The sequence below is a fragment of the Lathyrus oleraceus genome, chromosome 5 (genome assembly GCF_024323335.1).
Source record: "Lathyrus oleraceus cultivar Zhongwan6 chromosome 5, CAAS_Psat_ZW6_1.0, whole genome shotgun sequence".
Classification (NCBI taxonomy): Eukaryota; Viridiplantae; Streptophyta; class Magnoliopsida; order Fabales; family Fabaceae; genus Lathyrus; species Lathyrus oleraceus.
In genome coordinates this window covers 355,922,015-355,994,103 of record NC_066583.1, presented here as the reverse complement: position 1 = coordinate 355,994,103, position 72,089 = coordinate 355,922,015, and the positions used below count along the sequence as shown (strand labels likewise).

Here is a 72,089-nt window from a genome sequence, read left to right as displayed (position 1 = left end):
ATTACAATACCAAATATAAATGAGATAGTTGCATAAGAAATACCTTGAATAATTTTCCTCCAATGGCTTCAAATGCTCTTCATATATGCCCTATGGTGCTGTAAACCCTTCCTCTACCTGTAAAACTTCAGAACCCTTGAAAAAGTACAAAATTTCCCCTTTTAAAGCCTTCAAAATGGATCAGAACGCATCAGAAAAGCCCAGAAAAGGTACCATTGCGTGTGTGATGCAAGCTTTTCTTTTTTATAGCGTGCGTGATACTCCGCGTGATTATCCCATTAGCTGCATGCTTTTGCTCCCTTTTCACCTGATTTTCACCCAGTCTCTATTTCTCCATACTTAGTCATTTTTGCAACTTTCTTTGGCCTTTATTCTTCAATTTTTCTCCCTTTTAACTTGTTTTGATCCGTTTTTTTGACTGATAACATGCAATGATAGAGTGTCATCAGTGTACGTAGCTCGCATGTACTTCTAGACATTGCATGTCTACGAACGTCAAGAAGAGTGTTGTAGTGCAGGATATAGCTCATATATCCTCATAAAGTATTAGAATTCAGGAAAATAAGCTATGAGCTCAGTGATGGTACCACATGCATTGGATTAGAGGATAAGTGCATTTCATAAGCATTTGTGTGTATGCTGTGTAATTTTGTATAATTATATGTAATATGGTATGAATTGTATAAATGTGATATATTATGATTATGCTGCTCTCTGTTGTTATTAGACCCTGTATATTGTAGAATGTATTTTCACCCCTCTGTTTGTATGTTTCCCAATGTGAATCTATATGCAGAGTATTCTCAGGTCGAGACAGAGGAGTAGTCGTTTTGCAGTACCTTATGAAAGATGGTGTAGAAGGCTACTTCATTAGTATTCCTTTATGCTTATGTTTTGCTGAACCATTAAGCCGACTAGTTTGTTTAATTGTTAATAATGCTATGATATTGTGACATCGGGGTCGGGTTTCATATTTTGGAATTATTATGTTGAAATTATGTTTTTCATTAAAGTACTCCTTTGTGAGAAATTTTCTTGTTGTTTATGTTAATATGACACCCTTTTGATTTTATAATTACTTACTCCGCAAAGTATGTTATATTATAAATAAATTTTTTTATTGAGGTTTAAGGTGTCACATAGTTTGTATCTGAGTCGGTCGCTCCATTCGGCCTTGTGTGTTATGAGTTTATTTTTATTTTTTAAAACATGTGTGTTGACATTGTTAGTACCCCCCCCCCCCTTAAATGCTATTTACTTTACTGTTTATAACTAGTTTACATGTTTGTTAGCTCGTTGTGTAGGAAGAAATGATTGCGCACTAGGTGATGCTCTCCAAGAAATAACTAATGTTATGGCCCAAGCTTCTCAAGATTTGCAGAGTGCCCATAATGGTGAAGTTGATGAGTTTTGTGGGCTGAGAAGTTTCATAAAATAACCCACCTACGTTTAAGGGGAGATATAATCATGAAGGTGCTGAGATTTGTATTCAAGAGATTGAGAAAATTTCCAGAGTTATGGCATGTCCTGATTAGCTAAAGGTATTATTCATAACCCATATGCTATATGAGCAGGTTGAGTACTGGTGGGATAATGCTCGCCAAAGATTAGAGGAAATAAGTACTTCTATTAATTGAGAGAATTCCAAGAAAGATTTATTGGAGAAGTATTTCCCAGCATATATCTCTAACCATAAGGAGATTGTGTTCTTGGAGCTGAAGCAAGGTAACATGAATGTGGTTGACTATGTAGCCAAATTTCAGGAACTATCCAAGTTGTCCTCACTGTAATGATGTTGATGTTGAAGGTTCCAAGTGTGTGAATTTTGAAAGTGGTATGCATCTTGAAATCAACCAGTTTATTTGTTATCAGGAGATTCACCATTTTTCAGTGTTGGTAAACAAATGTAGAATTTATGATGAAGATGGCAAATCAAGGCCCACTCATTATAAAAGTGTGAATTCTTAGAAGGATAAGAAATTTTGTAATAAGAATAGTGGCAAGCCATATGAAATTCCAAGTGCCAAAAAAATCAGAACTCCACAACTGGAAGTGGAAAAGGTAATGGTAATGGGAATGGAAATAGTGGGGAAGGTACTCCGACTCCTCAAAGATGTGGAAAATGTGGAAGAATAGGTCACCTTACTGTTGAGTGCAGAAATGAAGCTCTGACCTCTCTCAATCATGGTGAACAGGGTCACATAATTACATATTATTAGAAACCAAAGAAGGGGCCAAGTAACAGTCAACAGTCTCTAGCCAATGGGAGAGTCTTTGCTCTTAATGGTGTTGAAGCCTCGGGATTGGATAATTTGATTCAAGGTACATGTTTCATAAGTGGTATTCCCTTAATTCATATCATCAATACTGGTGTGACATATTCATTCATATCACATGATTGTGTCAATAAGTAGAAAGTGAAGCTTCGATCGATATTCTCATGTAGCGTGCGTGTTCCCTGAAGTATTTTCAAAGGTGAATTAAATTTTCAACCTAAGAATGAAGTTGAGTTTTTGATAGACCTAGTAGTTGGTACTAGACCTATATTTATGGCCTTGTATATAATTTATGCATCAGAACTGAATCAACTTAAGAAGCACCTTGAAGAATTGTTGGATAAGAAATTTGTAAGACCTAGTGTGTTACCTTGGAAGCAAATGTGCTATTGGTTAAGAAGAAAGATTGAACCATGAGATTATGCATGGATTACTAATGAGAATATGTATGCTCTTCCTAGAACTTGTGATTTTATGGATCCGTTGGTGGGAGCTTACGTGTTTAGTAAGATAAATCTGCAATCAGGTTACCGTCAAATTAGAATGAAGTCGTAAGATATTCCTAAGATAATGTTCAGGACTCGTTATGGTCATTACAAGTATTTGGTTATGCCTTTCAGTGTGACTAATGCTTCAGGAGTGTTCATGAAGTATATGAACAGGATTTTCAATCCCTATTTGGACCAGTTCTTCATAATGTTTGTAGATGATATTTTGGTATATTCTAAGTCATAAGAAGATCATGCATAGCTTATGAGAATAGTATTACAAACCTTGAAAGACGAGAATTTATACTCTAAGTTCTTGAAGTGCGAGTTTTACTTGACATAAGTTAATTTCCGCGGATATGTAGTTTCTAGTGGTGGAATAACAGTGGATCCGTCTAAAGTAAATGTGGTATTTCAATGGGAAACACCTAAGTTGATAATGGATATCAGAATTTTTATTGGATTAATCGGTTATTATAGAATATTCATAGAAGGTTTATCAAGGTTAGCACTACCTTTAACCAAGTTAACCTGGAAGGGCCAAGCTTTTGTGTGGGATGCTCTATTCGAAGAGAGTTTTCAAGATCTTAAGAGGAGACTGACGTTAGCCCAGTCTTAGTTTTCCCAAGTCCGATCAAATATTTTGTGGTGTATTGTGATGCATCTAAGTTGGGTCTAGGTGGTGTGCTTATGCAGAAAGTTCAAGTCGTTACTTATGCTTCTAGACAAATTAAGACTTGTGAAAAGAATTATCTTACCAATGATTTGGAATTAGTGGTAGTGGTTTTTGTGCTTAAGATTTGGAGGCACTATCTTTATGGATCAAGATTCAAAGTTTTTAGTGATCACAAGAGTTTAAAGTATTTGTTAAATCTAAAGGAATTGAATATGAGACAGAGGAGATGGCTGGAATTCTTAAAGGATTGTGATTTTGAATTGAGTTATCATCCAGGAAAAGCTAAGGTGGTCATAAATGCTTTCAGTAGGAAGTCATTGCATATATTTACTTTGATGGTCAAGGAAATTGATTTAATCGAGCAGTTTAGGGATCTAAGGTTAGTGAGCGAGCTAACGTTGGAAAGTGTAAAATTAGGTATGTTGAAGGTAACCAACGATGTGTTTAAAAGAGATCAAAGAATGCCAAAAGTTGGATTTACACTTATTGGATCGGTTAGCACTAATAACTCAAGGAAAAGAAGTGGATTTTAAAGTAGGTGATGATGGGATTATGAAATTTTGGGATAAGATTTGTGTTCCAGATATGTTAGGACTTAAGAAGATGATTTTGGAAGAAGGTCATAAGAGTAGTTTGAATATTCATCATGGATCTAAACAGATGTATCAAAACCTTACGAGAATATTTGGGTAGCCAGACATGAAAAATGATGTTTTTAAGTTTGTGTATTCTTTCTTAGTTTGTCAGAAGTTGAAGATAGAACTTCAGAAGCTGTCTGGATTGATGTAACCTTTGAGTATTCCCAAGTGTAATTAGGATAATATCTCTATGGATTTCATGGTGGGTTTTGTCGCATCCTGCGAAAAATCAACCGGCGAGGCTCGAATAAAAACACACACAGAGCCGCCACTGCGCGTTATTTATCCCAAGATAGGGAAAGGAAACGCTCAGAGAAACCTGGAAAGGAAATGGTCTCGCGACCAAAGAGAAAGGGTAAGGGAGTCGGTTACGCGAGGGGAAGGTATTAGCACCCCTCACGTCCGTCGTACTCGACGGGATCCACGTCCTAGAATAAAGAATAGGTTGCTAAAACATCACACACACACGGGGAACGCAGGTGGGGTTAAGAGGAACGAGCTCGATAAGGTATCGCACCTTATGCCTACATATCTTGTCTGGAACAAGAATCAGAGCCACTGTAGTTCGGCTTACGCACGCCAAACAACACAAAACAAATAAACAGACAAGGGTGGCAAACATGGAGCCCGACAACCACTGGATGGAATTACGTCGGCATCCGAACCAAAACACACTCAAAGCGGCAAACATGGAGCCCGACAGCCACTTACTGGACTTACGTCGGCATCCGAACCAAAACACACAGTCAGATAACAAGTAAACGCACGCAAAAAAGGAAAAGGTTGCCCGGAGTGGTCTCGCACGACCACCTGCCTACATACCTCGTCTGGAACGAGGATCAGGGCGATGTAGTTCCCCTGAAAGGGACTGAATTGCTAACCAGAAACCGGGGAAAGACACACTACTAGGGAGCTGGACTCGAGCCTAGTGTTGTCATGCATCGTTACCCTAAGTTCGGTTTTCTATCCTACTTGCATAAGCAAACTATTCCTATCCAGGAAAGAAGCCAGCACACAAGCATACAAAATACAAGTGTCATACCCCAAAATTTGCCCGTTGATATTACAAAGCATTTTCCAAGACCCTCTGACTTGATCTGCAAGGCACTGATATCAAATGCCCAATCCACAGGCGGCCCAAAACAGCTGGCTCGCTAGGCGAGCACCTCCTTCGCCTAGCGAACATTGCATCATGTCATTCGCCCAGCGAAACGTTGGACCCAGGAAAAAGCCCAGACCTAGTTTGCTCGCTAAGCGAGCAATGCCTTCGCCTAGCGAAGCTTGCGAAAGTTTGAGATTTTTGGACCTCATTTTAAGCCCATTAGGTCACCATTACCACTACTATAAATACATGCTCCTCTGCCACGAAAAAACAGACAGAGACGGACGAAGACGGACGGAAACACGCATCCAGAGGGAGAAACACAGAAACCCTGCTGATCCAAAGAGTTCAGAAGGCGGAAACCCTGAAGGCCGCTTACCCGCTCCGAAGCTACCGTCGCCCAACTCAATCCGGCTCGCCAATTCAAGGTTGCAACTCGATTTGCAAACAGGTTTGCATCACTATTATCGCTTTAGTTTCTTACTTGGCATATGATTTAGGATTCTTAATCGGCATGTGATCATCACTTTAGGTTCTTATTTTGCATGTGGTACCGCTTTAGTGTCTTAATTTGCATGTGATGTCGTTTTGTGCTCTCATTTGGCATATGGTACCACTTCATGTTCTTACTTTGTGGAGGATATTATAATTGAATTCATAAACATTTTGAAGTTTTGCATGAGAATTTAAATGTGCTTGAATATTGTGAAACTGAACCATATAATTATGTGTTGGATGCCATAAGCCATGCTGCAGGTTGAGGTCATAATGTTCTCAAATTTCAAACCCGTGGCCGCTCGCTAGCTCATCGCTAGGCGAGCCCGCAGCGAGCCTTCGCTGAGCCTTCGCTAGGCGAAGCAGAGGCGACCGGACCAGGGGCTGCTTTGCCTTTTTGCTGCCCATTTCATGTTTACCTGATGATGATTCTGCATTATTTGGCTTAAATTTCTGACTGTTATATTTATTTTATGGGGCAATTTCCAATTGTATTTTGCCTCAATGCTCTAATCCGTGTGTTGCATGATGTAAAGGCCAGCATACTTCCAAAGAAATAACCGGCTAGGCATGCCGCTTTAGGTGTGGACATTCTTGAGGAGATGGCTTTTGGATGACCTAAGTTTAATATGGAGATTCATCTTGAATCACCAAGCTTGATTTTTAATGTATTGATTTCATTGATTTCCGGTGGACCTAATTACCTAACTGATTACGGCTATTTAATTAATTGTTAAAATCCGGACTTTAAATAAATGATATCGGATCTCTCTTTATTACCCCACGATTACGTAATACGGTCATGTCCCGCGAATAGGGGGATATCCTTAGCAAAGACCCTTCGGTTAAATCATCATAGTCCCTCGGATGTTGCCTTCGGAATTACGATTTTGTCCCTTGACGACCCTTCGGTGTAGCCTACGGTTAAACGATGATAGTCCCTTCGAATGCTAAGGTATCCTCATAACTGTTGCCTTCAATGACCGATCGACGACCCTACGATGACCCTTCTACATCCCCAGGATAAAACTACTTACTTCTCAATAGTAAGGACAGTTTTACCCTCATAAGAATAGGAAATGCCCGGAAAGACCTCGGACAGGTATAACCTTAATTGCTCATTCATAATAAAAAAAATGCTTTTCACACCTCACACCTTTCAAACATCCTTTTTAGAAAATCACCACTTAGCATACATCCGTACTAGGATCATTGCCGAGTTATATTTTTCCAAACCACTTTCAAAAAACTATACGAGATAACCACTTTGTATACATTCATGCAAGAATCATTACAAAGTTACATTCTCGTTTTCAAAACCTTTTTATACACTTTTCAACCACTTTTTTCAAACTAAAAAAAAAACATAAATGATGGAGCAATTAAGAGCCCATGGATAACCATGGATACAAAGGGTGCTTACCCCTTCCCTTTGTATAAAGTACCTCCCGAATCTAAGAATCTAAATTAAGGTCTTTCCTGTTCTTTTCCGCCTTTCCTTATGGGATAAAAGAAAAGTCGGTGGCGACTCTTGCTAACCGCGACATTGCGATTACAAATCCAATAAGGTCCAGTTCACCGTATGACAGAACTGGCGACTCTGCTGGGGAATACTTAAAAAGAGAGGTTACCTTAAAAAACAAGATCACTTATTTGAATTGTTTGATTTACTTTTAAGGGATTGCTTGGGTATCCTATGCTTGAGTGAAAGATCCTACACCCGGATCTAGTGTACCTTAGGTAAGTAGCAATAGATTATCGCGACTATCCGGCGTATACTGGAATGGTTAAAATGATGGCTACGGTTAATGTGACACTTTGGATGTCCTGATGTTCCTCATGTTTACTTGAGGAAAAATTTGGCATCTGCGTGGTGTCATCAAAGCATTAACCAGACCTTTAGAACCCTAATTGACTCATCCTAGCCATTAGAAAGTAGTGAGATAACTGACTTCGGTTCCGACTGGGGTTGGTTGAGACTCGATACTACACTCTTTGAGATTGGACTTTAGGGAAGCTTCGGTCAACCACTTGGTGTTGCACTGAAGTGGACTTGAAGGAAGGTCAATGATTGGAGATCCTTCTAGAACCCGGTTACTATTCTAGGACAGGTTGAACCAACCAAACTTCAGTGGGGAGGGTACTTACCTATGGAACTCATGCAAGCCTTAAAACCTAGGAATGATGGTTGTGTGACTTGCTTGTGCTTGTTATTTATTTAACCTCATAACATCATAACATCATGACATCATAACATTGTACTAACCATTTCAAGGACTTAGGGATTTAACTTTGCTCTGTTTTGTATGAAAAAAAAACAAAAAAAAAAAAACAAAAAAAAAAAGTTTCCCTTTTCGGTAGTTTATGCAAAGTTAAATTCCAAAAGGCCTTGAAAACATTTCATGCATTGCATAGCATAACATAGCATAACAGGTACTCTAAAGGGATCAGTGTTCTCACGGTTTTCCTCCACACAGAAAAATGGACCTCGAACAAACTGTCAAGGATCTCCATGCTCAGAATGCTCAACTCCAGGAGATGATCTTGAACTTATCCAGGGGGCAGGAGGAACTGAAAGCTCTCTTGCTCGAGAAAAAGAAAGACAAGAAAGCTGTGAGTTACATTAACCCGGGAAGAAGGCTTAAAGGACAGGCTGCGGGAATCAAAATCAGAATTCCGAAGGATCAAGAAGAGGAAACGGAGACAGATTCAGAAGATGAGAATGCTGATCCTTTCAACCCTGAGGATGACGATGAAGATTACAAGAATGAACAGTACTCTCCAAAAGATGGCAAGTACAAGTTGCTGGAAGAACGCATGCTAGCTATGGAAGGTCAGAAGGCGCCGGTCTGGATTTTGAAAGTTTGGGTCTAGTCTCCGATGTGATCATTCCTCGCAAATTCAAGGTCCCCGCTTTCACTCAGTATGATGGGGCATCTTGTCCTCAGATGCACCTGAGAGCTTATGTGAGAAAGATTCAGCCGTATACCACTGATAGGAAACTATGGATCCATTTCTTCCAAGAGAGTCTGTCTGGCACACCGTTAGAATGGTACTATCAGCTCGAGAGCTCTGACGTCCGCACCTGGACTGATTTAGCGACAGCTTTCTACAAGCACTACCAGTATAATTCTGAATTAGCGCCTACTCGGATACAGTTGCAGAGTATGACCATGGGATCTAAAGAAAGCTTCAAAGAATATGCTCAAAAATGGAGAGATTTGGCTGGCAGAGTCAAGCCCCCCATGACTGATCGAGAGTTAGTGGACATGTTCATGAGCACATTGACTGGCCCATTCTACAGCCATCTATTGAGAAGTTCCTCATTGGGTTTCACTGAACTTATATTAACAGGTGAACATGTTGAAAGCGGCATTCGAAGTGGAAAGATACAGGCGGCTACCTCTGATCCTCCGGAGACTCCTAATGACATCGTTGCCCCCTGCCTAATCATGACATGATTGTCAATGCTGTAGAAGATGCTGATAGCGATTGCGACCTGGATAGCTGGATTTTCCCAACAATTGGTGACAGACTCGACAATTGGAAGGCTGAAGACACTATCCCGATTTCCTTTAGTCAGGAGTAATTGTTATTGTTGTTTTAGCATTTTAAGGCATTGTGTCTATGCCCGGGGCACAATAGCTAATTTTTCAAGGGTTTTGTCATTTTCATAAGCATATTTATATTCAATAAATCAATGGACTTTTTGCATTCAAATATTGCGCTCTTTATCTTTCCTGTCATTTTTTCAAAACGAGCTATGTTTTCTTGCACACACTCACGTAACAATTTGCCGATCCATATCCACTCTGGATCCTGTTGGTAATGACTCTGCTACTGTTCATTATGACTTTGAAAATCCGATCTACCAAGCCGAGGATGGAAGTGAGGAAGATTGTGAAGTCCCTAGAGAACTTGCCAGACTGGTACTACAAAAGACTATACAGCCGCATGAGGAATCAATTGAAATTGTAAATCTGGGTACTGAAATAAACAAGAGAGAAGTCAGAAGTTTCTTGGGGCACTCGAATTACATTGCCCGATTCATGCCACACTTGACTGCTACCTGCAAACCCATCTTCAAATTACTGAGAAAAAAATCAAGAGATGGTATGGAATGATGAATGCCAAGAAGCTTTTGACAAAATCAAGAAGTATCTCCAAGAATCTCCCATCCTGATGCTACCAGTGGAAGGAAGACCTCTAGCTATGTATCTGACCGTGTTAGAAAATTCAATAGGGTGTGCTGGGGCAACATGACGAGTCTGGTCGAAAAGAGCACGCCATATACCGCCTTAGCAAAAGGTACCGACTGTGAAACAAGATACTCACAGCTCGAGAAAGCTTGCTGCGCTTTGGCTTGGGCTGCTCGCCGACTAAGACAGTATATGTTGAATCATACCACTTTATTGATTTCTAAGATGGATCTTATCAAATATACATTCGAGAAACCTGCTGTCTCCTGAGAGAGTTATCACTGATAATGGTACTAAACTGAATTCTGCATGCAGTTCAAAATAAAACACCATAACTCTTCTCCGTACCGGCCAAAGACGAACGACGCCGTGGAGGCTGCTAACAATATCAAGAATATAACAGTAACATACAAAGACTGGTATGAGATGTTACCTTTTGCTCTTCATGGTTACCGCACTTCGACAAGGGCAACCCCTTTCTCTTTAGTCTATGGGATGGAAGCCGTTTTACCAGTGGAAGTTCAAATCCCCTCTCTAAGAATTGTGAAAGATGCAGGCTTAGATGAGGATGAATGGATTCAAACTCGACTCGATCAGATAAATTTGATTGATGAAAAGAGACTTGCGGCTGTTGGTCATGGGCAGATATATCAGAAGCGCATGACCCAGGCATTTAACAAAAAGGTCAAGAGACGAGTGTACCAAATCGGCAACTTAGTTATCAAGCGTATCATTCTACCACAAGGTGACCCCAGGGGCAAATGGACTCCCACATACGAAGGGCCATTTGTAGTAAGAAGGTATTCTCTAGTGGAGCCATGATGCTTGCTACAATGGATGGCGAAGAGTTCCCGCATCCCGTGAACGCAGACATAGTCAAGAAAATACTACGCATAAAAGAGACCCGCTAGGTCGACGTACCTAGGCAAAAGTAAGGGCATCCCGCCGAACCAAAAGGGTTCGGGCAAAAATTAGGGATAAACATATAAAAATATACACCCGGCAAGTCGAAAACCTGAAAAGGCGGCTTGGGCAAAAAAGGGTATCCTGGTGGACTGAAAACCTGAAAAGGCGGTCCAGGCAAAAATTAGGGATTAAAGCGTATGACTATGTCCCGTTCTCAGTCAGCTTCAACCAAGTTCAAGGGACTGAACAAGCCAATCACTTCTATCCGACAGCAGGAGATGAGACGCTTGAAGACATAATGACAGTAGTGGAATTAAAATCAATAGGACCTTTTCTGCATAGCTTTCTCTTTGTTTGCCTGACAATTTCCTCTTACTAGGATTTCTGTGTCCTTGTACTCAAATTGCCTATTTACAAGTCCTCTTTCAAAATCAATACAATTTCATTTCCAAAAAGATGCTTTTGTTTTACTTTCTCTGTTTTGTTTGCGTAAACGTCCATTGATTTAACTTGAATTGATATATGCATTTGAATATGATAAATGTTTATCAAAATACATGCATAAAATAACAATGACAATTACTAAAGGACTTCAGGATCGAGGAGAAGGTCTAACCAGGCTTTCCAATGAATCTGTTGCCAATTCTATTCCCCGGCTAAGCCAGTTATTCCCCAGAAGAAATGGGCATCACTAGACGAATTGGTCATCTCTTCCATCCCCAGCCAGGCTCTGTTGAGTGTTTCCATCGTCAGACAGAAATCAAGTATCCCCCAGCTAAGAAAGGGTCATCAATACAAATATCTCCGACCAGAAGACTGAGATTTATTCCCCCAGTAGAGTCCCCTGGAAGAACGTTTCAGACGCATAGTGCATTCATTACATCATTTCACATCACGTACCTACATACAATTTTCATTCCGCATCATATACATTACATCATTTCATAACATAGCTCGCATTTATTCCAGACGCATAATTCACTCGTTACATCATTTCACAGCACGCGCATGCATACGACATTTGCATCTCATGCATCATGACATGGCATGAAGCTAACTTTATTTTTCAGGTCAATTATCCTCCTGACACAGTCAAAACAAAGGTCCATTCAGACGGACATCTTTATCAATTACTTTCAAGATTCAATTATATCCCTCAGATACTGCCTAGCGAACGGTATATTCCGAGGTGTAGTCTAGTGTACGACTACTTTCTTCTTCAGATACATCTTTCAGATATACTCCATGTCAACATTCAGTCAGACATCCTCCTAACGATGGCATCCATAAGCCCATCCCAGACATTTATTGCAAGTACAACATATACAGATATCATCAGATACAGCCTAACATACGGTTCATTCTGATTCAGCCCAACATATGATTCCTTCAACTATTTCAAGACGGTCTAATGTGCGACCCAATTAGACCTTTGTCTCCTCAGATGCTACCTAGTGTACGGTACATTTCTGAAGTGTAGTCTAGTGTACGACTACCCCCTTTTTTTATCATCAGATTCAGCCTAATGGACGACTCATTCTGCTCAGATATGGTTTAATGTACAACCAAGTTAAACCTTCATCTTCTCAGATGCTACCTAGTGTACGGTACATTTCTGAAGTGTAGTCTAGTGTACGACTACCCCCTTTTATCATCAGATTCAGCCTAATGGACGGCTCATCCTGCAACTCCAATACAGTCTATCATAAGACCCATTTGGATCTTTAACTCAAAGACAGTCTAATGTACGACCAAGTTAGACCTTCAAATCTTCAAATACCACTCAAATACAGTCTAATGTACGACCAAGTTAGACCTTCAAGTCAGATTCTGCAAATACAGTCTAATGTACGACCAAGTTAGACCAGATTCTGCTCAGTGACAGTCTAATGTACGACCAAGTTAGACCGTTAAGTCCTCACTCTCCTCAGATACAGTCTAATGTACGACCAAGTTAGACCTTCATTTCCTCAGATGCTACCTTCGGACAGGTACATTTCTGAATGGTAGTCTAGTATACGACTACTCCCTTGCTCAGGTGCTACCTTCGGACAGGTACATTCCTGAATGGTAGTCTGATATACGACTACTCCCTTGCTCAGGTGCTACCTTCGGACAGGTACATTCCTGAATGGTAGTCTGGTATACGGCTACTCCCTTGCTCAGGTGCTACCTTCGGACAGGTACATTCCTGAATGGTAGTCTGGTATACGGCTACTCCCTTGCTCAGGTGCTACCTTCGGACAGGTACATTCCTGAATGGTAGTCTGGTATACAGCTACTCCCTTGCTCAGGTGCTACCTTCGGACAGGTACATTCCTGAATGGTAGTTTGGTATACGGCTACTCCCTTGCTCAGGTGCTACCTTCGGACAGGTACATTCCTGAATGGTAGTCTGGTATACGGCTACTCCCTTGCTCAGGTGCTACCTTCGGACAGGTACATTCCTGAATGGTAGTCTGGTATACGGCTACTCCCTTGCTCAGGTGCTACCTTCGGGCAGGTACATTCCTGAATGGTAGTCTGGTATACGGCTACTCCCTTGCTCAGGTGCTACCTTCGGACAGGTACATTCCTGAATGGTAGTCTGGTATACGGCTACTCCCTTGCTCAGGTGCTACCTTCGGACAGGTACATTCCTGAATGGTAGTCTGGTATACGGCTACTCCCTTGCTCAGGTGCTACATTCGGACAGGTACATTCCTGAATGGTAGTCTGGTATGCGGCTACTCCCTTGCTCAGGTGCTACCTTCGGACAGGTACATTCCTGAATGGTAGTCTGGTATACGGCTACTCCCTTGCTCAAGTGCTACCTTCGGACAGGTACATTCCTGAATGGTAGTCTGGTATACGGCTACTCCCTTGCTCAGGTGCTACCTTCGGACAGGTACATTCTTGAATGGTAGTCTGGTATACGGCTACTCCCTTGCTCAGGTGCTACCTTCGGACAGGTACATTCCTGAATGGTAGTCTGGTATACGGCTACTCCCTTGCTCAGGTGCTACCTTCGGACAGGTACATTCCTGAATGGTAGTCTGGTATACGGCTACTCCCTTGCTCAGGTGCTACCTTCGGACAGGTACATTCCTGAATGGTAGTCTGGTATACGACTACTCCCTTGCTCAGGTGCTACCTTCGGACAGGTACATTCCTGAATGGTAGTCTGGTATACGGCTACTCCCTTGCTCAGGTGCTACCTTCGGACAGGTACATTCCTGAATGGTAGTCTGGTATACGGCTACTCCCTTGCTCAGGTGCTACCTTCGGACAGGTACATTCCTGAATGGTAGTCTGGTATACGGCTACTCCCTTGCTCAGGTGCTACCTTCGGACAGGTACATTCCTGAATGGTAGTCTGGTATACGGCTACTCCCTTGCTCAGGTGCTACCTTCGGACAGGTACATTCCTGAATGGTAGTCTGGTATACGGCTACTCCCTTGCTCAGGTGCTACCTTCGGACAGGTACATTCCTGAATGGTAGTCTGGTATACGGCTACTCCCTTGCTCAGGTGCTACCTTCGGACAGGTACATTCCTGAATGGTAGTCCGGTATACGGCTACTCCCTTGCTCAGGTGCTACCTTCGGACAGGTACATTCCTGAATGGTAGTCTGGTATACGGCTACTCCCTTGCTCAGGTGCTACCTTCGGACAGGTACATTCCTGAATGGTAGTCTGGTATACGGCTACTCCCTTGCTCAGGTGCTACCTTCGGACAGGTACATTCCTGAATGGTAGTCTGGTATACGGCTACTCCCTTGCTCAGGTGCTACCTTCGGACAGGTACATTCCTGAATGGTAGTCTAGTATACGACTACTCCCTTACTCAGATGCTACCTTCGGACAGGTACATTTCTGAATGGTAGTCTAGTACACGACTACTCCCTTTTCAGCAGATTCAGCCTAACGGACGGCTCATTCTGCAGCTCAGATGCGATCTAGCGTACGATCCATTCTGATCTTTCATCCCCATCAAAGCCATCCGCCTAACAAACAACTCACTCTGGTATCCAGACGCGGTCTAACATACGACCCGTTCTGATCCCTTATCCCCAGCAGTGTATAACATACTCGGACTCCCCAACGAAGTCAACAACATGATGAATGATTCACTATACGGTCTGAGGTACGACCCGGTGTGACACCCATGTCTTCAGATATCGTCTAACGTACGACACAATCTGGAAAATCTCGTCATCGAACCTCCTGGATGGCATCTTTAAGCCCATCTCCATCAAGACTAATGGATAAGCGCAAATTTTTGGGGCATTCTAGTGTTCAATAATCTTTCACCTCCAAACCACGAACGGCATACTCGCCATTCTAACTCTCTCGGTGCAAGAATATTGAACAGGGGCAGCTGTCATACCCCAAAATTTGCCCGTTGATATTACAAAGCATTTTCCAAGACCCTCTGACTTGATCTGCAAGGCACTGATATCAAATGCCCAATCCACAGGCGGCCCAAAACAGCTGGCTCGCTAGGCGAGCACCTCCTTCGCCTAGCGAACATTGCATCATGTCATTCGCCCAGCGAAACGTTGGACCCAGGAAAAAGCCCAGACCTAGTTAGCTCGCTAAGCGAGCAATGCCTTCGCCTAGCGAAGCTTGCGAAAGTTTGAGATTTTTGGACCTCATTTTAAGCCCATTAGGTCACCATTACCACTACTATAAATACATGCTCCTCTGCCACGAAAAAACAGACAGAGACGGACGAAGACGGACGGAAACACGCATCCAGAGGGAGAAACACAGAAACCCTGCTGATCCAAAGAGTTCAGAAGGCGGAAACCCTGAAGGCCGCTTACCCGCTCCGAAGCTACCGTCGCCCAACTCAATCCGGCTCGCCAATTCAAGGTTGCAACTCGATTTGCAAACAGGTTTGCATCACTATTATCGCTTTAGTTTCTTACTTGGCATATGATTTAGGATTCTTAATCGGCATGTGATCATCACTTTAGGTTCTTATTTTGCATGTGGTACCGCTTTAGTGTCTTAATTTGCATGTGATGTCGTTTTGTGCTCTCATTTGGCATATGGTACCACTTCATGTTCTTACTTTGTGGAGGATATTATAATTGAATTCATAAACATTTTGAAGTTTTGCATGAGAATTTAAATGTGCTTGAATATTGTGAAACTGAACCATATAATTATGTGTTGGATGCCATAAGCCATGCTGCAGGTTGAGGTCATAATGTTCTCAAATTTCAAACCCGTGGCCGCTCGCTAGCTCATCGCTAGGCGAGCCCGCAGCGAGCCTTCGCTGAGCCTTCGCTAGGCGAAGCAGAGGCGACCGGACCAGGGGCTGCTTTGCCTTTTTGCTGCCCATTTCATGTTTACCTGATGATGATTCTGCATTATTTGGCTTAAATTTCTGACTGTTATATTTATTTTATGGGGCAATTTCCAATTGTATTTTGCCTCAATGCTCTAATCCGTGTGTTGCATGATGTAAAGGCCAGCATACTTCCAAAGAAATAACCGGCTAGGCATGCCGCTTTAGGTGTGGACATTCTTGAGGAGATGGCTTTTGGATGACCTAAGTTTAATATGGAGATTCATCTTAAATCACCAAGCTTGATTTTTAATGTATTGATTTCATTGATTTCCGGTGGACCTAATTACCTAACTGATTACGGCTATTTAATTAATTGTTAAAATCCGGACTTTAAATAAATGATATCGGATCTCTCTTTATTACCCCACGATTACGTAATACGGTCATGTCCCGCGAATAGGGGGATATCCTTAGCAAAGACCCTTCGGTTAAATCATCATAGTCCCTCGGATGTTGCCTTCGGAATTACGATTTTGTCCCTTGACGACCCTTCGGTGTAGCCTACGGTTAAACGATGATAGTCCCTTCGAATGCTAAGGTATCCTCATAACTGTTGCCTTCAATGACCGATCGACGACCCTACGATGACCCTTCTACATCCCCAGGATAAAACTACTTACTTCTCAATAGTAAGGACAGTTTTACCCTCATAAGAATAGGAAATGCCCGGAAAGACCTCAGACAGGTATAACCTTAATTGCTCATTCATAATAAAAAAATGCTTTTCACACCTCACACCTTTCAAACATCCTTTTTAGAAAATCACCACTTAGCATACATCCGTACTAGGATCATTGCCGAGTTATATTTTTCCAAACCACTTTCAAAAAACTATACGAGATAACCACTTTGTATACATTCATGCAAGAATCATTACAAAGTTACATTCTCGTTTTCAAAACCTTTTTATACACTTTTCAACCACTTTTTTCAAACTAAAAAAAAAACATAAATGATGGAGCAATTAAGAGCCCATGGATAACCATGGATACAAAGGGTGCTTACCCCTTCCCTTTGTATAAAGTACCTCCCGAATCTAAGAATCTAAATTAAGGTCTTTCCTGTTCTTTTCCGCCTTTCCTTATGGGATAAAAGAAAAGTCGGTGGCGACTCTTGCTAACCGCGACATTGCGATTACAAATCCAATAAGGTCCAGTTCACCGTATGACAACAAGCATACATCAAATGAGAACAAGCATCTCAAACAGATATCCACACAGCACGCACTATAACCAAACAAGTGGCTCACGCAATAGGTTTGACTGCCGAAGCGAGTCGTCTGTACGGGCTGGGTTTGCTCTTAACCTTGCCATTACGAGGCTAAGGTGAAGCAGATGAAAGGATGAAGTGAGGATCGGACCTCACAGCTCTTATCCCTAACCAGGGAGAGCTTCTGACAAATGAGCATGGGTCCAGAATGGGGGAACCCTTCTATACTCAGAGACTCTGACACAATGTGCACTGCACGGATCTTGGGCTTATGATCTCAATGCTACAACCATGTAATGGGAGCAAGGAGAAGACTCAACTGAATAGTGGGGGATAGATTGCTTATCCCTACCTTCCACCAATTGCCTTATTTAAAGGACTTTCATCCTGCTTAGCACGAAAAATAAACAACCACAATCATTGCCTCTTAAGGAGGACTTCAGACATTTATTTGCCCGGCCCGGTAACAGCCGGGTCTCCAGACTACATGAAGTCAAAAGGACCTACCTCAATGCAAGCTGCTTAAGCAAAGCAAAGCAAAAGTTCACAAGGAACTGAGCAACTAAAAGTACCTGGAAACAGTCAAACACAGTTAGTACTCAGACAGACAAAACTAAACAGCAAAAGTTCAATCAGTTAATCTATACAGCTCAATGCACAACAAGGCAAGCTCAAAGTTCAATCCCAAACTTCACAACCTACAAAACAATGTTATGTTAGTGTACAAACATCAAACAACATCAATTGCATTTAACTTGATTCATTCTCCATGTGCATTATGCTTTTGATCCTGAAAAATCAAGCAAACATTAGCAACAAGACCACTAGGCTAAACCTAGGGTCCAAAGGCAATAAAAATCCCTAAACAGCAAGGTATTCACAAACCAAAGTCAAATTAATGTCAAACCAAAGCCAACACAATTAGTCTCATGTCCATATCATTCATCATGCTCATGTTATGCACAAAATAAGGCAAACTAGTTCAAATGAAGCATCAAACATGCAAACAGAACTATTGCATTCAAATCCACACCAAAGCAATTCCAAAAATTCTCAAATAAATTACACCTAAACATGGCCTAATCCAGGTATGGCACACCAAATTTTAGCTTAATTGGGCAAATGGAACCATGTCAATGAAAATCAACAAAAACAGACACAATAACATGCTCCAAATCACAACATCAATACATACACTCACTTCAAAAATTCATAACTCAATGAAAACAAAAAAGAAATGGATGAGACCAAAACAGGAATGTCACACAATGTGTCTATTACAAGCATATCAAATTTCATGATTATTCAATACCATATGAGCATTTCACATCCAAATTACAAACATGTACCACATGGACTTGCATATTTGACCAACAGAAATGAAAAATCACAATCAATTTGAAAATGCAATGTAAAATTCCACAAAAAATCACATAGTATCCTAACATGTTAATCAACCATCATGCAAAATTTCATTTCATTCTAACAAGTATAGACCACTCAATTAAATCCAGCCAGTTGACATCAAGAGGTGTGACACAAATTGTCACACCTAAGTTCAAAAATTCATAACTCAATGATCAGGTATCAAAAACTCATGAAATTTACATATAAATGAACATCAATCAGTCAAGAATCATCACAAAAATTTTCAAGAATTTATTCTACATTATGTGCATTTCACAATTAAAATGGTAAAGTGTATCAAAATGTCACACATGTGAAACAAACCTAAGTCCATCCAAAAATATACCATGCACAACTTTGACCAATAGGTCAAACAAATTCTACACTCAACAACAAAGTCAAAGAAACAATCCTCATATTTTTCTGAATTTTCTATAATTTTTTATGAATTTTTTAACATGTTATGAATTTTTTATGAATTATTTGAATTAATTTTAATCAATTAAACGTTCAGTGGCATTCCTGTAAATACAGAAACGCGGGGGCGGTAAACAGCTAATTCAAATATTCAAACGCGTTTTTGGATCAAACACACTCCATTTCATCGTTTTCACTCATCATTTTCCAGAATTTCACCAAATTCGAAGAACACCAAACCATCACAGAAATGAGCAAGTGGATATCCGTTCTAACCGTCTAATCATGAGGATCACAAATATCTACCTAGCTTGACCTAATTGATCCTAAATCGTGCAAATCGAAGAAGTTAGGGTTTAGGATCTTAACTTCAAGTCACGATTTCTTAGCCTACAGTTGTCCATTCTCAAAACTAACTACATCACTGTAATCTACATAACATGAACTTCCAAACGCATATGATTATTGAGCATTTCGTGCGATTCGATTTCTGGACATACCTGGTGTGCAGAACTGTTATGGATGATATTTGCGTGCCTTGATCTCGAACAGTTGCACTAGAAGCTTGTAGAAAGTGAGTAGAATGCTTGGATCCGGTCAATGTTGCTCCTAATGCTCAAAACTCCGATTCACCATGGATGATGCTTGAAGATGCAGTCGAGATTCCAAACTTTTCTTCTTCCAAACTCCCAAAACAGATGATGCTAATGATGAAAAGAATTCAGATCGAAAAGAATTATGAAGATTGATTGAGATTTGGTGAAGTTTGATGGATTTTGGTTTTGGAGTGTTCTTGAGATTTTGATGAATTTGAGAGGTTTTGAGATCCAATCTTGGGATGAATGAATTTCTGTTATGTTTAGAATGTGTTTAGGTTTATATATGTGAGCTTAATCATTCCTTAATCATGTAATTAGCCAAATTGGAATTGTTAGTGAAAATGTGAAATTTCAAGTGAGGGCAAAAATGGAATTTCCATAGGACAGCTCATGCCACCTCAATGACAGCTCACACACTCTCTAAATGACATGTGTGAGCTGTTGCAACTTGTCCCACTCTCATTGGATGTGTAATTTGCATTTTCACATGTGTATGGTTTATGTCCAAATTTAGCCATTTCATTTTTCAAGCCAATTCTCAAATTACAAGGCCTATGCATGAAGTGATGATTCCAACAAATTTTAAATGCCATTCATGAGGTGTAGCAAAAATCCCCACTCAAAAATTCCAATTATTTTGAAAGTTGGACAATTTTGCCCTTGGTCCAATTTAACTGTCCAGTTGAAAATTGACCTTTTGCATTGACCACTTTTGGAAAAATCCAATTATGCACCATGAAAGTACATGTCAAATGGAGCTTGTGCATATAAAGAACTTGCAATTTGGACAAACCATGTGGAAATTATGGCCTCCTGATTATGGGTCATTTCTGAATTTCACTGAGCCATAATTTTCCAACCATACATTGGATTTTCAAGTTCTTGGACTTTTTGGAAAGGTGAGAACAAGATTTACAACTTTCATGTTGAACAATTTTTCATTTGAAGCTTCCTTGTACACGTGGCTTTGAGGTCCAAAACTTTCCATTTTTGGAAACTTCAGTTACAGGTCACCTTCTATTTTTGGCAGTTTTTGTCCTGACTTGATTTTCTTCATTCTTAAGCTTTGAGATGTCATTTAACACTTGTTCCAACATGAATGAAGTGTATCCAACTCATTTCCACCTCCAAATTCATCAGATCATGTACAGTTGACCACAGTTGACTTTTCATCTGACAGATGAATCTGGCAATGCATAGATCAATCTGAGCTCCAATCTTCAACTGAAATGGCTCAAAGGTGAAACCCTAGCCTCAATAAGCTCAATAAAATCAAAGAATGAACCCCATAACCACCATAAACCCCATCTCCTGATTATGCCTTGACTGGCCCAATGCAATTGATTAGGGTTGACCAGTGGTCAAAACCCTAATCTCAAGGAATGAGCTTCAATCTTCTGATGACATCCAACCATGATGATGATGATGTACCATTGCACTCAAGATGAAGACCAACATCCACTGAGAACCATGAAACCCTAATTTAAACTGCCCAATCCTCAGATGGCCAATGATCAGTCAATAAACCCTAGGCTTGCACTTTGACTTCCTCATCTCCTGGTCAAGACTTGTGAGGATGACTTGCACAATGTAACCACACGATATGCAATATGCAATGCCTAATGACCTAAAAATGTAATGCAATATGTTAATGCTAGTCCCAAGAGAGGAGGGCAAATTTTGAGGTGTTACAGCTGCCCCTATTCAATCCACTGTGAACCTGTCGATACGAGTAGCCTCGGCTTTCGGATGATCAGGATGAAGAGTGATTGAATACCAAGAACAGACGAACAATTTGCACTCTGATGGGATAATAATTAACAACGCCTGTCAGCATCGGCGAAGCAACAATCTCTGAAATCAAAAAGACGTCGACCTGGATACCAAAATAAATGGCAACGCAGGGATAACCATGGTCTGATCACCACACATCCACTCGGGATTATTATATCTCTTCTTTTTATGCTTTCCTTGAACCCCGAATTTTTTCTTTCGCGTAAATGATCCCAGATCACCGCATTTGAACCCCGAAATCTTCTTTCCTTGTGATAACTCCGCTGGCAATCGTCGGAAATAACACCAATCACCACTCTGATGGCGACATATCAAAGGGTACACCTTCAACCAGACACTGACAGATGACCGGGAAGAAACTCGATGTTTACAGGCATCGGACGATGATGTTTTACAGGACACCAAAGAAAACTCGACCAAACATTAAACAATGACTGGGAGACAACTCGATGTTTACAGGCATCGGACAATGATGTTTACAGGCATCAAAGAAAACTCGACCAAACATTAAACAATGACTGGGAGAAAACTCGATGTTTACAGGCATCGGACAATGATGTTTACAGGCATCAAACAATGATGTTGACAGGCATCAAATAAGGATGTTTACAGGCATCAAATAAGGATGTTTACAGGCATCAAATAAGGATGTTTACAAGCATCAAACAATGATGTTGACAGGACATCTAATAATGATGTTTACAGGCATCAAACAATGATGTTGACAGGCATCAAACAATGATGTGGACAGGCATCAAATAAGGATGTTTACAGGCATCAAACAATGATGTTTACAGGCATCAAACAATGATGTTTACAGGCATCAAACAATGATGTTGACAGGCATCAAACAATTATGTTGACAGGCATCAAATAAGGATGTTTACAGGCATCAAACAATGATGTTTACAGGCATCAAACAATGATGTTTACAGGCATCAAACAATGATGTTTACAGGCATCAAACAATGATGTTTACAGGCATCACACAATGATGTTGACAGGACATCGAACAATGATGTTTACAGGCATCACACAATGATGTTGACAGGACATCGAACTATGATGTTTACAGGCATCAAACAATGATGTTTACAGGCATCAAAGAAACTCAACCAGACACTTACTGATGACTGGGAAATACTGCTGTTCACAATGCTGAACTCCTCGGAGTATCGTCTTCACTATCCGGCAAAACCAAATCCCAAGCGGTAACCACGGCTTGAATCGCGCTGATCGCGTAACGTCCTCTGATTTTATTTCCATCTCTGTCCGACGGAAACCTTTCCTCCAATATCGCACTACTGGGGAACATTGCTGATCTGACGTCATGATGCTAAACTCCACAGAGTAACATCTTCTCTTTCTGGCACAACCACCTCTCAAACGGTAACCACGGCTTGAGACTAGCTTATGCTTGCAACAATGATGCATGATCTTTTTCTGCGTAATGCTCCATAATTATGGAAATGCTACGCGATTTATTTTTCTATGCAATATGCTATGCTTACGCTACATGATGAATGCATAAAAACGTATCCCCTCAAGGGACTCTTCTGAGGAGCACGAGACACTCTGCTAAGGAACTCGTCATTGCTTCCGACTCCACCCGGCTGGGGAATAGCACTGTTGCTGGGAATAAGGCAACCCTTACTGGGGAAGAACCTCCTTTGCACCCAATCCGCTCGGGAAACTGCTGGGGATAAGCACCACCAACACTCTGTGGGGATACAATAGCTCTTGACTTGCTGGGGATATCAATCTCGAATCTGCTTCAGGAAAACCCTCACAGATACCTGCTGACTTCACTGGGGAAATGCTCACAGATACTCCGCTGGGGAAATAGCAATCTCCAGACTCATCTGGGGATGCATCACTCTATCACCTGCTGGGCAACCATCCTGACCCTGCTAGGGAAACGAACACTACTCCGCTGGGGACAACCCATGCAACCCATAGGTAGAATCAACTCAGCTGGGGATGCAGATATCAGTCTGCTATGGAAACTCGTCCAATCCACTGGTAGGATGAACACTGCTGGAGATATATTTCATTGAAACCCGCTCCACTCGGGGAGTAGCAACCTTTTGGCTTGGCTGCTGAGGAAACACCGTTTTAAACCTGCCAGGAACAACCATCCTGACTCGGCTAGGGAAGTCACAGACCTTGGATCTGCTAGGGAGTTGGTCCTCTAATTCTGCTTGGGGACCTAGCTGGGAAAATGAGAAAAGTTGGTATAGAACACCCGTCGACTCGTCGAACCATGGTATCCACCTCTCAATCTCGTATCAGCTTTCCACTTTTGAGAACTTCCAGACTCATCTGGACCTTTTCTGCTCCATCATCTTGTATTCCAAATCGCCCCGCGCTCGACGAGAAACGTACTCCTGGGATTAATACAGAAATTCGATTTTCCGACTTTGAAGAGTCTTCTTGGTTAATTCCAAAGGTCGTCGGACGTCTCGACGTCTCTCACTGCTTCTCTACCCATCAATTCGTTTCTGGTCAAACTCTGCGGGGAATTACATACTTTCAAGTCTTCCGACTTTGAAGAGTCTTCTTGATTAACATCAAGGATCGTCGTACGTCTCAACGTCTTCGTCGTTCTTTCATATTCTTTCGTCCCTGAGCGGACTCTCTGGGGATCTGTTTTATCAACAGCTTCCACATCACATCCTGCAAGTGAGTGAAGAATATCTAACAGTTCCTGCAAAACAGATCATTAGATAAAACCGTGCCCCAGGCGTGTCAAGATTTCAACACTTGGGTCACTCAACCTTCCAAATAAGATTTCAAGCTCTCAATCTTATAAACATGCATTGGAAGGAACCTGTATGTGTTAAAATGCACAATTCTTTATCAAAAATATCTGGATGTTTTTGCAATCAAAACGGTAATGAAAAACAAAAACAAAATTATTTGACTGAATATGCATTTTATTGATCGAAAAAGTGTGGCTCAAATTTGAGCAATACAAAGGAAGCAATTCCTGAAAAGAGGTAATTGCGCTCAAAAGGAAAAATCTATCCTAATGGCAATGTGAAACTCGTGATCTCATCGAGTTCCAACTCGGTTACACCCCATATGTCCTCAGACTCTCCATGCTTTCTGCCTTCTGAACAAGACAATTCTGACTGATCCCTACCGGGTATTGTCCATGATGCTTTAACCCAAGCGCAAACGATCATGCTAGACGCAGTTGTTCGTTTCAATCCCTCTTTTGCCTGGACCGCCCTTTCGGGTTTTCAGTCCACCGGGATACCCTTTTTTGCCCAAGTCGCCTTTGTGGGGTTTTCGACTTGCCGGGTGTACATTTTCATTTTTATCCCTAATTTTTGCCCGAACCTTTCTTTCTGTTTTTGGTTCGCCGGGATGCCCCTTTTTGCCTGGACTATTTTATTCTTTTCGTCCAGCGGGTCAATTATACGAAGTATTGTTTAACTGCGTCCGCATTCACAGGGGATGGAAAATCTTCGCCATCCATGGTCGTTAACAACAAGGCTCCACCAGAGAAAACCTTCTTGACCACGAATGGACCTTCATAATTCGGCGTCCATTTGCCCCTTCGATCGTTTTGAGGAGAAAGGATCCTTTTCAGCACCATATCACCTACGTGATATACCCAAGGTCGCACCTTCTTGTCAAAAGCACGCTTCATCCTTTGCTGGTACAACTGCCCATGACAGATGGCTGCTAGCCTCTTTTCCTCTATCAGGCTCAACTCTTCATACCGGGTCCTTACCCATTCAGCCTCTTGCAACTTCACGTCCATCAGGACTCTCAACGAGGGAATCTGAACCTCAACGGGTAACACAGCTTCCATCCCATATACCAATGAGAATGGAGTTGCCCCAGTAGATGTGCGTACCGACGTTCGATACCCATGCAATGCAAACGACAACATCTCATGCCAGTCTTTGTAGGTTACCACCATTTTCTGCACAATCGCACCGTCGGTGCATGCAAACGTTATCCGGGCAACAAAACTCATTCACCTTAACCTCCCCATCAGACATCAGAATCCGTTCGGATTCAGGGTCAGGCCCCTCCTCCGGGATCGGCTACTCTCAATCTTTCGATCAGAGCACCTCGAGATGTCCTCATCAGGGAACTCAAACTTCATCGGTTGATGATCCTCAATGGGTTGCGGAGCGACGTAATCGGACAATACACTCCCTTTGATTGCTTTCTGAGAGCATCACAAATCAGTCAACATTATTTTGCACTCTTGCAACCCGTCCGGTCAATGTTGGCTTATCAAACACATACGCGATCGGATCCATCTCGGAAATCCACAAAGTGGTATGAACCAGCATAAACTGTCTCAGTCGGCGAGCAGCCTATGCCAAAGTACATCAAGTTTTCTCGAACAGTGAATGTATTGTTTCACAGTCGGTAAACTTTTTGCTAAGGTAAATTGCATGCTCTTTTCGACAAGACGCGTCATGCTGACCCAATACACCTCGTAGACCCCTCGAAGGCCGTCAAGTACAGATTAACAATCTCTCCTTCCACGGGAGACATCAGAATCAGAGGCTCCTGCAACTTATTCTTTTATTTTTCAATGCCCCTTGGCAATCATTATTTCACCTGACCGTTTGATCTTTTTTCCAACATCTTGAACATGGGTTCACACGTGGCGGTTTAGATGAGATGTGAACCATGACAGGTAGTTCAATCTTTCTAAGAAACCACGAACCCCTTTTTTCCTTTATCGGTTCAGGCGTTTCTCTTACAATGAACCAACGAACCCCTTTTTTAAAGCAGGATGAACCTCGATTCCTCCCTTACAATGAACCCCAACATCTTACCGGACCGCACTCCGAATGTGCACTTGTTCGGATTCAACCTCAGTTTGAATTGTCTCAACCCGTTTACTCAACTTGGTCAGATCCACCTGGTGCCCCTCTTCTGTTTGGGACTTTGCTATCATGTCAATAGCATAGCATTTGATTCCATGATGAATCATATCACGAAACAAAGTCACCATGGCTCTCTGATACAGGCACTGGCGTTCTGCTTCTCTAGAGGACAGTCTCCTTTCCACGGTAGCTTGTGCGCAATGACATCGGTGTTCAACCCTGGCATATTCTGACATGACCAGGCGAAAGTATCTACATACTCCTTCAACAAGGCTACCATTCTGCTCTCAACTCGCCTCTGCAGCGGCCCCAATTTTTGCTTCCTTTCTGACCTCGGCAGTATACGGGTTAACAAGCTCAACTCGCTCCCCAGGCGGCTAGAATCACCTTCTCCTCTGGTCTTGACAACCTGGCTAATTCCAGCAGATCGCAATCTTCTTCGCCTTCTTCTTCAGCAAGATAGATCAGTTTGTCGAAGTCATATGAGGTGTAACCAAATTGTTATCAACGAGATCCGGGGAATTATTTTTGAAGTTGGGACGAGACAAATCAAAAAGGAAAAAAAACGAAAATAAACATTTCCATTTTTATTTGTTTTTAAACTGCAAAAATAAATGAAAAACAGGGAACACCGCTTTTTGACTGAAAAACATCCATTTATTAATGATGCAGAAAATGCAAATTTATGAACATGAGGTGGCCCTTACAATGAACCATTACGTGTCGGGCAACACGTATGGCTTTCATGCAGATAAAACTGAAAACAAGAAACATTACTCTTCCAAATGAGTGACAGTGATGATCTTTTTTAAGCCTTCCAGCTTCCTGGTACGCACGGCTTTATCCAACCATCAAACTTGCAGTTACTGTCATTCTCTTCACCCATCACACAGACGTGATCTGAATCTTCAGCAATTGCACTTACCATCGCCTGACCATGTGCCGGCATGGGATTAGCATTAACATTTGGAGACGGCGCAAAATTGATAGCCTTGGAGTCTACCAGATCCTGGACAACATTCTTGAATGCTCTACAACCCTCAATGTTATGCCCCGGTGTTCCAGAATGAAATTCGCACTGGGCGTTCTCATCATAATTGGGTGGCCTCTGATCTGATCTCATCGGAACCATCGCCCTCGGCTGAACCAACCCAAGATCCATCAATTTCTTAAACAGAACAGCATATGTCACGGGTGGCCTGTCAAAATGGCGATCAACCCCTTTTCCTTTCACCTGGTACCCAGCTCTCTGTTGAGGTGATTGACGTTGCTGTCGTGCCGACTGATTACCAGCAGGGATGGTTACAGCAGCAGTGTGCTGGTAGTAACGATCCCTACCGTGTCCTCCCTGGGCATACACAGCACTCGATTCACCTTCATTCTTCCTTTGGCTATTTCCGAAGGGCTTCTTCGATCCTGATGACGAAGCATTACCACCCTGGATCTTCCCCATTTTCAGCCAACTTTCAATTCTCTCCCCAGCCACCACAATGTCTGCAAAGTTGGTTACCGGACAGCCCACCATTCTTTCAGCAAAAACCCCTTGCAGGGTACCCATGAATATATCAGACATCTCTCTGTCCACCAGCGGCGGTTGAACTCTGGCAGCCAACTCCCTCCATCTTTGAGCATACTCTTTAAACCCCTCGTTATTCTTCTGAGACATACCCTGCAGCTGGGTACGACTCGGAGCCATATCAGCATTGAACTGATACTGTTTAAAGAATGCATCTCCCAGATCCTGCCAGCTCTTGATGTCAGCAGATTTCAACTTGGTGTACCACTCCAAGGATCCTCCAGACAGACTGTCCTGAAAGAAGTACATCCAAAGCTTTTGTTCTGTAGTGTATGCAGAGATCTTGCGGACAAAGGCTTGAAGGTGAGTCTCCGGGCAGGAACCCCCATTGTATTTGTCAAATGCGGGCGCCTTGAACTTTTGTGGAATCACAATCCCCTCAACCAGCCCCATGTTGGACATGTTGACAAACCCCGGAGTAGCATGGCTTTCCAGAGCCCTTACCTTCTCTGCCAGTAACTGAATTTCTTTGCTCTGTGGCTGGACACCATATTGACCGAATGGCTCATTATGCATGGAGAATTGATCAGCTTCTCGGTCCTCCTCTCTGTCATCATCCACCCCAAAGAAAGGCGGGAACAGATTATCCTTCAGATTATGCCCCAGACCGGGCCCAGGCTGACCACCAGCAGTACCAAAACCAGCATTGTTGTTCACCATACCTACGGTTTCTCTTTTTCCACCGTCTCTGGATCCACCCAGCCCCTGATTGGAGACACCATCCAGATTAACAACACTGTTAGCAGCTGAGGCCCGCTCAAGCTTCTCAACTTTATCAGCCAAAGCCTTCTGATCAACTGCAAAACCCTGCATGATGTTGATCAGCTCAGTCATCTTGTCCTTCAGCTCAAGGAGATCAGTACTCGGGAGATCCATCAGTCTAGGAGTGTTGCGCCTGGTGAAGTATCTGTGAGGACGGGTTGAGTGCAAAGGGATGACTCTACGAGCGCGAGCAATGATTCCTGCAAAACAGCAAACAGGTTAATATGCATGAATGCAACGTCTATCCATACGAGGAAGATTCTGTCCTTCGATCCTGGTTTCATCGAGACAGATAATATTTCACCAATAACATTTTGACATCCCGATGTCTCTCAACCAGATTCTCAATCCATAATACTCCCCATATGGCTAGACGTAGGTTCGATGCAGATGAATGCAAAATGAGAATGATGCAGATGTATGCAATGCATTGTGCCATCCTCCAAGTCATCTGATCATCTGTTGCTCTGCGTCACAACCCTGGTCTCTGAACCGATCACAACCATCTGAGGGAATATGTACCCATAAATCCGACTCAAGGGTTCCGAAATAAACGGAAGACAGATACATCATCATCATCATCATCATCACTCTCTGAGCAGACACCATAACCATCGCTGAATCGGCCCGGGGAATCCTGAAATAAACGGATCCCCACTGATAAATATCTCGGCCCGGGGAATCCTGAAATAAACGGATCCCCACTGATAAATATCACGGACATCACTCCGGCGTCTCGGCAATAAATGACCATAAATCCGACTTATAAATATGACTCTGATCCACGGAACAAAAAGTCACCATCTGAGCATACATCTGAACATGCATCTGAAAGAATCACCCTCCCCTCACAGGTAAATTCTAAACAGGTCATCCTAAGGCGGATAATAGTCTCGACAATCGGGCAGAGATACTCAATGGGTTTGCCCTTTCGGGTGTGCCATTGTAGCTCTCCTGAGATCGTCTAAACCAAAGATCCGGGAAATGATCGGTCACCAGAGTCAACAGCCCAAAAGAGATAACCCAACCAAAGTGGAAAATCCCACTGGAAGAGCATTTCTCAGATGAACCTCGTCCGGCTTGTGGTATGTCACGTCGCAACATCATGCCCAACCGACATGTGAGCGACGCGAGACCACACTAATCCTATGTGTATACTCGGGCCTGGGTTTTAGCCCCACTCAGAACACCCACCCCAAACAGAGGAAACACCTGCACGGAGGACAGCAACAATATGATAGTATGATGCATGCAGACATTAATGCAAATATAGATACACACTGGTTAGAATAATAAATGCAATAAATCAAACATCACAAGCAACCTAAACTAATCCTAGAACGCTAGGAAGGACTCGCTTAGGGACGATGGACCAGCACAGGTCAACATCAAGCCAGTCATGAATCCCCAGCAGAGTCGCCAGCTGTCGCATCCTGCGAAAAATCAACCGGCGAGGCTCGAATAAAAACACACACAGAGCCGCCACTGCGCGTTATTTATCCCAAGATAGGGAAAGGAAACGCTCAGAGAAACCTGGAAAGGAAATGGTCTCGCGACCAAAGAGAAAGGGTAAGGGAGTCGGTTACGCGAGGGGAAGGTATTAGCACCCCTCACGTCCGTCGTACTCGACGGGATCCACGTCCTAGAATAAAGAATAGGTTGCTAAAACATCACACACACACACGGGGAACGCAGGTGGGGTTAAGAGGAACGAGCTCGATAAGGTATCGCACCTTATGCCTACATATCTTGTCTGGAACAAGAATCAGAGCCACTGTAGTTCGGCTTACGCACGCCAAACAACACAAAACAAATAAACAGACAAGGGTGGCAAACATGGAGCCCGACAACCACTGGATGGAATTACGTCGGCATCCGAACCAAAACACACTCAAAGCGGCAAACATGGAGCCCGACAGCCACTTACTGGACTTACGTCAGCATCCGAACCAAAACACACAGTCAGATAACAAGTAAACGCACGCAAAAAAGGAAAAGGTTGCCCGGAGTGGTCTCGCACGACCACCTGCCTACATACCTCGTCTGGAACGAGGATCAGGGCGATGTAGTTCCCCTGAAAGGGACTGAATTGCTAACCAGAAACCGGGGAAAGACACACTACTAGGGAGCTGGACTCGAGCCTAGTGTTGTCATGCATCGTTACCCTAAGTTCGGTTTTCTATCCTACTTGCATAAGCAAACTATTCCTATCCAGGAAAGAAGCCAGCACACAAGCATACAAAATACAAGCATACATCAAATGAGAACAAGCATCTCAAACAGATATCCACACAGCACGCACTATAACCAAACAAGTGGCTCACGCAATAGGTTTGACTGCCGAAGCGAGTCGTTTGTACGGGCTGGGTTTGCTCTTAACCTTGCCATTACGAGGCTAAGGTGAAGCAGATGAAAGGATGAAGTGAGGATCGGACCTCACAGCTCTTATCCCTAACCAGGGAGAGCTTCTGACAAATGAGCATGGGTCCAGAATGGGGGAACCCTTCTATACTCAGAGACTCTGACACAATGTGCACTGCACGGATCTTGGGCTTATGATCTCAATGCTACAACCATGTAATGGGAGCAAGGAGAAGACTCAACTGAATAGTGGGGGATAGATTGCTTATCCCTACCTTCCACCAATTTCCTTATTTAAAGGACTTTCATCCTGCTTAGCACGAAAAATAAACAACCACAATCATTGCCTCTAAAGGAGGACTTCAGACATTTATTTGCCCGGCCCGGTAACAGCCGGGTCTCCAGACTACATGAAGTCAAGAGGACCTACCTCAATGCAAGCTGCTTAAGCAAAGCAAAGCAAAAGTTCACAAGGAACTGAGCAACTAAAAGTACCTGGAAACAGTCAAACACAGTTAGTACTCAGACAGACAAAACTAAACAGCAAAAGTTCAATCAGTTAATCTATACAGCTCAATGCACAACAAGGCAAGCTCAAAGTTCAATCCCAAACTTCACAACCTACAAAACAATGTTATGTTAGTGTACAAACATCAAACAACATCAATTGCATTTAACTTGATTCATTCTCCATGTGCATTATGCTTTTGATCCTGAAAAATCAAGCAAACATTAGCAACAAGACCACTAGGCTAAACCTAGGGTCCAAAGGCAATAAAAATCCCTAAACAGCAAGGTATTCATAAACCAAAGTCAAATTAATGTCAAACCAAAGCCAACACAATTAGTCTCATGTCCATATCATTCATCATGCTCATGTTATGCACAAAATAAGGCAAACTAGTTCAAATGAAGCATCAAACATGCAAACAGAACTATTGCATTCAAATCCACACCAAAGCAATTCCAAAAATTCTCAAATAAATTACACCTAAACAGGGCCTAATCCAGGTATGGCACACCAAATTTCAGCTTAATTGGGCAAATGGAACCATGTCAATGAAAATCAACAAAAACAGACACAATAACATGCTCCAAATCACAACATCAATACATACACTCACTTCAAAAATTCATAACTCAATGAAAACAAAAAAGAAATGGATGAGACCAAAACAGGAATGTCACACAATGTGTCTATTACAAGCATATCAAATTTCATGATTATTCAATACCATATGAGCATTTCACATCCAAATTACAAACATGTACCACATGGACTTGCATATTTGACCAACAGAAATGAAAAATCACAATCAATTTGAAAATGCAATGTAAAATTCCACAAAAAATCACATAGCATCCTAACATGTTAATCAACCATCATGCAAAATTTCATTTCATTCTAACAAGTATAGACCACTCAATTAAATCCAGCCAGTTGACATCAAGAGGTGTGACACAAATTGTCACACCTAAGTTCAAAAATTCATAACTCAATGATCAGGTATCAAAAACTCATGAAATTTACATATAAATGAACATCAATTAGTCAAGAATCATCACAAAAATTTTCAAGAATTTATTCTACATTATGTGCATTTCACAATTAAAATGGTAAAGTGTATCAAAATGTCACACATGTGAAACAAACCTAAGTCCATCCAAAAATATACCATGCACAACTTTGACCAATAGGTCAAACAAATTCTACACTCAACAACAAAGTCAAAGAAACAATCCTCATATTTTTCTGAATTTTCTATAATTTTTTATGAATTTTTTAACATGTTATGAATTTTTTATGAATTATTTGAATTAATTTTAATCAATTAAACGTTCAGTGGCATTCCTGTAAATACAGAAACGCGGGGGCGGTAAACAGCTAATTCAAATATTCAAACGCGTTTTTGGATCAAACACACTCCATTTCATCGTTTTCACTCATCATTTTCCAGAATTTCACCAAATTCGAAGAACACCAAACCATCACAGAAATGAGCAAGTGGATATCCGTTCTAACCGTCTAATCATGAGGATCACAAATATCTACCTAGCTTGACCTAATTGTTCCTAAATCGTGCAAATCGAAGAAGTTAGGGTTTAGGATCTTAACTTCAAGTCACGATTTCTTAGCCTACAGTTGTCCATTCTCAAAACTAACTACATCACTGTAATCTACATAACATGAACTTCCAAACGCATATGATTATTGAGCATTTCGTGCGATTCGATTTCTGGACATACCTGGTGTGCAGAACTGTTATGGATGATATTTGCGTGCCTTGATCTCGAACAGTTGCACTAGAAGCTTGTAGAAAGTGAGTAGAATGCTTGGATCCGGTCAATGTTGCTCCTAATGCTCAAAACTCCGATTCACCATGGATGATGCTTGAAGATGCAGTCGAGATTCCAAACTTTTCTTCTTCCAAACTCCCAAAACAGATGATGCTAATGATGAAAAGAATTCAGATCGAAAAGAATTATGAAGATTGATTGAGATTTGGTGAAGTTTGATGGATTTTGGTTTTGGAGTGTTCTTGAGATTTTGATGAATTTGAGAGGTTTTGAGATCCAATCTTGGGATGAATGAATTTCTGTTATGTTTAGAATGTGTTTATGTTTATATATGTGAGCTTAATCATTCCTTAATCATGTAATTAGCCAAATTGGAATTGTTAGTGAAAATGTGAAATTTCAAGTGAGGGCAAAAATGGAATTTCCATAGGACAGCTCATGCCACCTCAATGACAGCTCACACACTCTCTAAATGACATGTGTGAGCTGTTGCAACTTGTCCCACTCTCATTGGATGTGTAATTTGCATTTTCACATGTGTATGGTTTATGTCCAAATTTAGCCATTTCATTTTTCAAGCCAATTCTCAAATTACAAGGCCTATGCATGAAGTGATGATTCCAACAAATTTTAAATGCCATTCATGAGGTGTAGCAAAAATCCCCACTCAAAAATTCCAATTATTTTGAAAGTTGGACAATTTTGCCCTTGGTCCAATTTAACTGTCCAGTTGAAAATTGACCTTTTGCATTGACCACTTTTGGAAAAATCCAATTATGCACCATGAAAGTACATGTCAAATGGAGCTTGTGCATATAAAGAACTTGCAATTTGGACAAACCATGTGGAAATTATGGCCTCCTGATTATAGGTCATTTCTGAATTTCACTGAGCCATAATTTTCCAACCATACATTGGATTTTCAAGTTCTTGGACTTTTTGGAAAGGTGAGAACAAGATCTACAACTTTCATGTTGAACAATTTTTCATTTGAAGCTTCCTTGTACACGTGGCTTTGAGGTCCAAAACTTTCCATTTTTGGAAACTTCAGTTACAGGTCACCTTCTATTTTTGGCAGTTTTTGTCCTGACTTGATTTTCTTCATTCTTAAGCTTTGAGATGTCATTTAACACTTGTTCCAACATGAATGAAGTGTATCCAACTCATTTCCACCTCCAAATTCATCAGATCATGTACAGTTGACCACAGTTGACTTTTCATCTAACAGATGAATCTGGCAATGCATAGATCAATCTGAGCTCCAATCTTCAACTGAAATGGCTCAAAGGTGAAACCCTAGCCTCAATAAGCTCAATAAAATCACAGAATGAACCCCATAACCACCATAAACCCCATCTCCTGATTATGCCTTGACTGGCCCAATGCAATTGATTAGGGTTGACCAGTGGTCAAAACCCTAATCTCAAGGAATGAGCTTCAATCTTCTGATGACATCCAACCATGATGATGATGATGTACCATTGCACTCAAGATGAAGACCAACATCCACTGAGAACCATGAAACCCTAATTTAAACTGCCCAATCCTCAGATGGCCAATGATCAGTCAATAAACCCTAGGCTTGCACTTTGACTTCCTCATCTCCTGGTCAAGACTTGTGAGGATGACTTGCACAATGTAACCACACGATATGCAATATGCAATGCCTAATGACCTAAAAATGTAATGCAATATGTTAATGCTAGTCCCAAGAGAGGAGGGCAAATTTTGAGGTGTTACAGGTTTCCCTAGAAATTTTAAAGGTTACAATTCTATTTGGGTTGTAGTGGATAGGTTGACTAAACCAACTCACTTATCTTGCTCAATGTCACTTACCTGTTGAAAAATTTGGTTGATATTTATATAAATGAAATAGTGAGATTGCCTGGGATTCCATCTAGCATAGTTTAGGATAGAGATCCTAGATTCACATCAAGATTTTGGGAGAGTTAGAAAATAGCTATTGGAACTAAGTTGAGTTTGACTTCTGCCCATCATCCATAGACGAATGGTCAAACAGAAAAGACTATCCAATCCTTGTAAGATATGTTGAGAGCATATGTTTTGGAGCAAGGAGGTAGTTGGGATAGTTATTTCTTGCTGATTGATTTTACCTTCCATTCTAGTATTGGAATGTTAACTATTGAAGCATTATATGGTAAGAGGTGTATGGTACCCTTGTGTTGGTATGAATCTGGTAAAAGTGTTGTGTTAGGACCCGAAGTAGTTCAGCAGACTACTGAGAAGGTTAAGATGATTCAGGAAAAGACGAGGACGTCGCATATCCAACAGAAAAGTTATCATGATAAGCGAAGGAATGCCCTCATATTTCAGGAAGGAAATCATGTGTTCTTGAGAGTCACTCGAGTGGTTGGGGTTGGTTGGGCATTAAAGTCACTAAAGCATACTCCTCTTTTTGTTGGTCCAAATCAGATTCTTAGAAGAGTTAGTGAAGTCACCTACCATAACGTCTTTCATTTTTCTCAACTTCGTAAGTATATTCCTGATCCGTCGCATGTGATTCAGTCAGATGATGTGCAAATAAGAGATAACTTAACTTATGAAATCTCACTCTTGTGAATTGAAGATCGAAATGTAAAATACTTGAAAGGAAAAGATATTCCATTGATTAAGGTCGTATAGGGTGTAATATTAGCATTAGCATGATATGAGAGCTAGAAAGCCAAATGAAGAAGTCTTATCCAGACATGTTCGTTTTTGTTAAATTTTCGAGGACAAAAATTCAATAAATGGGGTAGAGCTGTAACACCCGAAATTTTTATTAGAATTTTATTTTATTAATGATTCAATTTTGTGTGTGTTATAATTTTATTATTATTATTAGTGTTATCATTTTTTTATTATTAAAGATATGAATTATGAGAATCAATTGAAAAAATTAGAATTAAGTAAAGTTAATAGAAGAGGGAAGTTCGAAAAGCAAAAATTAGTGGGGAAAGTCAAAGAAATAAAAATTAAAATTTTATTAAGGGGATTGAATGAGATTAATTATTAAAAATTTAATTATAAAATAAAAAGAAAGAATTAGAGAAAAAAAGGTAGTACTAGAAAGTCTTTTTTTCTTCTCTAAAAATAAAAAATACAATCTAATTCACAAAGAGGATAACATTGGAGATTGTGCAAAATAGTAATTTTGCCATTATTAGGAGCTTTGGAAAGAAATTCTGCACTAACAAGGTAAAAGAGGATATTACTCTATAACTTGGTATTTTGGCATTTAGGGTAGTGGATTTTCCCTTGAACCTAAAATTGTATGGATTTTCATGTGAATTCCAAACGAGATGATAAATCACAGACCCTAGGTTATTAATCTGTCTCTTATCGTCAATGCTCTAGTTAAATTGCATAATTTTGATGTGATTTTCCCATGAATCAATTGTTTTAACGTCATTAAGATTGTTGATTAAATGATGATGTATTGTGATGTTAAATAGTTACTTAGATGATGCAATACTATATGATAATCTGTGATTTTGGGTCGATGTTAATTCTTGCGTTTCAATCGAATTTCAATGTGGTTATAGTTGCGAAACTTCAAAAATACGCAGGGTATAATCAATTACACTCTGTCTATAACCGGTTACCACCCCCATAAATAGCCAAAATTATCAAACATAATGCACCTGTAACCGGTTACAGTATGCGTGCAAATGGTTACATCCTTGCCAAATTTCAAAAATACCAAACAGAATGGTCATGTAACTCATTACATGATTTGTGTAACCCATTACATGTATGTAGATTTTCAGAATTTCATAACTTAGAGTTCAGAAACTCAAATTGAAGCGTGGTCAGATGCGTTAGAAAACTAATAAATAGGCTTATCTTATGGTAAATATTTCATGATAATTATATGTATGAACAATGTTGTGAATAATGAATAGTTGTGTAAATTTGTGTATGATTTAGGACACAAGTCCAATGTTGGATGAAATGCTTGTTATCAATTAAGTTGTGAATGATGAATGAATTGTGTGAATACCCTTAGGACGTGAGTTCAGTTTTTCATAGAATATTTATGAAGCAATAATATGGAGATTATGCTAAAGGTTCGATAGAACCAATGTGAAGCCTTAATATGGTAGTGAATGTATGTTGAAACCTTGTGGAAATCCCTTATTGTAACTATAGAGTGCAATCAAAGAGAGGGTGAGATAGATTTTATAAAATTTATTTCTTATTTTGCGAATGATCTTTTTTTTTCTTTTAGAAACTCAAATGAAGAACTTATAAATAATAAAACCGAAAATAGAAGTGCAAGAAGAATAAATCACACAAAGATGTATACCAGTTCCCCTGATCAACCAAATGTACATCTAGTCCCTTCACTCCATATGAATGATCTTTGCTATGTTAGAATTTGTATATCCCTCACTCCAAGGTTAATTTACACTCTTATAACATTAACACGAAAGCACAACAATTTTTTCCCACTATTCTGTAAGAACAAAAATTGTTCTACAACAGATTCCTTGATTTTGATGATAACAAAGGATGAAACCAAAAATGGCACCCTAACGAAAAGTTTCTAAGTGTGCAGGATTCTAAAGAAAGAAGGAAGAAATCTGATGATGTCATCAGATACAAAACCAGATCAGATACAAATTATCAAATGATCAGAAGCATCTGAAGTGGAGACACGTTCAAGAAAATCTAACTCTGAGCAAAACAGCAAAGTATCAGAAGCATCTGAACAAGAAGTAAGCTCTAGAAGTTCTGACTCTGAACAATGCTATCTCTAAGCTCCAGAAGTTCTCAGTGCTATCTGAAGAAACTATCTGAACTCACAAGAGATCAACATCAGAAGCAAGATTCCAAGATTCTACAGAAACACAAATACTCTGAGCATGGAATTGCTAATCATGAAAGAGTAACGTTAAAGTCAAGTAAAGATTTGCAAATGGTTTTCCTAATTAAGAAAGAGACGTTAATCTCCAAATTCAATAAAGAAGATACTATATGTGGTAAGTAGTCATTTCAAGGAGAGAAAGTTATCCTGCAGAAGCTATTTAAGTGATGGCGTAAATTCATTTTAATATCCACCAGTTTCAACTACTACTTCAACTGATATATAAAATGGGCTGCAATCAACTTTGATCAATCAGAAGCCAACAAGCCAAAATTATACTGAAACATCAACACTCAAGAAAAACACTCTTGCTCTCTAAGATCTTCACGAAGCTTTTGCTTATAACGTGAAAAACTCTTGTTCTTAATACTGTAATATTTGCTTTCTTAGAAGCACTCTAGATTACATAAATCTTTTATCAATTGTTTGTTTATTTCCTCAAGTGACTTTGTGAAGTCTGTATACTTGAGAGGACTAAGAGATCTTTCTCTTAGACGTTGTTTGTAATCTTTCAAGATTAGTGGATTAAGTCCTTGTTGAAGGCGAAATCACCTTGGCCGGGTGGACTGGAGTAGCTTTGTGTTATAAGCGAACCAGTATAAAATCATTGTGTGTTTTTCATTTTGAAAAAAGCGCTTATTTTTCCAAACAATTCAAACCCCCCCTTTCTTGTTTTTCTCACCTTCAATTGGTATCAGAGCTCCGGCTCTGTTATTGATTTTCTAATCAAACACTTAACAGTGTAGAGAGATCCAGTACGAGAAAAACCATGGCCCACTCAAATGAAAGAGATAGTTACAATGCTAAGCCTCCTGTTTTTGATGGAGAGAAATTTGATTACTGGAAAGATAGAATCGAAAGTTTCTTTCTTGGTTATGACGCTGACCTCTGGGACATTGTCACAAATGGATACACACCTCCAGTCTCAGAAAATGGAGCTGAAGTTCCCAGAAATAAGATGTCAGAAGATCAGAAACGTATCTTCAAAAATCACCACAAGGCCAGAACAATACTTCTAAATGCTATATCATACAACGAATATGAAAAGATCATCAACAGAGAGACAGCCAAAGATATACTTGACTCTCTGAAGATGACTCATGAAGGAAACTCCCAAGTCAAAGAGACGAAGGCTCTGGCGCTTATCCAGAAATATGAAGCCTTCAAAATGGAAGATGACGAAGCTATAGAGGCTATGTTTTCTAGATTCCAAACTCTTATTGCAGGTCTCAAGGTGCTAGACAAAGGATACACAACTGCAGATCATGTTAAGAAGATAGTCAGAAGTCTGCCAAAGAAATGGAGACCTATGGTTACTGCTCTGAAGCTGTCAAAGGATCTGAACAATATCAGCCTTGAAGAACTTGTCAGTTCTCTCAGAAGCCATGAGATAGAACTAGAGGAAGATGAGCCTCAGAAAAGGAACAAGTCCGTAGCGCTAAAGTCCAGATCTGAAAGACGGAAACCTGATAGAACCAAAGCTCTCTAGGCAGAAACTGAAGACACTGACGACTCTGAACCAGAAGACTCTGATGATGAAGAAGAGTTGTCCCTACTAACCAGAAGAGTTAAGCAACTCTGGAAAAAGAGGAACAACAACTTCAGAAGGCCAAGACCCAGAGGGGATCGATCTGAATCAACTTCAAAAGGTAAATCTAACAAAGATATTACCTGTTATGAATGTAAAGAAACAGGTCATTACAGAAATGAATGCCCCAAGCTAAAGAAAGACAACCCTAGAAAAGAAAGCTTCAAGAAGAATACCTTCAGGACAAAGAAAGGACTGATGGCTACCTGGGATGATAGTGAATCTGGATCATCAGAATCTGACTCTGATGAACAGGCCAATGTGGCACTTATGGCTACCACATCCAGGAGTAGCTCAGATGAAGAATCTGAAGAGGTATTTTCTGAACTTTCTCGATCTGATCTAGAATCTTGTTTGTCAGAAACTCTTAGCTCATATCAGAAATTAAAACAAAAGTTTAAAAACATTAAAGGCTGTCTTAAAGCAAAATTTGAAGAATGTAGTGAACTTGAGATGACAATTCTAGCACGAGAAGATACAATCAGATCTTTAACACTAGAAAGAGATGGAGCAAAAAGAAAAAGCTTAGAATTAGAAGAAGCGTTGTCTCAAGCACCACAAACTTCAAATAAAATAATTTATAAATACGAAGAAGCCTTTCAAGAATTTCTGAAAAATGGGATAGATAGGAGTATTATGGCATCCATGATTTATGGAGTTAGTCAGAACAATAAAAAGGGAATTGGGTATGATTCCAAGGAAGATAAAACTTCTACCAGTAACCAACTTAAGTCTCCCTTTTCATATCATTACACACACACACAAGAACAAAAATTTAAAAATGCTAGAAAACCCAAAGTTATAAGAAACTCTGGGAAAACTAATCTGAAAGGACCCAAGAGATTCTGGGTACCAAAAGATAAGATTGTGTATGTTGCAGATATCCTATGCAGCAAAGTTCAGACACCAGTCATGGTACCTGAACTCTGGATGCTCGCGACACATGACGGGAAGAAAGTCTATGTTCCAAAGTCTGGAACTTAAAGACGCTGGATTCGTAGGCTTCGGAGGAGATCAGAAAGGAAGGATCAGAGGCCCCGGAACTATTGGTAATGGTACTCTTCCCTCTATATCTGATGTTCTTTATGTAGAAGGATTAATGCATAACTTGTTATCCATAAGTCAATTAAGTGATAACGGTTATGATGTAACCTTCAATCAAAAAACATGTAAAGCCATTAATCAGAACGATGGCTCTGTCCTTTTCACAGGCAAGAGGAAAAACAACATTTACAAAATAAACCTTTCTGATTTAAAAGATCAAAATGTTAAATGTCTAATGTCAGTTCACGAAGAGCAATGGGTATGGCATAGACGCTTGGGCCACATTAGCATGAGGAAACTTTCTCAGCTAACTAAACTCGAGTTAGTCAGAGGCCTACCTAAACTGAAGTTTTCTTCAGATGCTCTGTGTGAAGCTTGTCAGAAAGGAAAATTTTCAAAAACATCTTTTAAAAAGAAAAATGTTGTTTCTACCTCTAAGCCTCTGGAACTTCTTCACATTGACTTATTTGGTCCTGTGAAAACAGCATCAGTTAATGGAAAGAAGTATGGACTAGTCATTGTTGATGATTACAGTCGCTGGACATGGGTAAAATTCCTAAAGCACAAGAGTGAGTCTCACTCTGTATTCACCAGTTTCTGTTCCAAAGTGCAAAAAGAATTTGACTCTAAAATTATTAGAGTCAGAAGTGATCATGGTGGAGAATTTGAAAACAAAGATTTTGAAGAATTATTTGATTCTAATGGAATATCCCATGATTTCTCCTGCCCTAGAACTCCAAAACAAAATGGAGTTGTAGAGAGGAAGAATAGGACACTCCAAGAGATGGCCAGAACCATGATCAATGAAACTAATGTAGCAAAGCACTTTTGGGCAGAAGCTGTAAATACAGCGTGTTACATTCAGAATAGAATCTCTATAAGACCTATTCTAGAAAAGACTCCCTATGAACTGTGTAAAGGAAGAAAACCAAACATTTCATATTTTCATCCTTTTGGATGTTCTTGTTTTATATTAAATACTAAAGAACATCTGAACAAGTTTGATTCCAAAGCACAGAAAGGTATTATGTTAGGATACTCAGAACGCTCTAAAGGCTACAGAGTATACAACACAGAAACCAAAATTGTGGAAGAATCAATTCATGTCAGATTTGATGATAAACTTGACCCTGAAAAGTCAAAGCTAGTTGAAAAGTTTGCAGATTTGGAAATCACTCTTGTAGAATCTGATAAAACTCCAGAAGCAACTGTCACTCAGAACTCTGAAGAAATTAAATCTCCAGAAATCCCAAAGAAAGTCAAAAGTCGTATCAATGTATCTGAAGATTTGATTCTGGGAAACAAGGACGAACCTGTCAGAACCAGATCTACCTTCAGGATTTCTGAAGATACTACTCTGGGACTAGTGTCTCTGATTGAGCCTACGTCTTGTGATGAAGCACTTCAGGATAACGACTGGGTGGCAGCTATGCAAGAAGAATTGGATCAATTCTCAAAGAATGATGTCTGGGATCTCGTTCCTAAACCCAGAGGCACTCATGTCATTGGAACCAGATGGGTTTTCAGAAACAAGCTGAACGAGAAAGGAGAAGTTGTCAGAAACAAAGCTCGACTGGTAGCTCAAGGTTATAGTCAACAAGAAGGTATTGACTATAATGAAACCTTTGCTCCAGTCGCGAGGTTAGAATCTATTCGTCTTCTTGTATCTTTTGCTATTAATCACTCTATCAAATTATATCAAATGGATGTCAAGAGTGCGTTTCTTAATGGTTATATTTCAGAAGAAGTGTATGTCAATCAACCTCCAGGTTTTGAAAATTCAAACTTTCCAGAACATGTTTTTAAACTTAAGAAATCCTTATATGGACTTAAACAAGCTCCCAGAGCTTGGTATGAACGTTTAAGCAGTTTTCTTCTGGAACAAAATTTTATCAGAGGGAAAGTTGATTCTACACTCTTCTGTAAAAACCTTAAAAATGATCTCATGATATGCCAGATTTATGTTGATGATATTATTTTTGGTTCTGCTAATATCTCTGTTTGCCAAGAATTTTCTAAGTTAATGCAGGCAGAATTTGAGATGAGTTTAATGCAAGAACTAAAGTTCTTTCTGGGAATTCAAATTAATCAAACTCCAGAAGTCACGTACGTCCATCAAAGTAAATATATTAAAGACGTTCTGAAGAAGTTTGACATGACTGAATGCAACTCTGCAAAAACTCCCATGCACCCAACTTGCATTCTTGAAAAGGAAGAGGTAAGCAACAAGGTTTGTCAGAAGCTCTATCGAGGTATGATAGGCTCTCTTCTCTATCTGACTGCTACTCGTCCTGATATTCTCTTTAGTGTCTGTCTTTGTGCCAGATTCCAATCAGATCCTAGAGAATCTCATTTAACAGCAGTTAAGAGAATTCTTAAGTATCTGAAAGGAACTCCTAACCTGGGCCTGATGTATGAGAAAACATCAGAGTATAGACTCTCGGGTTATTGTGATGCAGATTATGCAGGAGATAGAATAGAACGAAAAAGCACTTCTGGAAATTGCCAGCTTCTGGGAAACAATCTGATATCCTGGGCTAGCAAAAGACAATCAACAATTGCTCTATCAACTGCAGAAGCAGAATATATCTCAGCGTCACTGTGCACAACTCAGATGCTCTGGATGAAGCATCAGTTAGAAGATCTGCAAATCTTTGAGAGTAACATTCCTATCTTTTGTGATAATACTGCTGCTATTTGTTTAAGTAAGAATCCCATTCTACATTCCAGAGCCAAACACATTGAAATGAAACATCATTTTATCAGAGACTATGTTCAGAAAGGGATAGTAACATTGAAGTTCATTGATACTGAACATCAATGGGCAGATATCTTTACTAAGCCTCTAGCTGAAGATAGATTTCTTTTTATCTTAAAACATCTGAACATTAAAAATTGCCCTGAGTGAAGTATGGCATCTGAAAATGTAAAATGAGCCTCTGATAAAAACAAATGCACTTCTGCCTCTGACTCTGATACTTCTACCAGTTAAGAAGATATCTGAGTTAGAAATCTCCAGGAACAAATCCCTTGGTATTCCTGAAGATCAGATACATCAACACGTGGAGCTCTGAGCGTCTAACCTTAGAACTTCTAGACAGCTGTCAAAAGAAATTCAAAAGGCAGACGTTTGAGTTCTCCTCGAGCAGTGTGCGTACTGTGGGATTAGACATTCATTAATTAGCTGTAATCATTTTTCCCCCCAAGCGTGCTTACTTGAGCGTTGTGCTAACGCAATTTAATGTGTCGTTTTGCATGTGTTTTACTTAGAGTATATAAACACTTTTCTCACATTTCACACACTTATCACTCTCACTCACTCTAAAACCCTAAACCTCTCTTAAGCATTCTCTGAAAGCTCTTCATCTTCATCAATCTTCTTCTCCTTCACCATGGACGCTCAACAACAACAAGTCTTTAACTTCTCTCAAGAAATGGAATCAAGCTCTACTGCTCAAACCTCAAGCATTCCAACACCAACGGTTACAGGCGTCACCATCACCCCTGTTTACAAAGAACCCCATGTTCTTGACCGTGAACGCCATATTAACCTTTCAACCCCTTTTGAAGGACTGGACGTGTTGTGTGAATCGCTAGTTGATTTCGACAACTTGAAGAGAAATGGCGTTGATCTTACTGAAGAGCTTCGCAAACAAGGATGGGAAAACTACTTCCAAAGGCTTTATGGTCCTGTTTACCCTCTTCTCATCAAGGAGTTCTGGAGATTTGCAGATGCAGATGACCACTTCATCGTCTCCTATGTTCTGGGGGTAAAGATTGTTATTACTGAAGGATCAATTGCCTCCTTACTGAACATGGAGAGAGCTGGAGGAAAAAGGATTTACAACATCCCTCCTAGGTCAAAACGCATTACTGATGTAATCAATCCAACAATCTTCAAACCCAACATTGAAGGAAATCCTTCAAAGAACAAAGAGCTGCATCAGAACCTCAGAGTGTGGCTGAAGATCATTCTGGGAACTATTCACCACCGTCCAGCCTCTAACTCCTCTGACTACATCAATGCAGACCAGAAATGCATTCTGTATTGCATTCAGAAGGGTGTGAAGATCTGCCTCCCTGCTCTCGTTTTCAGATATCTGAGAGATTCTGTCAGAGAAACCAGAAACAATATGAAGCCCAGATCCTACATTCCTTTGGGAAGATTGCTATCTGATGTCTTCATTGAGAATGGACTGGTAGATCATCTGGAAAAGACCAAACTGATGGATGATCTGGCAATAGATGTTGGGAAGCCTCTGAACGCCAGAAATCTTAAGAGTATGGGAATAATCAAGAAGATTCAAGTCAAACCCACTCTGGACACATCCTGGGATTGTTTGAAAGATCAGAGGAAGATGCCTCATGGCCTTGCCAGGTTCTTCAAGAATGAACCCAGAGATGTTGTTGCTATCTATCTTCAGCATCTGCTGGATGATGGTGTTGACATCTCTGACTTCAGCCTCGACGACTGTCTGGATTCAGAAGAAGACTTCGTCAGATACAAGAGAGGTCTCTCTGAGAAGAAGATAGCATCACAGGCAAAGAAGGCAAGAATTGGAGAAGCTTCTGGAAGCAGATCTTCAGCTCCTCTGAAGACTTCGTCAGATACTGGTATGTCTGTTCCTCCCCTTACCTCTGTACCTTCGATGGTTTCCTCTACTCCTCCCTCTAATCCTCTTACAACACCTCCCATCTATACAACCTCTGAAATCCCACCTTCAACCATCAGAACCTCTCAGCCTACACCAGTTTTAAATATCGCCCGTACATTCATACCTCCTTCTAAACCTGAACAAACCCACCAAAGCACTTCCTCTTCATCTTCCTCAGAACCAGAATCACCCTCATATGTTTCTATCTCTTCTGACCCAGAATACTCTGACCCTGACTCCCCAACCATAGCTCAGATTTATGCTCAAAAATTCGCTTCACAACAACCAACAGAACCTGAAATAACTTCACCACCACAACAAACAACTACCCTTACTTCTGAAATACAACCTTCTGGAGACCAACCCTCTGACCATCCCACTTCTGATATCAACCCACCAAACACCTCTGCTGCACCTGAATCTGAAACTGAAACTGAACCTTTAGATTTAAATCCTCTTTACGCTTCATCCCAAACATCTGAACCTCAACCTGAATCAGAAACTGAACCAGAACCTCTAACTCTAAATCTCAGCCCTCCAACATCTCCACCTCTTACCTCTGAACCTGACCTTTCTGTACCTACCCTTGAGGAATCCATCATGCTGGTTGCAGGGGCTTCAGTACAAAAGATCAAGTCTCTGACCACTAACTCTGAAGTCAGTGATGATCCTAAATCTGTAAGGACACACTGGAACAGAGTCATTGGCTGGATGACCTCTGAGGCTTTTAGGCTGAAGAGTATCTCTGAACAAGTCAGAAATGGCTACATCAGAGATGCTGAGGCAAGACTCCAAGAGAGATTAGCCAGAGAAGCTGAAGCTAGAAGGCTAGAGGAAGAGAGATTGGCAAAGGAAGCTGAAGAAGAAGCAAGAAGACTGGAAGAAGAAGAAAAAGCTCGTCAAGCTGAAATCCTAAGGGAAAAGGAAGCTGAAGCTAAGGCTCTGGCGGATGCAGAAGCTCAAGCTGCTGCTGAAGCTGAAGCTCAGCAGGCTCTGACTCTGGGGGAGTCCTCTTCTGTGATCCCTATGGTTCTTCAGACTCTGAAAGAACTTAAGCAAGATCAGAATGAACTCGGGGCCAGAATGGACAAGCAAGATACTGTCAACGACAACATCCAGAACATGCTTGCAATGTTGCTTCAGAGAATGCCTCCGCCTCCGAACCCTTAGGCACTTAGGATTTATTTTTCTTGCCTGTCGTTTTGTTTTTGCTTTTCTCTGAATCTGATGTTTTCTTGTTGCCTTTGTGCTTTTATCTGAATACAAGTTTTTCTCTTTACTTATTCATTTTTTACTATGTCTTTTTGATTCTGACAAAAAGGGGGAGAAGTCATTAATAGCTCTGATGAAAATATTGTCTAATTACCTTAAGCTTCTGCAACATATTTTTCTTAAAAATAAATTTATCTAACTTGGACTTAAGAAATTGCAGAAGGTATCAAGAAACCTCTTTACTTAGAAGCTCTGGTAAGAACTTCTGAACTCCCTAGCACTATCTCAGGGGGAGCTTCTGTCTATCTGATCTAATATTATTCATGTTTCATCTGCTAATTAAGGTTGTTTTGTCATCATCAAAAAGGGGGAGATTGTAAGAACAAAAATTGTTCTACAACAGATTCCTTGATTTTGATGATAACAAAGGATGAAACCAAAAATGGCACCCTAACGAAAAGTTTCTAAGTGTGCAGGATTCTAAAGAAAGAAGGAAGAAATCTGATGATGTCATCAGATACAAAACCAGATCAGATACAAATTATCAAATGATCAGAAGCATCTGAAGTGGAGACACGTTCAAGAAAGTCTAACTCTGAGCAAAACAGCAAAGTATCAGAAGCATCTGAACAAGAAGTAAGCTCTAGAAGTTCTGACTCTGAACAATGCTATCTCTAAGCTCCAGAAGTTTTCAGCGCTATCTGAAGAAACTATCTGAACTCACAAGAGATCAACATCAGAAGCAAGATTCCAAGATTCTACAGAAACACAAATACTCTGAGCATGGAATTGCTAATCATGAAAGAGTAACGTTAAAGTCAAGTAAAGATTTGCAAATGGTTTTCCTAATTAAGAAAGAGACGTTAATCTCCAAATTCAATAAAGAAGATACTATATGTGGTAAGTAGTCATTTCAAGGAGAGAAAGTTATCCTGCAGAAGCTATTTAAGTGATGGCGTAAATTCATTTTAATATCCACCAGTTTCAACTACTACTTCAACTGATATATAAAATGGGTTGCAATCAACTTTGATCAATCAGAAGCCAACAAGCCAAAATTATACTGAAACATCAACACTCAAGAAAAACACTCTTGCTCTCTAAGATCTTCACGAAGCTTTTGCTTATAACGTGAAAAACTCTTGTTCTTAATACTGTAATATTTGCTTTCTTAGAAGCACTCTAGATTACATAAATCTTTTATCAATTGTTTGTTTATTTCCTCAAGTGACTTTGTGAAGTCTGTATACTTGAGAGGACTAAGAGATCTTTCTCTTAGACGTTGTTTGTAATCTTTCAAGATTAGTGGATTAAGTCCTTGTTGAAGGCGAAATCACCTTGGCCGGGTGGACTGGAGTAGCTTTGTGTTATAAGCGAACCAGTATAAAATCATTGTGTGGTTTTCATTTTGAAAAAACGCTTATTTTTCCAAACAATTCAAACCCCCCCCCCCCCCCCCCCCCCCCTTTCTTGTTTTTCTCACCTTCATATTCTTTAGAAACTACACCACTTTCTATCACACACAATAATCACCAACACTTGATGAAATTTTTACTCAACTAACCCACTTTTTCAAAAAAAAAGTCACAAAATAATCCACTTTTTAGATTAATTCCCAAACTACTCCCCTTTGAAGAGGTGGCGCCAGATGAATTGGTGTCTGCTCTCTAAGTTAAAAAGGTGGCGCCAATTGGATTGGCTAGTGCACCCGGTGTTGTCAATCCAATTGGCGCCCATGTGTAAAAAAGGAGAGGAGGCGCCAATTGGTCTGACGCCTCTGTGTATTGCATAATTTTTTTTGAAAAGCAATGTACGTTTTAGATAAAAGTCGAAATTGGACCAATTGATATTAATATTAATATGCGTTTACATATGAATACCATAACAACTAATGTCGTTGACCGGCATGACCTAACCGACCTCCGGTACCACATCCCCTAACTACCCGAATGTGTGGCCCTAACCCACGTTGATGCGAGTTGGTTCGTTGGTTAGACGTAAACATACCTAAAGGCAAAAAAATTTGAAGTATTGAGAGACTCGATGCCTTACGTGGATGGGTGCGAGTAAAAAATGATAAGAATGTTATGGAAGTGATGTTTGGACCAAATGATATATGTTTGATTGTTGTAATCAGTTAGAAATGTTGTTTTTAAATGTTATGGTTGTCGCGCAAAAAGCCAATTGTTGACCAAAAGTCAACTGCTGTATAAATGGTCAATTTTGTAGTCTTTGTACATGTATGGATTTTGAATGTGATTGTATGAAATGATATTTGATATTTGAATGCATTGACTGTTTGAAATGAATTGTATGGGTATGAAAGATATTGAAATGAATGAACATGATAACATGAATCAATGGACACGGATTTTGAATGAATCAAGACCTAAGGACCAAATTGGATAATGATTAGGACCTATCAAACGATTCATGGACCAAACACCAATGAAAATGACATGGAATAGACTGAGTGATGAACTTGATGAATACCTAATCATGGATCAATGGACATGACCATAGCTTGGATGAACAATGCTAAGCATGAAACAAAAACTCTAGCAAGGCCCAAGATGTACCACAAACTAGGTCATAATCAAAAATTCATGGGCCAAACAGCAATGGCAATGCAAATGGCATGAATGACATTGGCCATATGAAATAGGTTAGGCATGGACTAAGCATGAGGATATGATCAAATGCAATGCTAGGGATGGATTAAATAAAGTGGAAGTTGTGATGCCATGGAAATGAGCTTGAACCATTGAAAATAGACAAGCAAACGATGAACATGTAATGCCAATAAGTGAATGCTAAACAGACAAAAGAAACCTCCATAATAGACCATGAACAAGTGGGTCTTGAATGGATCTTGACTAGGTAAGTGAAGCATACACAATGGATGATGCAACAACCATATGGCTATCAAACACCACAACAATCATTTCAACCTTTCCTAAATGCATCATTCACACCAATGTCTCCCGTCAATAGTCTTGGTCGTTCTCCAATAACTCAAACACATCCCAACTACTCTGGCATGGGTCACGAACTCAGCTATGGCGGTAACGCTTCATTGCAGGTGATGGTGATGTTCCTGGCCCCTCAAATCCTCAAACACCTGTGATGAATCATCAACGTGAGTTAGGACCACACGTTTGGGTAGCTAGGGAATGTGGTACCGGAGGTCGGTTAGGTCATCCCGAACAATGACATTAGTCTTTATGGTATTCGTATGTAAATACATATTAATATTAATATCAATTGGTCTGATTTCGACTTTTATAAAAAACGTACATTGTTTTAAAAAAAAATTACGCAATACACAGAGGCGCCCGATCAATTGACGTCTCCTCTCCTTTTTTACACATGGGAGCCAATTGGATTGACAACACCAAGTGCACTAGTCAATCCAATTGACGTCACCTCTTTAATTTAGTACGCGTCAGTTCATCTGACGCCACCTCTTCAAAGTGGGATAGTTTGAGAATTAATCTGAAAAGTGAGTTATTTTGGGAATTTATTTAAAAAAGTGGGTTAGTTGAGTAAAAATTCCATACTTGATAATCAAAACAAGATTTAATATGAATTTAAAATATGATGCTGCACTTGAATCAAATTCTATATAGAATTTTATATTCTCTTCTAATAAAAAATTCAAATATAACAAGATTAAATGCTCTGGAACTTTTTGAAAATGATATGATAATTATGTCGAAAAAGTTTTAAGTATAATATTTTTTGAATCAAATTTGAATTAAATTGAAAGTTTGAATGAAAGAGGTAAAATTTAAATTTAAAAGATATTGGATCATTTGTACATATTGATAGATGTTCCATGAAAATATTCATTGATTAAGAATAAAAATGATTCATGAAACAATGCAATGTGCAACAATGTGCAACTCCGCATGTTTAAAATTTTTAAAATTGCAGACTCACTAACCGCTTAAATAAATGATTTAACTAGTTACAATCTTTCAATTTTTTAAAATACAAGAAAAAATGAACATATAACCGATTATCAACCGAATGGAACCGATTACATCGATGTAAACTTTGAAAAATAACTTTAATTTTTATATTTATTTATTTAATTATCATAACATCATCGTCCTAAATTATAATTTTAACTACTTCTATCAAAACTTCCCACAAAAATTTCATACTAAAAAAAAAAAATCAATTAACCAACAATTATCAAATAAATTTCATAACTATATCATTTCATTCCTCATTATTTTGTCTTCACATATTAAAACAATGTTACCTATCAAAATAAATTGAGATAATGTTATCACGGACATTTTTCTTTCTCAAAAATACTTGCTTTTTTTTTTTTCTTTTTTTAAAAAATAAAAATCAAACTTTTATACTTTTTTTTTAATTCTCTCCCCTGTGTTTTTTAATAGATTTTCAACTCATGTGATTTTAAAGTTTATTTCTCATATTTTATGTTAAGTTGTCTTTCCTCTTGTAAGTTGTAAGGAGTGATTTTTTTTTCAACGAAATGCTATAGTTTGATGACTTTAGTTTTTTCTTAACATTTAAATTTTCAAAAAAGTTATTACCAATATATTGTAAAATATTTATTTGAATTATAATAGTTATTAATAATGATTTTATTAAAAACGGTCTAGTTTTTATCTATAAACTTCTATAATAAATTTATATAAGATAATTGTTAGATTTTTAAAAACTTATTTTAAAATAGAATTACCATTAATTTAAAAAAAGTCTTAAATTATTTAAATTTAATAATAACATTAGTTCATAAATCGGATAAAATAGAAAACAAACATTTATACAAAAGAAAAAAAAAAAAGCCTAAATTGATTGAAACAGACCATGAAAGTTTTATAATATTCGAGATAAGTGAAACAAACAAAACCGACATTATTAAATAGACAATTAATCAGAGTAATGATCGGTAATTAATCATAATAAAAAAATTAATCACAGTAATCCAAAATGGAAAGATTGAGTTATAGAGTTTGTGAGGAAAAAAATGGCAATTAATATAAGTATTTTTATTCCTATCCGTTGATCTGTTATTACACTAAATGAACGGTTAAGATGAATTCACATTTATCTTCTCCACAAATCCGCTCCCATCATTGAGTAACTAACGGTTTCACGATTTACAAGTTCAAAGTATCCGTTAGAGAAACGGTGTCAAATAATTAAAAATTATAAATAAATAAATAAATAATTTCAACTATTATGTTACCGTTATAGAAACTAAAACGTCACCTTAAAAATCATGTATATATTCCCACACACCTCTCTCACGACAAAACAACAACGTTAACATTTCTCTTCTTCTTCTGCAATTTCATCAATAACATCAAATTCTCGTTCTCTTCACTTCATTTTTTGTCTCTGTTATTTTTCTTTAGTTTCATTTCGTTTTTTCTGATATTACAATGGCTGAAACAAAAAACACTCATTGCATTGTTGAAATCCCAGTAGACCAAGAACATTCAGAGACCAACAACAAGGCTTTGTTGTGTTCCAACATGTTCGAGGCGATTGATGATCATCCATTAACCGAAATCTCTGAATCTCCCGGTCACCTCTTACTCTTAAAGCTATGGCAAAGAGAAGAAAATCTCTTCGCCAAACGTATTTCAAGAAAAGAAACCAGAATGGATTCAATAAAATCGGAGCTTTTTCAACTCTCTTCGTTTTTCTTCATCTTTCATGGCTTTTTCTTAACACTGTTGTTTACTTCATGGGCTAAAGCCGAACAGGTTCAAAAGGGTGGTGGTAGTTGTAAGATTTGGTGGATACCTTCGATGATTTCTCTTTGCACTTCGCTTGTGTTTGTGTTTTTGGTTCAAGTGAAGTTGTATAGGTATTGGAAAGTGTGGGAACAGTTACAGAGGGAGAGGAATGATAGTAGAGGTGTTGGGAGGTGTATTCAGGAGTTGAGGATGAAAGGTGCTAGCTTTGATTTGTCGAAGGAGTTGGGTTTGAATGGGAAGAGGATGAAGAGTTCGAGTGTTGAGATTAAATGGAAGGTGGTTACTTGGTTTTCTCGGTATTTGATTACTGTTTGTCTTGTTTGTTTTACAGGTTTGGTTTTTCCTGCTTCCAAGTTTGTTCTATGTGGCTTGTGAGGATGATGAGGATGATGTTGATGATAATGATGGAGAGCTTGGATTTGTTCATTGTTAATGATTATGGTAAACAAAAGTTTTTTTTTCCTTCATTTATGGTATTTGCTATTTTGAGATTTTTTTTTAAGGTTTAGTATTTTATGGAATTTCAGCCTCTGCTAAAGGAATGAAGCATTGTTGGTCCGATTTTAGAAAGCCCTTTTGAAGCACAAAAAATGGCCTCAAGAGGTTTCAATGTAAACTACAAATTTAGCAAGGATGGGAGTGAAGCATTATCTATGGAGACAGGGATTCTGCAAGAGCATTGATGAATATGTGTCATTGTGAATACTGACTAGAGATTCTGCAAGAGCGTGATTCTGTTATGATGCAACACCTCTTGTGTGCATTGGCATCTACAATTTTGTAAGCACTGTAATGCAGCTATGATACTGCGAGCTGCTTCAATTTTGATTCATTTTTTGAACATTACAAGTTCTCTGAACTACTAATGCTGTTGTTGTTATACTCAGCTGCTTCAATTTTGATACAATCTTGTGAACACTAATGCAGCTGTTTGTACGTACTGCCAGCTGCTTCAATTTTGTGAATACTGCAGCTGTATTTATGCTGCGAGCGGCTTCAATTTTGATTCATTTTGTAATGCTATAACTGTAATATCTAATCTTAGGAAATAAAGGCTATTCATTCTTTAACTCATTTTGTAGTTTATTATATTTATTGGTCATTAGGCATCTAAATAACATGTAACTTGCCATAGAAGGGAATGGAAAAATTTGTGTTGACTATTAATATTCTACCACAGGTTCTTATTCAATTCTAAGTGGATTTTTGAACTACTTGTTTGGTAGTTAAATCCATGTCCCTTCGATAAATCCATGTAATGACTAAGTTGCTGAACAGGAAATGTGATGTCTTGGTGTGACATATTGCCAACAGTTCTTCTATCCATAAGCATATTAAGGATATTTGACTTGAACTGTCAATTTATTCGAGAAAGCTATAACCGGTCTCGTAGGTGGGTAGATTGTATATACCCCAAGGAGAGAGGTTAAAAAGTAAAAGGTTTGTCTTCACTAAAAGTTTTGGACCACAAGTCTTTTACTTTTAACCTCTATACAATCTAACCTCAAGGTTATTGGGATATTAGAAACTTAATTGTTCTTCCTTTTCTTTTGGGTTACCTAGCTACTTATTGGGCTTTACACATCTTGTTTAATTTCAGACCAGCCACTTATAAGGAGCTCAGCATAATCTCTTGAAATCAACACATTTTAGAGAAATGTCATTTTCATCTTTGATGGTGCCTTCCACATCCTTGAATATCTAAAATCACATCAATCTTCTGATTTATGAGTTTCACCCTAGTTTTAGAAAAAAAAATTATGGTCAGAGGATGCATCTCTATATAATATTTAGGTGTATCCGAAGATGCATCTTCGAAGTACCTTTTGCATTCATTGATATTTCCCAATACGCATACTTGGAAACGTGAAATTTGATAAAACACGACCTTCTCAGTCAGCTTTTCAACAACAAAACATCTTTCTTGTATTTCATCACTTCAAAGGGAGCATAACAAGTTGGAATTGCATGTAAATATCATTTATTTTATCCCTTCATTTCTTACATTTATCTTGTTTATGAGCTGAAAAACGGATGTTGAATCTGGATATTCATCTTCAAATAAATTTAGGTGTGGTTTGGATGTGCGCCTCTGGATTGTCCTATTAGTTTGATTTTTAACATGTTTTTCTGTTATTGGTGGTAATAAATATGGTGCACCTCGATATGTTTTCCAAACTATTGTGAGTGTGGATGTTAAACCGGTCGAAGTGAAGTGTGATGTTAAACCAGATAGAGTGAATGATGGTGTTAAACCGGATGAAGCGAATGATGATGTTGATGAGGTAGATGTTCGTGCACAACTTACAAATAAAGAAGTGTTTGTTGTTCGTGAACATATGCTACAACGGGTCTGTAGGGAGGCACAAAATTTGGGATTTAGGGTTATAATTGGAAGGTCCGACAATTGTTCAGAGAGAAGACAAACAGTTGTAATAATGATATGTGAAAGAAGTGGCACGTACCAACCAAATATTAGGAAGACGAAACAAGATGACACTAAATCGAGAAAATGTGAGTGTCCGTTTAAATTGCGCGGATACCGTATGGCGGTTGAGATATGGAAATTTAATGTGATTTTCGATATACATAATCATGCCTTGAATGAAAAGTTAGTCAGTCATCCCATTGTATGTCACCTTGTGCCGGAGGAGAGATAACTTGTTTCGGACATGACATTAAACATGGTAGAGTCGAAAAAACATACTCGCATCTTTAAAACAGAAAAGACCTCTAAATGTTTCAAATATCAAGCAAATATACTGTGAAAATTTGGATCGAACTCTAGCCTTGACAAGGGTAACTTCTTGGTTTGACAAAGGTTTAGCATGAAGCCGAAGTCTGCTCACATGCTGACCCTATATGTTGTACTCGAAGTATGCTCAAGCATACAGTTGACGAAAATGCTAGGATTGTTAGCATGTCGAATTGGATCTGTTTGTTTAGCCCAATTATTTAAGTTAGCTTGTAGCTTAAGTTAGTTTAGTAGTCTATAAATAAACTAGTTCTCTCAGGTTGTTGAGAGGAGTTTTGATTGTTGATATTTACTTGTAATCTTTGAATCCTAATTGAGAAAGTGAATAGTAAAACAATTATAATCAATCTTGTTTCATGAAATCCTAATAGGGTTTCTTGTGTTTGTTCAAGAAACTCAATCTTTCTCATATTTTGATTTGTTCTTGACGACATCAATTTACAACAAATTGGTGCGGTGAGTATGGAGAAGAAGATGACGTCAACAAAGTATGAGATTAAGAAATTCACCGGTGTGAATGATTTTGGTTTGTGGCACTTGAGGATGCAAGACTTACTCGTTCAATAGGATTTGTTAGAAGCGTTGAAAGGATCAGAGAAGATGGATGTTGCCCTAACAGAGAAAGAGAGGACAACGATGATCGGTAAAGCCCGCAACGCCATTATATTGAGACTTGGTGATAAGGTTCTCCGACATATTTCGAAGGAGAAAACTAGAATTGGTGTATGGATAAAACTCGAAGGTTTGTACATGACGAAATCGTTGGTCAATCATCTCTACCTGAAGCAAGTTTTGTATTCATTGAAGATGAGTGAAGACAAAGTCTTGGCTGAGAACAGATGGATATATTCAACAAATTGACTCTTGATCTTGAGAATATCGAAATCAAGATTTATGATGAAGATCACATGTTGTTGTTGTGTGCTTTACATAAGTCTCGTGCCCATTTCAAAGAAACTTTCTTGTATGTAAGAGATTCGTTGACCTTTGAAGATGTCCAATCATCCTTGTACTCTAAGGATTTGAACAAATGAAAGGAGAATAAGCCATCGACAGTTGATGAAGGTTTGTTCGTTAAGGAGAAATTCTTGAAGAAATGTGGTAGGTTTGAGAGAAAGAAGGGCAAAGTTCTACAAAATTCTTATGATGGTAATGCTTTTGCTATTAGGTGTTATCATTCTAAGAAAGAAAGGTAAAGGTCATACAAGAAAGGTGTGCCCTAATCGGCTGGATAATCATGGTGAAAAGGATAATGGTAATGCATCCATTATGCAAGATGGTTATGAATCATCTGATGTCCTGGTGATTTTAAGCAGCGACTCTAGCAAGGAGTGAATTATGGATTCAGGTTGCACTTGACACATGACTCCAAACAAAGATGTGTTTGAGGAAATATGTGATAAAGATGGTGGATTAGTATTGCTTGGAAACAATAAAGCCTGCAAAATCATAGGTATTGGATCTGTAAGATTCAAGCTCCATGATTAGTCAAAAAGGCTATTGACTAATGTCAGGTATGTACCTAATCTTAAGAGAAATTTGATTTCTCGTGAATTCGATAAGAAATGATATGTTTTCAAATGAGAGAAAGGTATTCAAAGGGTAATGAATGGGTCGAAGGAAGTCTTGAGAGGCGTGAAGAAACAAAGCATGTATACCCTTGAGGATGAGGTTGTAAGTGGTTCAGCAGATGTGGCATCCGCAAAACCTGTGTCAAATACTAAGCTATGGCACAAAAGACTTGTCCATGTCAGTGAAAGAGGCCTTGTCGAATTGTTGAAACAAAATCTGGTATGTGGTGACAAGGTCGAAAAACCGGAGTTATGTGAACCTTGTGTATTTGGTAAATCCTGTAGAATTAAGTTTAACAAAGGTAAACAAAGAACACATGGATCCCTTGACTACATTATGTATTATATTTGTATTCGACTCTGTCGAATATAGGTTGCTCCTACTTCGACTAGGTCGAACACACCTCGGTCAAACACAACTTTCTACAAAACAATGAATTACAACTTCTAAAAAAAGAGAGTTTTGAAAATTTATGTTATGGTGTGGATTTGGGATAAGAATTGTATTTCTAAAATATGGGTTGTTTTGTTGATTTAGGTACAAGGAGGAATTCCATCATTTTATATAAAGTTAGACAAAGTGTTAATGTTGACCGGGGTTCATTGTCAAATGAAATGTGTAGATAAAGATTAGGAAAAATATCATTTTTGGTCCCTTAACTATACCTTGGAGTTCATTTTGGTCCCTTAATTTTAAAAAGGGTCAATGTAGTCCCTTATGTCTTCAAATAGTGTCATGTTAGTCCTTTCCGTTAGATCTGTTAGTCAAAGTCAAAATAAAAGGCCACTTGACATATACCTAGCGTTGATATGCTCATCACTAATGTCATCAAAACTTTAAGAAAATTCCAAAATTTCCCCTCTCCATGGATTCAAACTAGGGTCGTTTTGGTTATTGGGCAAGATACTTTACCATTAGGTCATTTCACCTTTTGTGATTTAATGTACAAATTAAATATATATTGAAATCTTGATTATTTATAAAAAGAAAATATTCAACCCAACAAATATAAAACACATAAATGCTTTATGAGGATTATTCATCATAAAGCATATTCATCAAAAATCTCCTTATTCCTATACTCAGATCTTGAGTAAATCGGGTTGCTTGAGTTGCTTTTGTTATTGGGATCGTTCATCATAAAGCATATTCCCAAACCCATAAATGCTTTTATTATGGGGGATTGTTCACCAGCAAGCATATTCATCAAAAATCTCCTTATTCCCAAACTCAGATTTGGAGTAAATCGGAATTTTTCATCAGAAAACATATTCATCAAAAATGCTTTTGTTGTGATTCTAAAATGTTTTTGCATTTGGGTCATCGATTAGATTCAGCATCAACGTCTTCTATTTCGATCTGAATCGGTTTGATTGATGAAATTATGAGTGATTTAAAGATATTTTTGCATCTGAATCGGTTAAAGATGTTTTCGGAATCGACAGTTGTTGTTCCGTCGAGTTCATTGTTCTTATTCCAACAGTTGTTGTTTTTGGAATTTGGAAAATATGGATGAGTCAACATTGTTCTTATTCGTTTTGATGTTCTTTACACTTGTCTTCAAATACTACAGATGTTGTTAATTGTGTAGAATTAATTAATTAATTACAGCCACCTGAGGTTGTTTCTTAGAGCGCCAAGAAACCTATTTATGGCCTTATAATCACAAGACAAGACCTACAAGTGAACCTTATATCACATGGGCCAACTTCCTGACCTGCATCACAGTAGACTGTTATGGCTACTTTTATACCAGGAACATAATGTTTAAGATGAAGACCAAGATTATCGGTGCCTCATAAACATCTAAGAAAACTATGTACCACTTTCTAATGATTCTCTAAAGGCTGAGACAGAAATTGATGCTATAGCCACCAATGGTTGTAGTAGAAATAGCTTTAGCTTTAGACATTTATGCTCTGCCAACAACTATTGAATATATCTGACTTGAAAAAGGATTAATGATCTTGAGCCTCCTCACTTCAATCCTCATAAAATAGTAAAGTGTCCCAAGATATTTGTTAATATATATTTTATTCGTGAAACAAATAAGCAAACATGATATAGTCTAGTGGTACGCTACATTTCCAAGTAACTGTGGTGACTATGGTTTGATTCTTGTTGAAGGCAAAATTTTGGGTTGGCGATGAAGATGATTGTTCATTGCCAACTCAGTTGTCACATGTGCATAAACAAACGATGTTTGAGCAAAATAGACGGAAAGGACTTTTATGGTGTTTTTGAACAATTAAAGGATTACATTGGTTATTTTTAAAATTAAGGAATCAAAATGGACCCCGAGATATAGTTAAGGGACCGAAATTTATATTTTGCCTAAAAATTAAAAATAAGATAAAATAAATTGATCAAATTTCAACTAGATGGAATAAAAAATGTGATAAAATGAATTACCTATATATACTAATAATAAATAATATTACTGTTATATTATAAAAGGATCATTGTGGGGCATATGGAGTGAAAAATGTGATAAAATGAACTACCTATATATACTAGTAATAAATAATATAAATGAATTATTATATGACGGATGGAGTAATGATTAAATGATAGAATGAAGAAAAAAAATTGATTTGTATTATAGATTGAAATAAATCATTTATTTTATGACACTTTTTATTACAAATAGGACGAAGAGAGTACTTAAATATCAATGAATATGTAAGTATCTTAGGCTATGTTTGGATATTATAAAATGAACGGAGTGGAATAGAATGGAGCGGAGTGAAACGGAACGGAATGGAGCGGAACAAATGCTTCATTCCACTGTTTGAAAATTTTAGAATGGAATAAGGCAAATTGTTCATTATGCTCAAATTGGAGGGGAAGAAATGTGGTGATAAGTGATGGAATAAAATGGAATTCATACCACTCCGTTCTGCTTCGCTCCATCAAATTTTAAATAATCCAAACAATGGAATATCATTTCACTCCATCTCATTTTGATTCCCTCCATTCGATTTCATCAATCCTAACAAAACCTTAAGGCACCGTGATAATCTACAATCAGGAAGAAAAAAAACATTATCGCCGTCAAAGTGTTTGTCACCCTCAAAACTTCGTAGACTTTACTATTCAAATTAAAAGATTGAGATCATGGTATTACTATTTGATTATGGAATCCATTTCCCAAACATTTATTTCTACTTATCAACTACTCCCACCCTCCACCCTCTCCGATACTTTTTAAATATTATCTTTTTGAATATATATATATATATATATATATATATATATATATTATATATATATATATATAGAGAGAGAGAGAGAGAGAGATTTTACACGGTCAGTTAATCACAACCATTAATATTTTAGAGAAGTTTGACTTTTTCTATAATTACATGTAAAGTAACACAAACGGATGATTGTGATGTATTAACAGTGTAAAATTTTTTACACTGACAGTGCATAACAATTAATATCTCTCTCTCTCTCTCTCCTTCCTCTCTCTCTCCCTCTCTCTCTCTCTCTCTCTCTCTCTCTCTCTCTCTCTATCTCTCTCCTCTCTCTCTCTCTCTCTCTCTCTCTCTCTCTCTCTCTCCTTATCTCTCTCTCTCCTCTCTCTCTCTCTCCTTCTTCTCTCTCTCTCTCTCTATTCTCTCTCTCTCTCTCTCTCTCTCTCTCTCTCTCTCTCTCTCTCTCTCTCTCTCTCTCTCTCTCTCTCTCTCTCTATCTCTCCTCTCTCTCTCTCTCTCTCTCTCTCTCTCTCTCTCTCTCTCTCTCTCTCTCTCTCTCTCTCTCTCTCTCTCTCTCTCTCTCTCTCTCTCTCTCTCTCTCTCTCTCTTCTCTCTCTCTCTCTCTCTCTCTCTCTCTCTCTCTCTCTCTCTCTCTCTCTCTCTCTCTCTCTCTCTCTCTCTCTCTCTCTCTCTCCTCTCTCTCTCTCTCTCTCTCTCTCTCTCTCTCTCTCTCTCTCTCTTCTATATATATATATATATATATATATATATAATATATATATATATATATATATATATATAAGAAAATTACTTTTTATTTAATAATTTTTTTATTTTTAATATTTTTAATTATTTATTTTACTTTTCTCTCTATAATATTTATTTAAAAATAATTTTAACAAAAATACAGTATTATCTTAAATTTTACCAGTGACAATTCAAAATAGTGTTTTTTTCTTAAGAATGTGACATTTAAAAGATATGTATAGTTACATAAATATGACATGGCGGTTGTGTGTGAACCACTTACCATGAAATCTATAGGGGGTTCCTTCAAAAGTTTATTACATACACTTTATTACACAGAAACGTGGGTAGATAAGTTTAAAAGGGTGAGATTCTGAATATGTGTGTGGGAAGAACAAAAAATGTTGTACGGTACTTTGATATTTAATTATAATAATTAAACTTTATTTTGTAACTCTCTATTGAGTAGTTACCAAATAAATTACTCCCTCTCTTCAAAATAACTTTAGTTTTAGCTAGGAAAATTAATTTTAAAATGGATCGTAGTCTCATTTTTGAATTTAAAAATAATTCTTATTTTTTCAATTAGGTCTCTACATTATTTCTAATATATTTATGAGATTAATTTAGTAAAAACATACTCTCTCTTTCTCAAAAATGATTTTCGTTTAAATCATATGTAAAAACTTTAAACGTCAGCCACTAATTTTTACTTTTAAGTTCATTGATTAAATAATATATTTGAACTATATATAAATTATATACATCAATTATTCAATAAATCTAAATATTAAAATTTAGAGTACAATAAATCTAAATATTAAAATTTAGAGTACATAAGAATCATTGAGTAGGTACTCTACACAGAAAGCAAGAGAAACTATATGACCATTGATGTTTAAGCAGACTAAATTGTACTTTATCCAAAATCTTAAAAACAAAAATAAATATGCTATTTCATCCACCCAATTTCATATTTTCAGGAAATATCATTCTTTGCACATAGTTTGATACAAATAAGTTAAATTAATCTCCTTAAGATTCACAACCCTTTCAACTAGCAATATTCAAACATCTCATCTTTTTTCCTTGAGTTCTTCTGTCCATCATTCGATCCGTCACTACCAAGGTAAACACTAAGCATTTTCAAACCCAAAAATTCGAAAAACACCTGCAACCAAAATGCACACAAGTTTAATAGCAGCCTCTAATGATTCTAGTGTATCCAATAACACATTGCAGATGTCCAAAGGATCATACCTTCGTCAGCCTGATACTTGTTTTTGTCATCACCGGCATACGCAAGTACATTGTATTTAGGATTCCACTCAACACTGTTCATCGCGGCTCTACATGGAATATGATGTACTGTTTTTCCAGTATGAACATTTGACTGTGCCACAAACAAGCAAATTATGTTTGAGCAATCTTACTAATTAATGTTTTTGTTTATCAACGGGCATGTATAAACTTACAATATCAATGAACAAGTCTTCACTTGCTGAAGCAATCAAGTCCCCGGTATGATTGAAACTAATTGTACGGACCGGCCATCTGAGAAACATAACATTCCAAATTTGTCACAAGAAGCTAAACACTGATTATATCTCGAAAAACAAAAGTTGAATACAATAAACAATCGTGGAAGCTAGGGAAAACTTACTCGAGCTTTGTAAAGGTACGCACACAAAGCATCTCTGAGATAACCCATAAGCTGACAAGGGAATCGGCACTTCCAACTGCGAAATGTCTGTCTCAATATAATGAGGATATATAATTTGTTATGTCCATTATACTTTCTATGACAATATGCAGTTACGCAACCTTGATTGCAAATTCAAGTGCAATTTGCAGGATCAAAGATAACAAACACAAGAAACATACCTTCCAGTTGAGTCAATTGCAATGCAATAACAACCAGCTGTATGAGCCATGAGGGTATCAAGAGGCCGAAGAGATGGATAAGACAATACTTCCACAGTCCCTAAGCAGGTTAGAATGTAACAAATATAAGATATTTTTCTACTCTATACAAACCCATCGAAGCAAAAAGGTATTGAGTAATATTTGAGAAGGTAACTCACAAAGCAAACAATGACTTACCATTTCCCGTTGTTAAAAAAAACATCTCGCCGGTCATATTCCAAGCAATCTCATTTACCTAGGAAAAGTACAGGAATCATTAGCAAATTTGAGTTAATTCTGTACAAGAGTTAAACAAATGTTTGCCACTGTATGAAATATGTGCTATGAATACGAGACATGTCATTTAAATAGTTAAACCTATTGCTCTTCTCATATCAACCATACCACTAAACTGTAATGATGTAAACTACCAAATATTAAAATTATGTAATCAAAGTAAGACATTTGTGAATTCCTAAACGACCAAGCATTAGAGTTGTTGAGCAACACAATGAGCTCCTGAACTGCATCTTTCCAGAGCTGGGCGTAAGGCTGCCTCAAACTACTGTTGAGAAGGAGGTGTTGGATCACCTACGTATTTCCCCCTCTCAACTCCAGCCAATTTGGGCTTTCGTAAGAGTATTTCAATACTCATATGAATATAAAGGGTAAATGAATTCTGCTTCGAAAAATCTCTTCTTCCATCTCTTTTCAGTCAACTGTACTACGACGAGGAAAGGGCATGGCCAGGGTCTAGCTTCCCTCTGTCAGAATAGTGATAACAGTGTCTTCCTTGTTTACACCGAGAGCTGGATGAATTTCAAACCTCATTACTTCCTGATAACTCCAACCTCCCCAGTGGCTCATTTCGAATTCCATGACTTCCCAATTTCTGCTTCAGGGCCGGCTTGCACGAATAGAGCTCGGAGGTTCTGGTCGTCGGATCACTTCGAGAAGAATGTTGGTTTTTACTCTATCCCTTACGGCTCCAGTACTGCCGAGGATAGAAAGATGAAGGTTGTTTGCTTTCGTTTTCTCGCCAGCTGATAAGCTGCCGGGACTTCGCAGATGCAGAAAGTGATTTGAGAGTTGGGAAGCAGGGGAAAGATTATTATCATATTATAGTGATGATGCCAAAGAACTCGTACAGTCAAACAAGGAAATATGTTCAAATCTCCGATCATTTGCATATAATTAGTAATCCATACTCATTATTGCATCTAGGGAGAAGCCATATAACTAGCAATAGTATTGGTTTGGCCGTAAGTAACAACAAGTTCTTTGACTTGACTCTATGTTTAGCATATATGTCAGGTTGCATAGAAGTTGTGTGTCACTCATTTTGACCCATATCTAAATCAAACAAAACAAACATGCAATTCATGGTTGGTTCTGGTGGTTTGACACCAGGGCACTTGGTTCTTCCAGTTGACAGCATATTTATATCAATTAAAAAAGGAAATAGGTAACTCCCACACCAACTAACAAACCTGTTATCAGACTGTAAATTTCAACATAAGAAAACCAAAGCTGGGCAGTTAAAACGCAAGTTATTTTAACAATTAAACCAATAATCAAGCACATCACATTCACATTTTACATGACATTATAAGAATGTGGTATAAAGATAAATTGATCATAATTTTTGATGTCCAGATTCTGTTAGGATAGAAGAGACTGGGAAATTAAACAGGAACAACAAGAGTATTAGCTAGTCATTTGGCGGAATTTGTTAGCATTTACTAGACTAGACAGAGCAGGTTTTTTTTCAGCATTCAGAATTGTTATTATTGAGTAACTAGAGCTGTGGCTGAGTTGTAAAGGGGAAAAACCCTTAAGGGAAAATTCTTTCTCCTATTCTCAATCTTTCAATAAAACTGTTTAATTCTTATGGTTGTCTTTACCAATTTCCAACTTCTCTTTTAACAGATTCATTTTGTAGCCTCGGGACAAGCCTTAACAAACTGTCAGAAATATGACAGACTGCAACAATGAAGCATACACTAAGCTATACCTCATAGTTGAACTTGCGCCTATGAATTGGTTTGAATTTCCGAACATCAAGTATTGTTAATTCATCATCCTATAAAAAGAAAAGACAAGGTAAGATTTCACATTAAAAACAGAAAAGCAATCATAGCCAAGAGTTGTCTATTTAGTATCTATAGTACAAAGCTCAATGATTCAAACAGAGGAATCGACTCAAACATATGTGAGTACTTCCGAGCTATAATAAAATGAAGGGATTGTGTAACATACCCTATTACCTACTGCTACATGAGTACCATCAGGTTTGTAGGTGATGTTGATGTTCTCCCCACTAAGTTCTGCTTGTTGTGAGCATTTTCCACCTGCAGAAATAAAAGTATCCCAAAATATAAGCTCATAATAACTCTCCTCCTTCTGCAAATGAATTGTACAGCTGAATGATCACTTACTTCGAGCATCCCAGAGACGAACAGTCTTGTCACCCGATGCAGTTGCAATAAGATCGGGATGTTTGGGGTCCCAGCATAGCTGATCCACACTATCAGTGTGACCCTTCAATTCAATATCTTTAACTTTACCCTATAATAATCCCCCGCCAAATAGAACAATTAGATTTCTATCGACAAAATAATAAGCAGGATAAAATAGTTCGCAGTGGCATATAAGTATCAGCCAAAACAACAGAAAACTCTTGGAAAAATGCTTCATTTCTATATATACCCTCATGGAAAAGTTAACCATTGACCTTAGTTTTAGTCTATAGCTTCAAGTATTTCTTGAATTAATTCAACAAGTTTCAATCTTAATAAAAAGATAGTCTATAATCCTTGAAATTAAACACTGAGATGATTTCCAATTAAAAATAAGTGAATCATAACAGAAAGATAGTGGAAAAGAAAAAAGACATAAACTTTCTTAGGTCTATTTAACTGAAAACTGAAGCAAAAACACACTAATTAATTGAAAATAAAGCCAAAACCAGTGAGAGCAATTAGGAGTAAGCTTACATGGCCATGATGTGGTTCAATATGCCAGATTCGAGCAGTTTGATCAACAGAACCAGAAGCAAGTTTTGTGCCAATGCAATTCCAAGCCACAGAGTGCACCTATTGGAAAGAAAGAAAGAAACAGAAGAGAAAAAATACCCATTTGAGAATTGAAACAGAAACATTGAAAAGAGGGTTTTTTTTCACATAAACCTAAGTATTAAACCGCAACAAGCATGAAAAGATTAGAATAAAGCGGTACCTTCTTCTTGTGACCGGAATATTCTCGGCTATGAAGATTCTTAAATGAGTATTTTTCCTCCATTGTTGGAAGCAACGAATCTGGATTGAATTGGAGGCACTTTCGCTTAGTATCTTGTGTGATGATAGTGGAATCGCTTCCTAAGAAATTTAGAAAACGCTTATGATTCCCGCGACAACACTATATCTTAGGTATTTGAGTATTTCATTTCATAAAAAATAAAAATTTGAGATGAATTATATATTATATTTTGTTTCATTTTTATTTTGTATCTATTTTTCTTTCTTTTTTTCCAATTTGATCCCTTGATTATACTTTAATTAGTCAATTATTTTTGTTAGTTTATGCCAAAAAAAAAAAAAGTTTAATTAGTCACTTTTGAAGTTAAGATCAATTATCTATTATCTCACTTCTTTTAGCAAGGGTGACTCATCTTCCTCCATACAAGATTTTTGATATTTTAAATTATTTCTTTATTAATTGTCATTCTCGAAATGTTTCTTTAATTATTAATGGTAATTGATGTCCTCAAAATTTTGGATGGATTAAATGTAACACTAGTGAAGCGATTAGGGGAAAAAATCATGTTGTAAAATTGAAAAGGTTTAATGCATATCTAAAACTTTGATGTATGGAATAAACAAGAGTGACAATCAATTAAATGGTTTCAGAAAAAATTAATATGTCAATTGGTGTAAGGAAAACCATATTAACAAATAATAAAATAAAAGATGAGTACGTGTTAAATTTGTTTATATTATTCGATCAAATTGATCTATTTTGGGAGAGAGAATTGTTTGATCCAATATAGTTTAAGAGTTGTTATAAAATATTACAAAATGAGTTACAAACAAATGGTCTTCCAAGTTTATAAAAATATATGTTATTTTATATCAAAGGATTTCTCAATATCTCATTTCTCAATGTATGAATCACACAAATCCAATGTATTTAAAAATGTTTCTCAATCCCCTTAGATACTGCTAAAGATCATCCAATACTTATAATAATGAATCCCAATAGTCCCTCGTTTTGTCTCTTTACGTTTCTCAATTTCTTTGAAGTGAATAATAAAATCACACGCAATCTTACCAGATTGACTTATAGTTTAAATGAATGGCTAATCAATTTTATGGTATTAATGAAATGGTATTAATGAAAGTTTACTTTAGAAAAGCGAAAAATTCATACTCATACTTTATTCTAAGGTTAACCTAAGAATAAAATGTTTGACAAAAATTGGTATACTTGTTCAATCAAAAACCTAAGTCACGAGCAGTTAAATTCAAACTATGTTGAAATTTATAACACATACTTGGTTCAAGCAGGATGCTTGACCTATTTTATTCTCATGTCATTTTCTTTGCGGGATGGAACATGACCTTCAAAGTGAATTCACATTGTCCTTCTAAAGCTTATATTTGTCCCACTTGGATGTGGTTTTCCTATGTTCTCCCTTTTTGCTCTATCAATCTCATGCTTAAATTATTTCTTATTTGTATCCGTTTGAAAACCATTTTTATTTCTAAAAATTTTAACGTATCAAATAGATCAAACATGACCTATTCATCTTGAGTTTTAACTAACATGTGTTTCTTATCAATATCAATAGTCATTTTGGTAGTCCGCATGAATAGTTGGCCTAAAATTAACGAAATATCTATGTCTTCTAAAATGTATATGATTACAAAATCTACTGGAAATACTAATTCATTCCCTTTCATGATCTTGTTCTCAAATATTCTAGATGGGTGTTTGATCGATTTGCCAGCTAACTACAATATCATTTTTGTCTTTGTCAGCTTTACATCATCAACTATTTTTGCAACTAATAGAGGCATTAGGTTGATATTGGCTATCTACAAGTTCTCTCCCAGCCTTCAGGCCACCAATTGTGACAAAGAACATCATTATCTTTGATTAGAAAAGTCTTCTAAATGATTGCACTGTAATTTTTCTTAACATGGATTGTTCTTGGATCAATGTATTTATACTTGTGTGTGAAAAAATCATGAAATTATTGTTTCTTTAGTCCATTATTCATCAAAATCGTATGCATCGTGTTCATATGTATCAACAACAACATAATCAATAACAAATGTATCTAGCCAAGGATAATGTTCACTTACCACATTACCACTTATATGATCTTATCTCAATGTTGTTTTGGACTTGTTTGTGTGATATAGTAGTGGATGCACTTCTTTTCTTGGAAAAAAATTCCGTTTCAAATTTTTGATCGAGGCGTATATCTAGTTCTGGTTAGCAATAGACATTGACATGAATTGGTTCAGAGTAACTTCATCTTTTTAGCAGACTATGGATGGCTTTGATTGCGACTTTAGTATTGTAATCTATTGAATAGACTAATATCTTACTTATATCCTTGGCCAAAATTTTGATTATCGCATCTTCAAAAGTTGTTACCTCCTTGAAAATTGTTGTTTGATCCTTGGTATAGATTTTGCGTTTGTGGGTTATTCAGGTAGTTAACCTATTTATTATCAGGAAGACAATATCTTGTAGGATGATCACCTACACATAATTCACATAATGAAACTTGTTTGCGCTTATCACAATTTTCTTGCAATTCTATAAATTGTTGTGGAGGTTTTGATAATTGTTTCGAAACTCTTCCACAATTTGAGTGAATAGCTTGTTATATGCAAGCATTTCATCATTGATGTTCAGTTCTAGGACTTCAGTTTTATTTGAGTGGTACTTGTGTTATGGTGGCCTTGATGATCATCGAGAGTCATTCTTTTGATTAGTGCAATAGCACCATCGACATTCTTGGCCATCAAAAAACCTTATGCAGTTGCATTAAGCACAACTTGAGTTATTGTGGAAGTCCATTTTTGAAATGCGAATCTGAGTCAGATCGTCAAAACCTTGATTAGGACATCTTCTTAACATTAACTTATATCTTTCTTAGACTTTACATAATATTTTTATTGCTCCTTACGCAAAGATAAATATGATGGTTTTTGCCTATGCGATGTTATTTTGAGAGAGGAAACAATTAAGGAACTTCACTTTCAATATATTTTAGTTTGTCATGGTCGGGATTGGTTGGTCCAAGTACTAATATTTTTCCCTCCCTATCAAAGAGTAAGGTAAGAGTCTTAGAAACACATATTCTTTTTTCTTCTCTTATGTTTTTAGAATGCAACATATTTCATAAAATTTTGTCAGGTGGATATACAGGCCCTCGTGATGAAAAATATCTGAAGAGGAATTAATGTAAAATTCATCACGGTAGCCACAATTGTAGGAACAATTTTGAGAATTAAATTGAAGCATGGTGAAGGTATAGAAGATATTGTCTTATGATGAATGTAGATTATGAGAAGGCGTATGATAATGTGAGTTGGAACTACTTGAGGTTTTTGCTCAACATAATGGGGTTTAGGGAGAAATGGAAACAATGGATGAAGGCATGCATCTTCAATAACTTTATGTATGTTATTGTTAATGAGAGTGAAAATTTGGATTTCCAAGTTGATAGGGGCTTGAGGCAGGGGGATACTCTATCCCTTTTTCTGTTTGTGTTAGTCACAAAGGCCTCACTAGGCTGGTGAAGAAAGCGGTTGAGATAGGGGAATTCAAGAGTTTATTTGTGATAGAAACTGGCTCGGAACATAATATTTTAGAGAATAGGAATACTCTATTGGTAATAATTCTGGTGGAGAGTTCAAAGACCAGAATATTATACTTACAACAGTTATAGGAAAATAGTACAAAATATTAGGACACACACCAAGATTCGACAACTTGGTTCTCTCCCTCCCAAGTGTCAAACACTCACAATTGCAGGATGATCAAAACACATTTATGTTTCCCTTCTTATATTGCCTAAGTTTTGTAATTGTTCTTAATAATAATTGTTACTCTAGTAATAATAATATTTGTTGCCTCTTAGAATCTATAATTGCTACAAATACCATTAAAATGATTGTTTATATGTATTCTTTATTTGACAATATTTATCTTGCTTTATTGGTGCCCTTTCCTCTTATAAGTATTCTTTATGAGAGGTCTAACAATACTTCCCCCTAAAAGAGACACCTTGTCCTCAAGGTGAAATGAAGTAAATTTATCTTTGATGACTTCCATAGGTTCCCATGTAGCTTCAAATTCTGGTAGGTCCTGCCATTGAATAAGTACTTCAGCTGAGCCATTAGTATTGTTCCGGACAACACTTACTGCAGTAGGTGATACTTGGAGTTCTAAATCCTCAAAAAGCATTGGCGGAAGAGGTTGTCGATTGCTTGTTAGAGCCAAGGCTTTCTATAGTAAGGAAACATGGGAAATCATATGGATTTTGCTCTCTGGTGGTAAATCCAATTCGAATGACATTGGTCATATCTATTTTATTATTTGATAAGGCCCGTAGAACGTAGGACTTAGTTTCTCATTCCTCTTCTTAGCAAGAGACTTCAATCTATAAGTTTGCAGCTTAAGATAAACCTAATCACCGGTTGAGAGAATAACTGGTATTCTAGAATGATCTGCATATGTTTTCATCTGAACTTGGGATTTCACTATATTAGACTTTAACTCATGTAACATTTGATCCCTTTCTTGAGTTAACACATTAACTTCTTCCACAATTGAAGGAATGGTAGAGCCCTTAAGTAAATGGGAAGGGTCTTGATCGGTCACCATTTTCACTATATTTTCCTTGCTTATCCGACAAGAAACCAAGGATTTTGAGACACTGTGTATGCATTATGGTACCTTTAGAGTTAATTTTCATTCCCGTAAGTTATTTAAACAATTTTATTAATTATCAGTTTTATTTTGTGTTTTCGTGATTTTACGCTTCGGTTGTCGTGTTTACGCCCTCCAGGGCCATAGAGAAGATCCAATGGACTCAATGCAAGAAAGTGGAAAGTTTCGGCGTTCGGAAAAAGAAGATTTCCCAGTTCAGGAAGCCTGACACGGCCACCCGTGTCACCTGACACGGGCCATGTCAGGAGGAAGGCCAAGAAAATGCAAGAAATGCCCAAAACAGGGGCCTGACACGGCCGCCCGTGTCAGCCTGACACGGCCGTGCCAGGTCACCTAGGGCGTGGCAGCAAGGAAATAATAAGGCAGAGAGCTGACACGGCCGCCCGTGTCAGCCTGACACGACCGTGTCATCCCAAAACGTGGATTTTCCTGTTTTCGGGCTTTTTCACCAGGCTTGAGCTGCATGGACATTTTGGAGATTGCCACCTTCTTACAGGGGACTTTCACTATGTAAGGAGAGTTTCTACAAGAGAAAAGATCATCTTGGAATACAACAAACCACAGTATTATGAAGCGATCAAGTATTACAAAGATCAAGGCATTTGGAGAGCTGAAGAGATTCATGAGCGGGAGCGATTGAAGATCAAAGTCATCCAATTACTTGTAATGTGTAATTTTTATCTTAAATTTGTTTTAAACAATATGAGTAGCTAAACCCCCCAATGCTAGGGGGTGTCCCTAATTTAGAATTGTAATGAATTTGAGTTTACATTTGCATTTATAATATTTTATTTATGGTAAACTTTTGATGTGTTTATTGCTTTCTCTTTCGGACCAATTGAGATTGATCTATGGTTATCACTTAGGCTGGACCGCCAGTGATAAGGTTTTCATCAGGTTACTCTGCAGTAGATATCACCTAAGACTAGGGATACCCTGTATGAACCAGAGCATTCTTGATATTATACAACTTAACTTCACCCTAATTGGCTATGGACATAGGAATTAGGGTAGATTGATTAAAGGTTTTCTCACCAAGGACTTGGGAGAAAATACCCTTGAGAACTTGTAGTAATTGATATTTGTTGATGCAATAGTAACTCAGAGTTATTACAGGGATAAATCATACACCTTCCCTGGCATTGTTCCTTTTTCTCTATAAATCCTTATTTTCATATTTCTTTATTATTTTATTTTTACACTCAAAAACCAAATTAATACTTTTTGTTTAATTTAATGATAATTTAAACTCAATACTAACGTGCAGTCCTTGAGATCGACATTCGGGGAATTTTCCCATTATTACTATAAAAGGCAAAATAGTACACTTGCTATTTTCCCGATCAAGTTTTTGGCGCCGTTGTCGGGGACTGCCAAAATATAGAGTTTAATTTTAAGTTCAATTAAAATTTTGTTG

General features: G+C 38.3%; 2 protein-coding genes across 2 annotated transcripts; one reads left to right on the top strand and one right to left on the bottom strand.

Annotated features, from left to right (window-relative positions):
* Positions 1–52,061: 52,061 nt before the first annotated feature.
* On the top strand, positions 52,062–53,592 carry LOC127084659 (uncharacterized). Its single transcript, XM_051025154.1, has 2 exons — positions 52,062–52,963; positions 53,050–53,592. Exon 1 carries the CDS (start codon positions 52,202–52,204, stop codon positions 52,895–52,897), a length of 696 nt encoding a protein of 231 aa, XP_050881111.1. The 5' UTR covers positions 52,062–52,201; the 3' UTR covers positions 52,898–52,963; positions 53,050–53,592.
* A 7,974-nt stretch (positions 53,593–61,566) lies between these two features.
* LOC127084658 (THO complex subunit 3) lies at positions 61,567–66,161 on the bottom strand. The gene is made up of 11 exons (XM_051025152.1): positions 65,939–66,161; positions 65,698–65,796; positions 65,140–65,269; positions 64,961–65,052; positions 64,716–64,784; positions 62,900–62,957; positions 62,681–62,780; positions 62,460–62,546; positions 62,272–62,350; positions 62,057–62,189; positions 61,567–61,967 (listed from the first exon to the last, which is right to left on the bottom strand). Exons 1-11 carry the CDS (start codon positions 65,999–66,001, stop codon positions 61,933–61,935), a joined length of 945 nt encoding a protein of 314 aa, XP_050881109.1. The 5' UTR covers positions 66,002–66,161; the 3' UTR covers positions 61,567–61,932.
* Positions 66,162–72,089: the final 5,928 nt, after the last annotated feature.

Bases quoted from the DNA above. Each gene is read 5' to 3' on its own strand.
- LOC127084658 (XM_051025152.1), bottom strand. From the start codon at position 66,001: ATGGAGGAAAAATACTCATTTAAGAATCTTCATAGCCGAGAATATTCC. The intron at 65,053-65,139 runs GTAAGTGATCAT...TTATTTCTGCAG, and splicing joins TCGTCTCTGGGATGCTCGAA to GTGGAAAATGCTCACAACAA. The intron at 62,547-62,680 runs GTATGTTTCTTG...ATATTGAGACAG, and splicing joins GCAATTGACTCAACTGGAAG to ACATTTCGCAGTTGGAAGTG.
- LOC127084659 (XM_051025154.1), top strand. From the start codon at position 52,202: ATGGCTGAAACAAAAAACACTCATTGCATTGTTGAAATCCCAGTAGAC.